Below are 72,089 nucleotides of genomic sequence, written 5' to 3' on the forward strand. Positions count from 1 at the left end.
ACGTCGCGTAGGATTGAATAGAAAGGAAATGAAGGCATAAGCCCCAAAGGAATCAAACCGCATGATGAGGAATCAAGAAGGGGAGTGCTCCTAACAGCTCTTAGCCTCTCAAAGATAAGTACAGACGTCTTCATACTGATCCGCAAGACTCTACTAGACTCGCTCATGACTCGTGAGACCTAAGGGAACCTAGCACTTTGATACCATGTTATCACAACCCAAAATCCACTAAGGGTCGTGAGGGTGTCGGACACCACTGTCAGGCTAGCCAACACCAAATAACTAGTAATTTCTCATTTTAATATTTTTGAAATCATTTCTTTTCAAAATTAAACAATAAATAATAAACTTCACTGAATAAATAATGATGCCTTTACAACATTTTATCTATTGAACAATCCCGTGATCATCCCAGAACCTGGTGTCACAAGTGCATGAGTAATTTCTAGGAAAAACAAGATGTAATACAACAACTGTCCGGAATACGAATTGGACAGAAAGTAAAATACAATACAGTACTCTGAAAGAGACTCTGCTGGTTGCGGGTCGTCTCAAGAGGTGCAGCTCACCTAAGTCTCCGTATCAACTATGATGTTGTGACCAACTAGGCCACTAGACGTACATGATCCCGTGCAACAAAAATGCACAGCAAGCGTAGTATGAGTACTAAAACCACGTGTACCTAGTAAGTATCCCATCTAACCTCGAAGAAGTAGTGACGAGAGGTCGACTTCGACACTTACTAGTGGTCCAATAATAAAATATCAATAATGTGGGAAAATCATGGGTTTTATAAGATGACTGCTAACTCAATAAGCATGAAGCAGGTAAACAATTCTTTGGTTAACAGAAATTTCCAAGTTCATACTACATATTTTATCAATATATCTCAAGCCAGGGAAGGCAAATATCAACATCTATAAATCTCAAGGCAACAATACGATCATGCGCAAATCATGCCGAGGTCGTAAGGCCCGATATAACAAAATAATAAAATGTGCACTGCCAGAGGGTCGAATGGCGCGAACCATAGATGCATCTATTTAATCTACCAAGGCGTCCGGCCCGTTCCACAATAGATAAACACATTCAAACTGTCAATCAAGAATTCATCAAGGAGCAATTATCCCAGAAAGGCAATTTCTCTTTTAAAAGTCAAGAAAATGATGTCTAGCCTTTTAGAAATTTATTTACACGATCGATATGTTTTAAGCATTTTAAATTGACAACAAGATCGCAAATATTACAAGTAAAGCATGCTTTTGGGTCCTAGACTACCCGGACTTAAGCATAATAGTAGCTACGCACGGACTCTCGTCACCTCGTGCGTACGTTGTCCCCCCAAAAAATAGAAGCACATATCCAATTAATTCACCTATGGGGAAGATTCCCTGTTACAAGGTTAGAAAAGAGACTTACCTCGCTCTGAAGTTCCATAAATGGCTTCCAAGCCCTTCCGATGACCCGAATCAATGCACAACTCTCCAAAACTAGCTAATAATCATGAAAACCCATTAATATATGCTCAAACACTCATTATAATCCAATGTATAACAATTTCTAACCCCGATCGAATAGTCGATAAAAATTACCCTCGGTACATGCCCGGATTCTGAAATTTTGCGAAGATAAAGTTTACCCATAACCTTGTGAACTCAAATATATAATTTACTCTTAATTTCATGTCCAAAATCGTGGTCAAAATCCAAGAATAACAAATTCCTAGGTTTTCCTCAAAATCCCCAAATTTCCATACTTTAATCCGTATATAAATCATGTATTTAACTTGTAAAGAGTTGGAACAACTTACCTTGACATTGATGACGAAGAATGAGCTCCAACTCGCTCCAAGACCGGCTCTCATGGAGGAAATGAGGTGAAAATGAGCCAAACCCTCATTTTTTAAAGACCACACTGCCTCCAACCTTTTCGCAGATGTGGTCACTTGACCGCTTCTGCGGTCCCGCAGGTGCGGCCCCACTATCGCTTATGTGGTATTTCACTAGGCCACTCACTCCGCTTCTGTGCTTCTCCTTCCGCAGGTGCGGTCCCGCTTCTGCGGCAAGATGACTGCATCTCTGGTCCCATACTTTTCCCTTCTCAACCGCATCTGCACTCCTTTGGCCGCTTCTGCGCCTCCGCACCTGCGGCGTTACACCAGATGACAGCAGGCTTCAGCTCTATCTCCCAACTCCAATCCGATCCGCTAACCACCCGAAATGCACCTGAGGCCCTCAGAACCCTGTCTAATCACACCAATCAATTCCAAAGCACATTACGAACCTAGTCGAGCCTTCAAATCACATTAAACAACACCAAACCATGAATTGCACTCCAATGCTAGCTGTATGAACTTTTGAACTTTAAACTTCTTCATTCGATGTCAAAACCTATCAAATCATGTCCGATTGACCTCAAATATTGCACACAAGTCACATTTGACATTACGGACCTACTCCAACTTCCGGAATGGGAATCTGGCCCCGATATCAAAAAGTCCACTTCCGATCAAACTTCTTAAAAACCTTCAAATTTCTAACTTTAGCCAAATGACTCAAAAATTACCTACGGACCTCCGGATTTACTTTCGATCAGGCTCCCAATACCAGAATCACCATACGGATCTAATCCCAGACTCAGAATCCTAAACGGACATCGATAGCATTGAAATGCACTTCAACCCAAATTTATGAAATTCTTCCAAACTGTTAACTTCCACAATAGGCGCTGAAACTCTCCTGGGTCATCCAAAACCCGATTCGGGCATACGCCCAAGTCCAAAATCATCATACAAACCTGCTGAAACCTTAAAATCCTGATTCCGGGGTCGTTTACTCAAAATTTCATTCTTAGTCAATTCTTCCAACTTAAACATTTTGAAATGAGAATTTTCCCTCCAAATCAACTCCGAACTTCCCGGGATTCTATTCTGACCACACGTACAAGTCATAATACCTGAAGTGAAGCTACTCATAGCCTCAAACTGTTGAACGACGCACTAGAGCTCAAACGACAGGTCGGGTCGTTACAAGGTTACTACGCTTAGGTTGAAGCCTTCTTTCATATTTGCTCAGCTAGTCTTTTGTTGTAGTACTTAGAGGAGACCCTCTACCTCATATAAAGTTGCGAGCTTATTACATCATATACCCGAAGGAATATTTGATGTTCTTACTCGCCTATAATTATCCTTAGTTACTTACCTCCGCGCCCTTATGCTCGTAGGGTTGCTTTTGAATTGAGATTTTGATTGTCTCCCCAGTGGCACTCTTTTTTACTCTGTAACACTTATACAGTACCTTTAATTATCCCAACTCCTATCTGAATACTTCTCAAGGATTACGATGTCATATCTACGAGAGTGAATTCCCTATGTAGGGGTTCACTACATTTATCTTGCATGATCCGCTGATTTATCTGTATCCTCTTGTCTAGCCATAAATAATCTCTTCCTGAATCAACTACAAACTACTCATTGGTCCATTCTCATATTTATTATTTGCATGACCTCTCTTAGGTTATGTATTTTTCCTTAACTTACCTTTCGCATTGGCTCCTAACGTATCAAGTGCCTATTCACACTTATTTATAAATAACATCCTGGCTAGGAACCCTTACTGCCTCTCCCCGACATCGTGCTTGCATAATGTTATGGAGTCGTAACATATCTGTAGGATCTAAATAAATGCAATCTCATTCCTTTCTCCTTTTTACCTTATTCTTCCTTTACTATTCTATATTTATCCAAACCACTTAACTTCGACTTAGTACCATATCACACAATCTTCCCTCCTTTATGGGAGTACTAACATTTAATGCTATGAAGATTTACCTATAAATATTTTACCTCTCATCTTTGGCGTCTTTTCACGTCTTCACTGGCTCTTTCTCGCCTTGTGGTAACCCCTCTGCACCAAGGATAACTAAATTTCTTACGCACGAGAGTGACACCTAGTGTAACTGGCACACTTAGTCCCTTAAGCTTAACTCTGCTCACAGTGCTTCCTTTTGGGAAGTGTCTTTCTAAATGACCTTTAAAGGTTATTCTTCCGTTGTTCATTCTATTAATGCCGGAACGTGATCTCTAAAACTCTCACGATGCCTACTATTATCAAATCCTTCGGTCCCTAAATCATGTTCGATATTGTTTTCTTGTTTACTAGCCTATGTTGATTTCTGTTACTCCGGGGGGTCTAGCATAGCCTTCTGGTAATTATATTGGACTCACCAACTCATTTCTCGAAATGAGGATAAGACTTTTGGCCTATACTCTTTTATCGTCTCAAGGCATGTCACCACTTGTCTTTTCCTTCACTTGACTATAGACTCTGTCATCCTATCATATTTTGATTTACCGTTATTACCCATTTATCACATCTTACTCATAATACTTTATCTACTCTCTTCTTATTCTCTTGCTAATATTTTCGTCTATTACCTTATTCTAAAAACTTCAACAAAACATTCTTTCGCTTTCAGCTCGCCTTGATCCATCTCAATAGCTCTTCGGGTCGCCCAATATTCTCTCTTTGCTAGGGATGGGAGTCATACTAAAGTAAATATTTATCCCTTCTAGGATGCTAGTGCCTACCTTCTCAAATTTTTCTGAACCTTCTAGTATTCATATCTAACTGTACTATTCTAGAGTGCACCATCTGGGTGTCTCCCAAGGAGAACTATTACCATGTTTGAAATATCCTTCGAAAATGTCATGCAATGCTAGCAATCTATCCACCATTTTGGGTTACTCTAACCCCAGCTGGATCCTGATATCCCATCTTTCTCTTAAACTATATTTGTTAGCTTCCGCAGGGCATAATTGAGATGGGTGTGACCAATTGTACATACCTCTATTACTGTTGAAGGCAACTCAAAATGCTTATATTTCTCTGTCTGAACTGTAAATACTAATAATCTTCACTAATTGGGTACCTCGTACCCTCCTTCACCTTGCTTTTGTTATTTGTTGAAACTTATACTTTTACATTCTGATACTCCCATGGCCTGCTATTCACGGGGTGTGTTGGATATTCGCATCTTAGGGCCTCAAGCTTGAAATTTGCACATCTGGTATGCATTATCTGATAGGGCCTCAAGCTTGAAATTTGCACATCTGGTATGCATTATCTGATAGGGCCTCAATCTGGGCCACGTTGTCAAGAATTCTCTCTCTACTAGTGCCCTTGCCTGCTGTTGTATTAGCCTTATGGCTAACTGTAATTTTTCAAATTGCAAGCATCTCTATATCATTAGCAAACATAAGTCACAGCTTAAACTCTTATAACTCGGCTTTATAGCACGATTTGGATTTGAAAGAAGAGGGTAACAGACTCCTAAATGCCTTGTAGCTTCCTGTTTATATAATGTGGTGCACAATACATCTATAAACAAGGATCTACTAGACATGGCTTGTAGACTCCCTAGGACAGAACTGCTCTGATACCAAGTTTGTCATGCCCCAACCTGAAGAGGCGTGGCCAGCACCCGGTAGCATACTCGGCCCGAGCGTACCATTCTATAACCATGAACTCTGGAGGGGTAACCCTCAATTTAGGCCGATGAGGCCATACTCTGAATCATCTGAAAATAACGTCTCTCTCATATGAGGGGTAAACATACCCAAAAGTTGATATATATATATATATATATATATATGTGTGTGTGTGTGTGTGTGTGTGTGTGTGTGTGTGTGTGTGTGCAGGCTGACAAAGCCGCCATGAAAATCTACTGATATACAAAATATACAAGACTCATCTATAAGCCTCTAGAGATAACTGAACAGTACCATGGTCGGCACAGGGCCTCGACCTACTGATCAAACTTGTATGTGTGTGTGTGTATGTGTGTGTGTGTGTGTGTGTGTGTGTGCAGGCTGACAAAGCTGCCATGAAAATCTACTAATATACAAAATATACAAGACTCGTCTATAAGCCTCTAGAGATAACTGAATAGTACCACGGTCGGGATAGGGCCTCGACCTACTGATCAAACCTGTATGTGTGTGTGTATGTGTGTGTGTGTGTGCAAGCTGACAAAGCCGCCATGAAAATCTAATGATATACAAAATATACAAGACTCATCTATAAGCCTCTAGAGATAACTGAACAGTACCATGGTCGGGACAGGGCCTCGACCTACTGATCAAAACTGTATATATTAAATGAACTCCAAGGTCTAGACTTGGTAACTCTGAGGAAGTGGAGCTTACCAACCAAGCTGATGTTTGACTCTATCTGTTGGTAGGGTCTGTTCAACTGTCAATCAGGACCTGCAGGCATGAAATGCAGCATCCCCGGCAAAAGGGACGTCAGTACGAAATAATGTACCGAGTATGTAAGTCAACAGAATAGCTGAAAGCTGAAACTGAACTAATAATATAATGACTGAAAGTAGTTGGGAGTCAAAGATAATCTGAAGATATTCTTACCTGCTGATACTGACTCAACTCTCTCAATATAGTAAGTAAAATAGTTATTTGGCCTTATAAGGCTCGGTATATGTAATTGCTCTATTCTAGTAGGATCGCTCGTAGGCGCTCGGCCATACTAGGCTCTGTATCTCGGCCATTCTGGGCTCGCTCATAGGCGCTCTGCCACAGTAGGCTCGGTATATAACTTACCATCTGATCAGAGGTTGCCCAATAGGGGCCTGCCCATCGATTATAGCTCGATGGTGGTGAAAATACCATAATATTGTATATATATAGAATGTCTGCTCTCTTGGCTAGAAGCATACAAAACTAAACTGAATATGAAGTCCCGATAAGGGAGAATGCTGTAACTTAGGATACTAGGACAATGTACATAAATTTAGGAATATGAACTTCTCTTTATGTCTCGTTATCAAACACATGTAGTTACTGGATCATGCCAAAATGAAAGAAAGGTTCAACCTTAACATACCTTAACTCCGTTGAGTCCTTAATACCATCCAAGCAATTCTTCAAACAACTCAATTCAATCTACCACAGCATAAGGAGATTCAAAATCAGTGTTGAGCAAAGGCTAAGTCCGCAACTTAAACTAGTAGCTCGTTTACTTAAATTTGGGCAGCATCTCCCCTGTAACAAGGCCCTCCACCAATACCATGTACCAAAAAAATAAGAACACAACAATAACAACATGTATGCATCATTTTCCAACCTTATCTCCATCACAATGTACCACAAAACAGCCCACACACCCTAATCACTTCATACATAAAACGACAACCAAAGTAGTGTCAAACAACCAAAACAATTTAACGACGAACGACCAGCCAACCACCCTGACATTATGTGGTATTTCTCCACACCCTTTCTCCTCCCAAACTCCATAAAAATAGTAGCAAAAGAGGCAACCCAAAAGCAACACGAAACAGCCCACAAAATAGTCCAACAAGTTCAGCAACTCAAAATTGATTTTTCAGTTTACAAAAACACGTTACGACTTGTCTTTTCTTTCAAATTGAGCAACACAACTAAAAATACATAATTAAGACTCTTATACAATAAACCAGCCATGAATTCAACTTGAAAATAAGTTACAACCAGCCAACAGTGATGCAACAACAAACAACATACCACTTTTTTGAAACTCGCTAGGTCTAGTCTTTAGATCGAGTTACAACTCGTAAGCATAGATAATGGAAGAAGAAGCATAAATTTACCTTGGACTGTGTAGAACCCACGAAACCTAGTCCTTCTTCATCAAAAAATAGTCCCCCAATGCAGCTACAAGAAGGAGAAAGAGAAACTAGCAAGCTGTCCGAGGTTTTCGACAGTAGAATCACATCGTAACACCCGAAATAACCTAGGGTTTGTGTGGAATTTTTGGGGAGGAGTTGCAGGTTTTAACTCTGGCTTTCATGGTCTGAAATATGAGTGAAATAACTGAGTTAGTTATCCCCTAAAAGTCCCCTCTTGGCCGACTTAATTGAGGCCTCTCCTTGGGGCAAGTAGGTGATGCACCTACTTGTCACTTACCAGCCTGCGCAGTCTCGCAAAAATGTGAATATCTCTCTACTCCAATGTTGTACCAATAAACAGTTTAATCCGTTGGAAACTAGACTCGTAGATATTCAATTTGGTAGGTAGATAATCCCTTAATACTAAGTATATTGGAGAAATTCTCAGCTATATTTGACCTAATTTTCAACACATTTATGAATGTAACTTGTGATGACCTTTTCCAACTTTTGTTCCACAGCTCGCTTGACTTCAAAACATAACACACGACTATCATACTACTAAAATAACTCATAACATAATCTCTTAATAATGTTAAGCACCCTAGTCTCACCCCAAAAGTACATGTTATAACATTCCAACTTGTTGGCTTTCGATGAAACTTATTTTCTTCAGTTCGTTTAGCTTCTGAGCCTTCAAACCCTCTTGGTACTTGGTATTCATGATCTTAAATATTTGTAACCTCCACGTTAACATAATTAACCAACTTTGTAAACTTTGCAAAGATGATTTCATTCTTGAGCTTACATCAATTGACTTACAACGTACTCTTACGTACGAAAACATGGGGTGTGACATTTAATTACTGTTTTGGGTTGTAAATATTGGGGAAAATTGAAGAAACTTCATACGCTTTAATTTGAGGATTTGAAGGTCGAGTTGTGATCGAAATTGAGTAATTTTGGTATGGTTGGACTCATGGTTGAATGGATGTTCAGATTTTATTAATTTTATCAAATTCCGAGACATGGGCCCCATGTTGACTTTTTGTGTTAACTTTTTTACATTTGTTAAAGAACTTAGCTTTATCATATGGAATTGATTCCAATAGCTCGTGTTTATTGTATCAAGTTGTTTGTGGCTAGATTCGAGTCGTTCAGAGGCCGATTTGCGAGGCAACGGCATGTTGTAGTAGAGATTTGCACGGTCTGAGGTAGTAACACTTATAAACTTGGTTCTAAGGGTATGAATCCCTGAATTATGTGTTATGTGGTTGGTGTTGAGGTGACACACATGCTAGGTGACGGGCGTATGGGCATGCACCGTGGAAATTGTGACTCGATCAATTTTCTGTGGAACTGTGTAGTCATATAAGCTTGTTATTTTCCCACGTATTCTCCATGTGTTAGAGAAATTGAGCCGTGATTCGTGATAGAATCATACTTAGGCTATATGTTGGTATTGTTGGGACCCACACAGGTCATGTTGCTGTTGAATTACTTGCTTAATTTGCAGTATGTACTCAATCACATCTATCATTTGCATATCATATCTCAGTCTCTGTTGCTATTTATTGATACATCATATCATCATTGTTTGGGCTGATTGTCATGATATTTGTGAGCCCAAGAGACTGGAGAGATTGATGAGTGAGTGAGGCTGAGGGCCTAATTATGAGTGATGTTTATGGGATTGGGCTGCACGCCGCAGTAGGCTTTACTGATTAATGCCATGAGTGGCTTATTTTAGCGCTTGGGAAGGATCCACCCCTTCGGAGTCTGACTTACCAGCAGTGAGCGCATGTACCTACTGAGTTTTGAGTGCGAGTGCCAAGTGCGAGTGCCGAGCGATTAAGAAGACTGAGTGACTGTGAGGACAGAGTGACTGGGAGGACTGAGTGACTGGGAGGACTGAGTGACTGGGAGGACTGAGTGAATTTTGATGCTCCGAGAGTATGCATATAATTTTATCATTATGTTGCATTACAATTGGCATGCATAATTTACATGTAGATATAGTGATGTATCATTCCTCATTTCAGTCACACTAGGCATATTTTATCCGTGTTAGACTTAAACTGTTAATCTTGAAAGCATGTTTACATTTTTGTACTGTTAAATTCTGTATTTGGATTGTACCTGTTGAGCTCGTCATTGCTTTCAGCCCAAGGTTAGTCTTGTTACTTATTGACTACATTGGGTCGGTTGTACTCATACTATATTATGCACTTCATGTGCAGATCCAGGTACTTCCGGGTACGGCGGCTGCTAGCTTTGGAGCTTTATCTATTTGGAGACTATCGAGGTAGCGGCCTTGGCGTCCGTAGACCTTAACTCTCCTTCTTCTTTTTCCAGCTATTTGCATTGTTCTACCTTTTTAGAGAATTTTTTATTAGTCAATATATTGTCATGTAGATGCTCATGTACTCAGTGACACCCGTATTTCGGGGGGATTTCTATATTTTATTTATTGACCCTTAGTAAGTGTCGATGTCGATCCCTCGTTACTACTTCTTCAAGGTTAGACAAGATATTTATTGGGTACGTGTTGTTTATTTACTCATGATAAAGTTCTGCACTAATCGTGTAGGATCTGAGGCAGGTGTATCTGGCGGCCATTCAGGCGCGTTCCCCCGCAACCCGGAGACTTAGCGGTGAGCGGCTCCCTATGCTCCGCTCCGCAGCATCCGGAGTCTCTTCTTTGTTGCATTTATTTTTTTGTCTATTTTACTCCAGACAGTAGTATAGGAGGTTTTGTATATTCTACTAGTTTACTCGTGCACTTGTGACACCGGATTTTGGGAGATTCTAGTAGATACTTCATGGTTTTTTTTTAGTATTATTAAATTCACTACTTCACTCTTTCGTTTATTTTATGCTTTACATTATTACGATCACCTATTAATCATTCTCTTATTAAATAAAATCAATGACTTTAAAAATATTAAAATGAACAATTACATGGGTAATTCACCGTTGGCTTTCCTAGTAGCGATGCTGGGCGCCAGCACGACCTATAGTGGAAATAGGGTCGTGACATGCACTATGCATACTGTTCAGTCAAATTATTGTACTGTATAAGTCCTATACCATAAAGCTTAGCCATACTCATGATTGCGCTTCTTGTGTTCTCATGAACGGACCTCGGGACTCGAACCACAAACACATTGTCATATAACTCCCTGGATTGGCCAAATTCTTTAAGGCTGGGAATGGCAACTACATGTAGATCTTGTTGTTGTGCGGGATGGGGATTCACAATGAAATCATCCCTCCCCAGGATATTTTCAGTAAAGATGGAATTTTGAATCTCCTTATAGTCTTCATTCTTTAGGCCGGGTGACAGAACATAGCCAATCTTGGGCAATGGCCTCCCCAATTATGCTTAGTACCCAATCTTTGTTGTTATTTGTAATCTTGAAATACCGATGATCAGCCATTATCAGGTTATGAGAAGAAGAAGAAGAAGAAGAAGAAGAAGAAGAAGAAGAAGAAGAAGAAGAAGAAGGAGGTTGGGAAACAAATCAGTGGAAGAAGAGAAGAGGGAGAGAAAGAGAATAATTCTTGATATTATAGAGAAACTAGTATTCATACCCGTGCGTTGCGCGAAGAGTAATAAATATAATTTTTCATAAAAAAAATATTACTTGAAAACTACGACACAGAGAAGCATGTAAATGAATTTGTTTTATGAACATGTAAATACACTGGATATTCATACATTCAAGTATATCCAAACTCTACTATTTTTCTATGAATTTTAATTGTATTATTTAAGTACTTGAAGAAATTGAAAAAACTCAGGATAACGTTTGTATTTAAAATATTCATCATCTTTTTTATTTTCTTCCTAAAATATTAGATAATATTATTATATAAACCCGTAAACTGATAAATAGTGGTGCAATAATATGAAAACAGATGTGTAATAATATAATTAATAGATTGAAAAGTTGCCTAATTTGATATATATATATATATATATATATATATATATATATATATATATATATATATCCCTTGGAGAACATTTTGGCCGACAAAGAAACCTTGCTATGGTACACAATTTCATTTATATATTGTTAGTAACAGTTATCGCCGTTTGTGAGAATACTAAACTTTGTTGGCATAGTTGGATACAAATAGAAATTTTGAGAATAATAGGTTTTTAATTAAGAAGATGTTCGTGACAAAGTTAAGGGCAATAGCGTTTTTTTTTTTTTTTAAACATGGGTTTTGGTGTTAGGTGTTATCTTGAAATTGTCTAAATTTATCAATAAATTGTTTGAGTTGTATTATTTAAATTATTTTTTCACTTAATTCAAATTATAAATATCCTAACATTATATTTATTTTCTCTTTTCGCTATTTTTTTCTACTGCTATATTTGATTAGTTTTATCATTTAGTATTTTACTTAAAATTTAAATACCCTTAATTTTTATTAAATTATAATTTAAATTTATTAAAATTATAAAGAGAGAAGGCTTTTATTATTTTGTTCCAAAGTCTAAAGAGAGAAGCCTTCTATTATTTACATTCTTCAATTTGTCTAAATTAAATAATACTTCTGTATATTATTTACTGACTTTATAATTATATCTTGGTTATATTTTTTGGTGCATAAAATATTTTTATGAATAATTGTAAAATTTATCAAGTGGCTTTGTAATATCTTGACATTTGGCTTAATCTTATGAATAACAATTTTTAATCCTAAAATTTCCAAGTGGATTTTACAATATATAATACGTAGATACCGCCTTCAATATAACATATATAATATAGATTTCTTACTTCGTCCAAAATATATGTTCTTTTATTATTTTGTATAAAATGTATCAATATTTTTAGAAATATTTTTCTACATTATATGGAATAAGCAATTAGACTTTTCTTCTGTTTTATTTTCAATATATAAGTATTGATTTTAACATTTTTACTTCGCCTAAAATGTATGTTCTTTTATTATTTGTATAAAATATATCAATATTTTTAGAATTTGTTTTCTACATTATATGTAATGAGCAATTAGACTTTTCTATGCTGCCACTTGGCTTAATATGGTGTCTTTGCCACTCCTTTTATTATGTATAGGTAATATAATATATATATATATATATGTATATATATATATATATGTATATGTATATGTATGTGTGTGTGTGTATTAATTGGTTACTTTATTCGTATTAATAAATATAGATATCTTATAATTAAATATAAAAAAACAAAAAAAANAATATATATATATATATATATATATATATATATATATATATATATATATATATATATATATATATATATATAATACATAGATACCTCCTTCAATATAACATACATAATATATATTTCTTACTTCGTCCAAAATATATGTTCTTTTATTATTTTGTATAAAATGTATCAATATTTTGATTATACTTTTCTACATTATATGGAATAAGAAACTAGACTTTTCAAATTGAATGGAATGGCCGAGTCAAACTACCTCATCTAAATTGTAATGTAGGGAGTACGAAATAAAGTTAAAAGCCGGAGAACATCAAATTTTCCAGAAAAGAAAGCGACATTTATTATTAAGAAACATTTATTACAATGGAGAAAAGAATGAGCTTCTCATATTCAAGAAGAAACTATCTTTCAGTAGACTACTCTAGATATCAGTTTTAAAAAGTGAAAGCCCTATACAATCTTTCACTAGACTACTCGAATATCAGAATGAAAGCCCTCTATACTCTTTCCAGTAAAAGTAAAATCTAGTCGCATATCAGTAAAAGGTAAAAGCCTTAGACAAGCTTACTCGGATATCAGTAAAAAAGAAAAGCCATTATAAAAAGAAGAGCTACTAAGATATACTCCTTGGCTAAAGTGCACTATGCGTACCATTCAGTCAAATTGTCGTACTATTGTATGAGTCCTATACGCTAAGCCTAGCTGTACTCATGATTGCGCTTCTTGTATTCTCATGAACGGACATCGGGACTCGAACCACAAACGCATTAATGTCATATAACTCCCTAGCTTGACCAAATTCTTTAAGGCTGGAAATGGTAACAACAGGCAGATCTTGCTGCTGTGCGGGGCGGAGATTCACAATGAATTCACCCCTCCCCTGCTGATATTTTCAGTAATGATGGAATTTTGAATCTCCTTATAGTCTTTATTCTTTAGGCTAGGTGACAAAACATAGCCAATCTTGGGCAATGGCCTCACCGATTGTGCTTAGTACCCCTTTTTTATGTTGATTGTAATCTTAAAATACTGATGATCAGTCGTTATCAGGTTTTTGAGAAGAAGAACAAGAAGAAGAAGGAGGTTGGGAAACAAATCAGTGGAAGATATCTTCCTCTATGAAATTAGATGAAAGTGATATTATATATTACTAGCATTTTCAATGGTACATAGTTTTAGAATGAAGATTCAAGGTCAGAAGCAGTTGTTGCAATCCTACAGCTAATGGATTTTCTTAACAAATCAGATGAAGTGAAAGATTGCGGTGAAGTACAACATCCATGTTCTTGCTAACTTTTTCGACCGAGTTTCAACTGGCGATACCTGCATAAAATAATATTATAAGATTTCAAGGAAAGCAATCATCAAATTAAAGAATATAATACTCTCTGTTTAGGTCAAGTATATGACATGGGACACGTCTGTACCTTCTTAGGATCTTCGAAAGAATTCTCACCCATCACATTGCTAGATGTTAATGTAATTTTTGTTGCCCGAAAGGATTGCAATGAGTTCTCCTCCAATCCACCAATAGAGATTTTAACAGTAACTGTGTTGCTTCAAAATTTAACAACCTGGAAATATTATCTTTGACAAATGTGTCATGTGTAAAAAAATGACAAATGAGTAACAGCTGGAGACTAAGTTGTATAGCTGCAAAATGAACAGCGTTTGATTGTAGCAAGTATGAGCGTAGACTGAACACCATATAAATCTAGTAAAAACTATAAAAGATAATCATCGCTAAGTCAATCTAGGTATGACATTAGGATTCCAAGCACTATAACCTATGAAATAAGAACATTCTTAGTTTGTTTGACACATCTAGTTTGTTCACAGAGTGCTATGTGAAGTTTGAATATAAATAATGTAAGTTTTGAGACGCGCTAATTATAACCAGTCTATATGAAATTATAAACTAGTGTACTTTTAGCAGTTTAAGAGTAGAAATTATCCAAACCCTTAAATATTCATCAATTAGATCAATAAAGTCTCCACCTTTATTCTTTTAAGTACTCGTTGACATCAATCTCATTTCTCAAAAATTACATATTGAGACTTGAAAAATGCAGACGTCTCCTTCCTATCCAAACTAGTCATGCACATTTCCAATGTATAAATTGGATTCAAATTATCTACAGAGCAGTGGCGAAGCCAGAAATATTTTCAAGGGTGTTCAGACTTGAAAGAAGTAAATAAAATTTTCCGACAAAAGGTGTTCAATATATGTTTTATACATCTAAAATTAATATTTTACTTATATACACAGTGTATGTTTTCATAATATTTGGGCAAAGGGTGGTCAGTTTACCACCCTTTGCAAAAGGTTGCCTCGCCCCTGCTGCAGAGACAGCTGAAGATGAATACACATGCAATTCTATTGTTTATCACGATCGCCTATCACATAAGTGTTGCCACCTGAAGCAAGTTTACCAAAATAACTGTCGAGCACAGCTAGTTCTTCGGAAAAATGGCGATGTGGATATGGCTAAGCCCCGGAAAAGATAAAACATCCACGAGTTTGCATTATTTTTTTCGCTCTCAAATTAAGTGCATCAGCTAACTTCAAGATGGGGCAGGATTGAGAAAAGCAGTTTGGTAGTGCCATAAGTTTTGACTATGATCTTGTGTGAGCTTGATGAATTTGAGTTTATCTCTCAGATTCATCCATGCATTATCAATTGAAGCTCTGTTGTGACTGAGATTGAGAAAAGAAGAAAAATGCAGTGAAAGGGAAAATGAAAATCTGTATTTCCACTCAATATAATTACAAATATATACTCTAACTTAACTATAGTTCTAACAACCTAACCATGGTCAGTTGGGACCCACCACTAACTACTTTAACTAAGAAAGACTAGCTTAACTATGTTAACAACCTAGCTTAACTGTTGTAACTATAACTACTTATTCTTCACACTCCCCCTCAAGCAGGAGGGTGCAAGATATTGAGCACTCCAAGCTTGCCTAAAAGAAATGTATGCTGCGAATGGCCAAGCCCTTTGGTTAACAAAGCAGCCTGTTGATCCTTAGTTCCCACAAGGATAGGCATGAGCACACCTTGTTTAATGTTGTCACGCACAAAATGACAATCAATCTCTATGTTTTTAGTATGTTCGTGAAAGATAGGATTGGCTTCTATTTGCAAGGTAGCCTTGCTATCACATTAGAAAATCACAGGTTTCTAGATAGTCACACCAAGCTCAGCAAATAGTCCCAACAACCATACAATTTCTGCTGTTACTGCTGCTAATTAAACCTCAATACTCTGCTTCTGCAGAGCTTCTTGACACTGTATGCTTCTTTTTTTATTTCCAAGAGATGAGTGAATACCAAATTTGATCAAATAGCCAGTAACAAATCTACGTGTGTCTGGACAACTTGCCCAATCAGCATCACAGAAGCAAGTCAAGCTATCTTCATTCGACCTGCTTAGAAATATTCCCATCCATGGCTTTTGTTTAATGTATCTAACAACTCTCACAGCTGCATCCCAATGAGACTTTTTGGGCTCTTCCATGAATCGACTAAGAGTTTGCACTGCAAAAACTATATCTGGCCTGGTAATGGTAAGGTAAATCAGCCTACCAATCAGTCATTGATATTCACCTGCATCCGGCAGCACTTCATCACCTGTAACCCCAGTGTGTATATCAAATTCAGCTGAAGTAAACTTTTGATTGATGTCAATTGGAGCGAATACAGGCTTGGCACCACCTAAGCCTAAATCATAGATCAGCTGAAGGCGGTACATTCTTTAATTCAAAAGAATTCCACTTTTGGACCTTAACACTTCAATTCCCAGGAAGTATTTAAGATCACCAAGATCTTTGACCTTAAACTGTCGATGAAGCACATTCTTAGTCTCATTGATGAATTGTGTATTGTTTCCAGTTATCAGCAAGTCATCTACATAGATCAATACTGCCACAAAGTCTTCTCCCTTTTTCTCAGTGAGCAAGGAGTAATCATGAAGACTTTGAACATAACCTGCAGCTATTAGGGCCTCACTAAGCTTAATGTTCCATTGCGTCGAAGCTTGTTTTAGACCACATAATGATTTCGATAGTTTGCAAACCTTTGTCTCCCCCTATTTCTTGAAACCTTGAGGAAGTTCCATATACACTTCCTCATACAAATCTACTTGTACGAAAGTATTATATACATCCATCTGTGAGATATTCCAACTTCTAGAAGCAGCAAGAGCAATAACATACCTCACAGTTACCATTTTGGCACCTGGTGAGAAGGTTTCATTGTAATCCAAACCTTCTCTTTGGCTATACCCCTTGGCAACTAATCTGGCCTTAAATCTTTCTACTTCTCCATTGGCTTTGTACTTAATCTTGTATACCCATTTCGACCCAATGGCTTTTTTCCACTTGGTAGGTCAACAATACTCCAGGGTTTGTTGTCTTCTAGTGCCTTGATCTCCATTTCCATTGCTTCAATCCATCTTTTTTCCTTTGAAGCCTCGGTGAAGTTCTTGGGCTCGGTCAATGTGGAAATGTTAGTTAGGAAACTTTTGTCTATCAACTTTGCATAAGACAAGTAGTTGGACAATGGATATGAGGATCCCTGTCCCTTCTTGGTGGTCACATAATCTTGTAACCATAAGGGCTCCTTTGAGGTTCTTTTGGACTTCCTTACTTCATTGTTTTCCAGCTTTACAATTGTTGGGAGAATGACATCATTTGGCAGTGTAGATTGTTGTTGTATAGGTGTTAACAGCTCTGCAACATCTGAACTTGATTCAGGAACTCCAGCTTCAGACATGTCTATATTGTTGTCCTCTGCAACTGCTGATAGGTCATGCTCAACATGAGCATTTCCTTCTATATTGTTATCCTCTGCAACTGCTGATAGGTTCTGCTCAATATGAGCATTTCCTTCTACAGCTGCTTCATTTTATCCAGTATCAACCGTTGTATGTGCATCATGACATCTTGGCTCAGCAGACTCCTCTGGGCTATCATTTTCAATCCTCTCTAGCTGCAAGTCTGCATTGTTGGGAGGTTTTGTTACAAACACATTAGCGGTTGTGTGTTCTTCTGCAATGTGAATTTGGGAAGCAGGTTTGGCAAATGGAAACATATGCTCCTTGAATACTACATCTCTGCAAACAAAGAAGCAGTTAGTAGATAAATTCATTAGCCTATATCCTTCTGTGTCTCTGCATATCCCAGAAATATAGCTACCCTTCCTCTTGGTGAGAATTTATCTTCTTTGATCACATTGGTAGCATAGCAAAGACATCCAAACACCTTGATATGAACTAAGGTAGGTGATTTGTTATATAGAGTTTCATATGGAGACCTGCCATTTAACAGAATAGTAGGCAATCTATTTATCACATAGACTGCTGCTTTAACACATTCACCCTAGAATCTCGTAGGGACACTATTTGAAATTTCATTTCTCTTGCTTTGTTTAGGATATGGCTATATTTCCTCTTCACTACTCCATTTTACTGTGGAGTGTATACACAGCTGCTCTGATGAATTATCCCATAAGTATCAAACAATTCTATCGTGTGTTTATTAACAAAAATTATCCCATTGTCTGTCCTGATCACTTTTACTCTAGACTAAAATTGTGTTTGCAACATAGAAAGAAACTTCTTAAGTACTACAACAACATCACTCTTCAATTGAAGCAAGTGTATCCAAGTATATCTTGTATATCATCAACAATAGCCAAAAAGAAGTGTTTCCTATCATGAGTTGGGTACTTGTATGGTCCCCGAACATCCAATTGAAAGAGAGAAAGAGGATTCTCACTTGTAGTTAAACTCCTGGGAAACACTAATCTACTTTGCTTAGCAAGAGGGCATACAGGGCAGTCATTGTTTATTGCTATATTTACAACTTTATTATGAAAGAAATCTATATCCTTCATAGTACTAACTGAAGCATGGCCTAATCTTCTGTGCCAAAGTGCTCCATCTTCCTTATTATTCTTTGTGGTTGTGGATGCAAATTGTTTTATTCCTTTGATGAACTTGTCCAAATCTCCCTTGAATCATTTCATCAATATGTACAAACCACCTTTCTCTCTACCAACCCCCTCACCTTGCCATTGTAAAGGTCTTGGAACAAGCAAAAGTCGGAAAAGAAATTCACTGAGCAGGACAGTTGTCTAGTTAGCTTAGAAACTGACAAAAGATTGAATTTGAACTCAGGTACAAACAACACATCATCTAATTTCACTTTATCAAGAGTGACTGCTTTTCCAATATGTGAAACATTAGCCTTTTCCCTTGTGGGTAAGTGAACCTGTTCATTGCTATATGCATTTACATTGCCTTTGACTTCTAATGCATCTAAATCACCAGCAATATGATGTGTATCTCCAGAGTCAATTATCCATTCTATACAAGAAAAGTTTGTCATTAAAGAGGTAGCAATACCTGCCATGTTGGCTTGACATCCAGGAGTTTCTTTGTTCAACATGCTTAAGATCTGCCTATACTGATCTTCAGTGAAGTATGGCCCTGATTTCAGTCCATCACTGCTGCTTTTCCCTTCATTTTCCTGTGTTGGTTTATCATTTTCAGAACCTCCAATCACTATGTTAGTTGCATATGATCTCTTATTTTTGAAATTATTTGGGTAACCAACAAGTTTGTAACAGTTTTCCTTAGAATGGCCAGGCTTGTTACAGTATTCACACTTCACAAATGGCTTCTTCCCTTTGTATTATCGTCCTCTGTTTGTTTGTATTCCTGCTTGTCCTCTACCTGCTTGCATAGCAATAGGATCTCCTCTATTTCCTACAGTGGAATTGGAATTCTGACTTTCATCTTCAATTATTAGAGCATAAGCTTGATTCAGTGTTGGCTCTGTAGTTTTCATCATGATTTGTCGTCTTGCTTGGTCATATGTCTCATTGAGTCCACTTAGAAATTGCATTAACCTTTGTTGTTGAATGTGCTCAACATATTTCTTCGAGTTAGGAATGGGCACCATTGCATCATATTTAGCCCATAGCTCTTTGAGCTTGGTGAAATATGCAGATACAGAGTTCGTTCTCTGTGAGATGGCGGCTATCTCTCTGTGCAATTGAAAAATTCTCACACGATTCACCTTGTCAAACCTTTCTCTCAGATCCTCTGAAACCAAATGCGCGTTAGATGCATACACAATGCCACTAAGCAAATCTGGAGAGACTATGTTCATGATCCAGGATAGCACAATTGCATTGCATGTTTTCCAGTCTTCATGTAATTCAGACTTGAATGAGTCTTTTTTGCATGTCCCAAGCACAAACCCTAGCTTCCTCTTAGCTTGCAGTGCAATTCACATTGATCGACCCCATAATCCATAATTTTCTGATCCTGTGAGCTTTACAGGAATTAAAATTGAACCAGGAGTATCTGAAGAATGAACGATCAGAGGATGCGTGTGATCGATTTTATCGGCCGCCATTGACGATCGTCAGTCGGAGCTTCGCGAGGAAGACAATGATGTAACTACTGTTAAATTGAACGAAAATTTGCGGGACTGTTAAATGGACCTTAGGCCTAACTCAACCCCAAAAGCTAGCTCAAGAGATGAGGATTGCCCAAGTCCATATAAGGGGACCACCCATCCCCTTAATTGTCGATGTGGGACTTAACGCTCCCTCTCACGCCCAGAACTGGACATCTGGAACGTGGACAATTATGGGGGCCCAACATCGAAAAATCGGGATGAGTCCTACTCCGATACCATGTGGGCTTGATGAATCTGAGTTTATCTCTCAGATTCATCTATGCATTATCAATTGAAGCTCTACTGTGACTGAGATTGAGAGAAGAAGACAAATGCAGTGATAGGTAAAATGAAAATCTGTATTTCCACTCAATGTAATTACAAATATATACTCTAACTTAACTATAGTTCTAACAACCTAACCATGGTCGGCTGGGACCCACCACTAACTACTTTAACTAACTAAGACTAGCTTAACTATGTTAACCACTAAGCTTAACTTTTGTAACTATAACTACTTATTCTTCACATCTTGTAAGGGTACACAAAGAGGCTAGACTCTGAAACGACATAAGAATCCACTACATCATTTGCCAAAGATGACATAATGGAGCATTCAGCTGGTGTTAGAATTTCATCCATCAAAGATTCCTAACTCAAAGAAGGAAATCTCATGTCGCTTTTCATAACCTTCAAATCCAATAGCAGAGACTGGCAAGGTCATCTTGCCTTGGTAGAACAAGTGCTTAGGATGTGGATCAAGAAAAAGCTGAGATGACTAAAAATCTAAACTAGAAGTACAGTAACAGTACTGCACGAGAAATCTCAGGATGGCTCGCGCACGCGCTGCATGTGAGAAAAATGGAACAGAACAAACAGTTAGCATAAATTGGCTGCAGGGGATTCACAAACAACTTTGGAATGCGAAAAGTAAGAGGTAAACTCACGTTGGAGTAAGCAGCAGATCTGAATTTCTTGATTCCACCATGTGGTTGAACGTCCTCAATAGTGTAACCAAGTGGAGCTTCATAGAATAGGGATTTACTACTGCTAGACTTCTTCTTCCCACCCTTAGGCTCCATTAGACCATTCAATCCTACCTGTTTAATCCATAGGGAAAAAAATTAAGACTAGTCACAAGAAAAGTCCAGAACAAGATAAAAAAACGACAGATCTACAATTGCGGACAATCTGAAGACATATATTTCCAAGTGGAAAAACTAGGGGCGGCCAGAGGGGATCCATGATTTAAATCGGGTTCAATTTTAATGTTGGGGTTTTGACACAGCTGCCCACAAAAATAAAATTATTTATCTTTGTCTACCCATTTATTTTTCTACCCATAAACTAATTACATTTCCTACCCATAGTAGTTTTTGTGGGGAATTTTTTCTTTATTCTCCAATTCTTTTTTATTTCTATGCTTCTTTTCTTTTCTTTTTTTCTTTTTTTTTCTTTTCTCCTTTTTTTTCTCCGTTTCTTCTTATATTTTCTTTTTTCCTTTTCTAATTTTATTTAACTTTTTTTTTTATTCTTTTTCTCTTTATAGTCTAATTTCATTTACTGTTTTCACTATTTTTATTAATTTTTTTATACTATTACTAAAGAAAAATCAAATTGTGTGTCAATTAAATGTAGCTAATACAACCAAAAAAATATTAACTAACATATGATACCAGTATAATATATAGCTATTCCAACAGGGTATACAATTGTACACAAAGAGTTAAAAAAAATTCTTGTTTTGAGTTTCAAAATAACCACAAACTCAACAAACCCAATTTATGAGTTTCAAAGCTTCAAGGTCCTCCAATGGTATATTAATATTTTGCAGAAGTCAGAAGTCTTGGAATTCAAGTCATAGAATAAATCAAAGCGAAAAAAAGTTTTGAATTTTCACTTTGCCTCGCACGCTGGGTAAAAGCTTAAAGCAAATTAAAAGGGAAAAGGCAAGTGAATTTACGGGTAATAAGTATACTATTATGGTATATTGTATACTATTACAGCATACTGTTATGGTATACTGCATATTATTACAGTATACTATAACAATATATTGTATACTATAATAGTATACTGTTGCAGTATAACTATATACTCCTATAGTATATTGTATACTATAGCGGTATACTGTTAGGTAACTGTGTTCTTCTTCGATTATTACAATATACCGTTGCAGTATATTGTAAACTATAACAGCATACTGTTGCAGTATAGTTATATACTCCTACAGCATATTGTATACCGTAACAGTATACTATTGGGTAATTGTGTTCTTCTTCGATTTTCAGCTGAAAATTTCGATCTCAATCACCTCAAATCAACTCCAAATGCTATCAAATTTCAGTATGAACTTCCAGAAGGTATTATAAGCAATATTTAACAGCACCCACTTTGAATCAAACAAGAATCTTCAAAATAAAAATTTTAAATTCAAGAGCTTCAAAACAAATCTCAATACATGTTCTCCTTCCATTTAGTATAAGATTTTTTTTTTAAATTAAACTGATTTTGCATTAGCAGACATGTAGGTCATTGAGGAGAAGAGGTTGTCTGGAGGTTGTGTTTGCCTCTGCTGTACTTGTAGAAGATTTCAACATACAAGGAAAGATAATTTTGACATAAGCAGTTAAATTGTTGGACATAGGCAACGTCAATGGGAACAAATGTTGGATGATTACATAGTTTTCCATGTTAGTAGGGTTCCTCTTTCACTATAGGAAGCTACTGGATTTATACCCTTTCTTGACGAGAAATTCAGTAGTTAATATGTAGTTAACCAAATATACCCGGCCTTTCCAAAAGAAAATTCCCGCGATCTTTACTAGTATTCAATTTCGGATCTGACAAATATGGTCTAATTCACTCATTTGCAACAGTTTTCCTTCAAAAGATTTTTTTCTCTTCAACATACAGACAAAATCTACAAATCACTACCATGGCTTCCGAGAAAGAAACCCTAGAAAAGAAGAAACAAGAAAAAGAAACAAACGAGCAAGAAGAAAAGGTTAAACAGAAAAGTGAAGAAATAAAAACTGATGATGATAAGGATGAAATAGGAGAAGACAGAGAGGGTGGGGAAATGGAAGTAGACAAACAAGAGGAAGAGGAAGAATCTGGGGAGGAAGAGGAAAAGGAAAAAGTTGTGAAGAAGGGAAAAGATAGAGGTGCAGTGAAAGAGGAGGAATGGAAAAGGAATAATACGGATTTGGCCACAACACCAGGTTCAAGGCCATCGGTGGAGACATACACAAAACAGTTACAGTGAAAATAACCGGGTAAATAGTTTGGGCCCCATGGTAGGAGTAGTAAATAGTTTGGACCTGGGCGTTAAAGGGTAAATAGTTTTGAATTAATGGGTATAAAGTGAGATTTTTTAACATTGAACCCATTATATTTTTAAAGTTATGGGTTCATATTTATTATTTTTGCAATTTTAATGAATTTTTACTCCGCGTCGAAAGTTATAAGTTCAGTTGAACCCGTAGTTAATACACTGCATCCGCCTCTGGGGGCGGCTCAACATTGTTGGTGCCATATATGTTTAATTTAAGTCTATTTTTCTTACTTTTTGAGACACAAAGTTATTACTAGTATTTTTTTTTTGAATCAAGTTATTCTAATAATTCTTTTTCGCTTAATAATATAGCTAATCCATTTTAATGTCTCTTAGATATTATTGATCCTAGGTAAGGTTGTATTACATTAAAATTTAATAAACTTCTTCCCGCAAATGCAACTGTTAAAGGAACATTATTCGGTAAGGAATATAGGTGTTTGAAAAAGAATCAAGTCTTACCTTTTCAAGTCTTCTTAGTTGATTGAGTATATCGATTAGGGCATTATTGTTACTTATAGTATTTCCTTTAATGCTTTTAATTTGAAAAATAAGTCTAAACTATCCATCAAAGTAACTTTTCTCAGATTCTTATCACCTAGCGATCTCAAAATTTCCCACTAAATAAAATTATACATACTTTTCACGCTTTAGATTATTCAAATATGTATGGTCGACATCAGTGACAAATCAAAGTTTTCTTTCTTTTTCTATTAAAAAAATTATAATTCTTTACTTTAAAATATTCAATTTTTAAAAAAAATATTAATTCTTAAAATTACTAGTTGTAAAAAGTAGGGCTCCCTAAACTTTGGGGGCCTAAAACAATTGCTTGGATGCCTTACCCTTGAGCCAGCATTGGGAAAAACAAGGGGGGGGGGGGGGGAGTTGCATCTATACCCGTTTTTGGGTCACGTTTCAACCTGTGCCCGCTTTGCAAAAAAAAATGCAAGCTACCCATTTTTCGGTGAACTTCAGCATACAAGGCTGAAATAGCAAAGGCAATCACGCAAAACTTCAGCATTCTAGTAGACATGCCTGAAGTAGCAAAATTACTGATCCAAGTGTTGAAGTTTTTTGTTTGTAATGCTGAACTTAAGCATTCTAGTGCTGAAGTTTTATTTGTAATTGTTGAACTTAAGCATTCTAGTAGCTGAGTTTTGTGATACTGAAGTTATTTAGTTCATTTGTTTAAAAACTTCAGCACTAAATACGCTGAAGTTTTTTTTCCTGGATAAGCCTTTTTCAAAAACTTCAGCAGAGATGCTGAAATTATTTAGTTCATTTGTAAAAACTTCAGCACTAAACACGCTGAAGTTTTTTTGTCCTGGATAAGCTTTTTCAAAAACTTCAGCAGAAGATGCTGAAGTTATTTAGTTCATTTGTAAAAACTTCAGCACTAATTAAGCTGAAGTTTTTTTTGTCCTGGATAAGCTTTTTCAAAAACTTCACCAGAAGATGCTGAAGTTATTTAGTTCATTTGTAAAAACTTCAGCAATATATAAGCTAAAGTTTTTTAAAAAGCTTATATAGTTTTTTGACCCATACAATCACTATATTGGATCTTTGTTTTTTTCTTCTTTCTGAATGTTTTTATGGAGCAGATCAGTAATTACATTAGAAAAAGGTGCCTTCAATGGAAATAAATCAAATAATCATAAAGCTTAAGTGATATAAAGTGAAACTATTACTTTAACACAGATCAATTCATTTGATTCAAAGAAAAAAAGATTACATCAAAAATGCAAAAAAAAAAAAAAAAAAAAAAAAAAAGTAGAAATCGTGCAGCTTATGTTAGTTGATTCATTGTTATTGATAAGTCGTAATCAATTTATTGGGACTTAAATTTAGTTGTCCCAACTCCCAATGAAGACAAGATGCTAATCTGTGTTATGGTACAGAAAATATATTAAGAAAACGAAGGAGGAGAAGGAGGAGGAGAAAGGGGGCTGAAATTGTTTAAAAAGTGGGTACAAGTTAAAACTTTAAAAAAAAATGGGTATAGGTTAAATGGGGGCGACCAAATAGGGCGCCCTATGCAACTTTTACAAAAACAAGCAACTGATTTAGCATGCGAATAAACAAGATTTCCCGAAAACAAAGTACTTTGTGGCTAGCTTTACAATTCAGATACTCTAATTATGAAACAAAGCAGCAAATGGAAATGAGATGAATGTAAAAATTAGGCAGCAACGTTCTTAGAATCTAGGATTGAACTCGAAGGTGAGAATGCTAGATTGCATATCGGGTTGAGTAGAGTAAGATCTTGAACCTAAGTATTGGGAGCGGATCCGCGGTTATGATAGACTTATACCCAATCGCCTTGTTTGGTTACCATACAGGAATTATTAATGTGTTCTTGTTAATTCTAATTTCATAGAAATATAGGCGTTAGGTTAGCTTGAATAGGCGAGTAGTACTTCGGTCGAATGCTACGAGTAATATTATCCCTGTGAATCAATAAACCGGTTAAATTAATTAGATAATTTAAGTGGAAGACCCAACAGGATTGTTAGCTGACTCATAGCTCTAGAATATTTTCTCTCATTGAATTCTTATCTAAGTTTGCCGAGTTGTTTTCTTTCAATGTCTTAGTTTACTACTCTAGATTAGTTTTAATTAAACAATAGCACTTTGAAAATCACTTGAATAGATTAATTATTTTGCTTAATTTAGTTGATAGTTAATCACAAGTCCTCGTGGAAACGATACTCTACTCACTTGTTATTACTTGTCGACCACGCATACTTGCGTGTGCATTTTGGAGCAACATCTTAATTCCTCATTTGCTTATTTATACTCTTCACTTTTGTAAATCTTTTCCCTAAATCTGGAAAAATTCTTCAATATGAAATTTCATCGTCACTTTATGGATAGCAAACGCAAGTACAAGGAGTACCATGGACAATATCTCAAGATAGATGGTAGTAGAACGAACAAGTTTTTGCTCAAAGATGGAGTTCACACTCCAAAAGGACTTGCTATAGGGGGTCAGGGCTATGAATTTCCGTCCATTGGGACTCATGAAGTTATTTTCCAATTAATAAGTGTGATTATTGCTTGTTTATTATACATACATTTCTTTGGTTTTGTCATTTAATAGACTATCAAAGAAGTGTAGATTAGTTCCCATACTTCTCCATATATATACATCCTAAACTTATCTATACCATCTGTGCTTAGTCATGTTCTGAGTTTCCGTTTCTTAATGTATAATTTATTGCATAGGAGTATTATCTAATTTTCCAGAACCCAAGCACTGAGTTGTGTTTCAATAACAATCATCATTTGGTTTCTATTAAATGTGCCTCGCTTCTATCGTTAATTTAAACATGACAATGATAAGTAGCAGCTATTAAACAAGAACCAGACATTATAATGAAGATCATACTGCAGAGACTTTGCTGGTAATTAAGAAGCTAGCAATAGGCCTCTGCTTCTGGAAATCAATCTCTTTCTTGAGGAGAACTTGGAAGAACCTGCATTCTGCTTCAATTCTTTATTTATAATAATAGCCTGATTCTTTTGTGCTCATGATTGACGATTAAAAAGAAAAAACAACATTTCTCCTGGTCCTAAAAAATATATATTTGAAGTACATTATCCAGACACTTATCGAACATGTGTATTTGTTCTTATTTTGAAGACCTCAAATAACTTCAAAGCCATGTTAAATTTCCTATTATTATTCGTTTTGTTCTCTTTATAAGAAGTCCCATGGGTACAGATCATACTGTAACTGCGGTAAATCAAGCTGGGAAATTAAGGAGAATCAAACATTATTATTAGATAAAACCAAAGAAGGTAGCAAGTCATGACATTATCGCACTGACACAGCTTCCCCCTCTTCTTCAAATCGGAAACATAAAACACCTTAATAATACTCAAAGCTAAGTAACTGATTCTTCCCCCGTTTCTGAATTAAAAAAAAAATTCAAAAAAAAAGGTAGCTGGCAGCCTATAGGTTAAACAAAGATGTCCGCGATGTGAGATGCGTGGTTTTAATTGTTCATGCCAGTAGCATTTTTAACTGCATCTGCTGCCCCTTGTGCTGTGGCCTTCATTTGTTGTCCCGCCTATAAGTAACATCAAAGCACACAGATTACACGATGTCTATGTATATAAGTTAAACTCTGAATGAGTCAATCACCACATTAGAGAGACGTGAGAGTTCAACTTGATTTAATGTGTAAAACAACAGATTAATTAACCTCTTGCATTGTTTCCTTGGCAGACTGTGCAGCGTTGCCAGCTTTTTCCATCATCTGATTACCCTTTTCCTGATACATGCATATGTAACAATTTTACACCTACATTAGAAGTTGCAACGGAAAAGCAAAGAGTGAAATTTATATATACCAACAGTGTTAAATTCTGACCTGAGCTTGGCCCTTAGCCTGGCCAGCTTGGTAACCCATGCTCTGAGAATTATCCATCTATGATTTGCTTTTGAAATAGAGAACAAATTAAACGGAAACTTTTAAGTAGTTTGTAATTTATTGGAGCTGAGTGGATATTTTGTTGCTTTAGACATTGTATGTATTTATAGCTCGCGAAACCCATCAGGTGCTTGACACCTGTAAATCTGTATTATAGGTTGAAATTAAGCTGGGCCAAATTTGATTCTGATGCAGCGGCCCTCAAGACTAGGAGGAAGTTGGAAAACATTGGTTGTTTCTTTGTCTATGTGAGAGAGTGAGAGACCGGAGTAGTTATTCCTTCAGATTCGGCTTGAATTTTTGACTTGTTTTGTAACTTATCATTTTTAGCAATCCTAAGATTAGGGTCAAGGTTGGTTAGGATCAACTGATCAACTTATCATTTGGGGTCGTTTGGTTGTGTATCGGAGCAATTGGATGGGTCGAAATCTGACCACCAGATGGTTATCATTAAAGGAGACGGTAAGAGGTCGACCCCGCCATGGTCGCGCCCACAAGGAAAAATGGCGACGGGTACCACGGTCCTGCCGGGGTCAAGCCGTTAGAAAGCTTATATCGCAGAACAAGTGTAATGTCTTGGGCAAGTAATGAAGGACTCAGTTATGAGAAAGTACGCCGATCAAAGACCGTTGGATAAAAGAAAAAATTGTTAGTATATATAGGGAGGCAGGAGACCATTATAAGGGGACAAGATCTGGCTATTACATGGAGGGGCAAGATTACGGAACCAACAAAGGGGAGATCTCTTAGCGATTAACAGTTTTCTCTATTCTCCTTCTATGCTTTTTCGATTAAGGCGTAAACCCGCCATAGATGTAAGCTTGTCATTTTTACATGATATATGATAATCAACTTAAGAAATATTAAATCAGTTTGTTCTTTCTCCAATTTTTGTACTCAATATGTTCAGATCTAGAGTTAATTATGTTTGGCTAAGATTTACTTTCTATATCTCTGTTAATTAGTTTAACAAAAAGGGTTTAGCACTTTTTTTGCTCAAACAATTTGGCGCCCTCTGTGCGGATTTCTTAGCCAAATTTTTTAGTTTCCTCCAGATCTAGAACCAACGAAATATCACTACCAGGCTGCCGTGGCCTCACCTTCTCGGCACTACCACCAACTCGAAAGAGCGGTAGGTAAGCCTTTGAGACGACCGCACCAATCCAGGTCAGGTTGGTACATAAAATAGAAGTTATAGCCAATGTCTATGCAAAACCCACGTCTCACATGTAACGATGGGTTTGGCACGACATATGCACGTCTAAAATAGGATCACGGTTGCATGGCTTGACAACAGCCCCATTTGACGTATCTACCTTATATATCGACCAGCATTTCCACCCCTTGGGAAGGGACGACAGCCTGCTGTGTGGTCTTTTGGAAGAGCGGTCACATCCTACCCTATTTTCACATTCCCCCACACACTGTAGGGTTTACGAACGAAGTGTGACATGTTTCCCTTGTTGTTTGTGCAAATCGGACGAGATCGGACCGGGACTCGATTTCAGCACTTCAGCGAGTGAGGTGGGCCCAAACCGTGAGAAGCCTAGGCGTTGTTAACGCGAAGCCAAACACGGCCCCCAAATCTGAAACCACCATTCGAGCACCAGGCGGAGTGAGTAACCCTACAACGTCACTCCTTCTTTCACTGGCTTGTTGGGTCGAGGTAACAGAAAATTTCATTTTGGTTTATCTTCACTCTTTTCTTGGTTCAAACAGGAATGGGAGCACTCACACGGGTAAGCGAGCAAGGGACCACCGCCTCCAAAACACCCCCGAGATGGTTCCGTAGCATACCGCCCCGCAAGTAACGACCGAGCAAAACCCCCCAAACCGCAGCATATCACGAATAATAGAAATGGCTCGGTACAGAACAACTAAAAAAACACAAATAACTCTCCAATGGAAGTGAAGTTAAGCAAACTGGGACTCACCCAGAGAGTGCACAATAACTCTCCGATGGAAGCGAAGTTAAGCAAACCGGGACTCACCCAGAAAGTGCACAATAACTCTCCAATGGAAGCGAAGTCAAGCAAACTAGGACTCACTTAGAAAGCACACAGTATCCTCCAATGAAAGCAAAATTAAGCAAATCGGGACTCACCCAGGGAACGCCCGGTATTCTCCAGTAAAAACAAAGCCGAGCACACAGGGGCTTACCCCGCCGCACGCACAAATAGTACGACGACGCGTAAAGTTCAAAAAAATATACATAACAATGACACAACGGGTTAACATTTTGACATTTGCTCGAAATAACACCCTACGGCCAATGGCCATCGCCAAAGGAAGAATTCGACTTCGCTCGAATTATAACGGGTTAACATTTTGACATTTGATCGAAATAACACACCTATGGCCAACGACCATTGCCAAAAGAAGAATTCAACTTTGCTCGAATTATAACGGGTTAACATTTCGACATTTGCTCGAAATAACACCCCTACGGCCAACAGTCATCGCCAAAAGAAGAATTCTACTTCGCTCGAATTATAACGGGTTAACGTTTCGACATTTGCTCGAAATAACACCCCTACGGACAACGGCCATTGCCAAAAGAAGAATTCGACTTCGCTCGAATTATAACGGGTTAACATTTTGACATTTGCCAGAAATAACACCCCTACGGCCAATGGCCATCGCCAAAAGAAGAATTCAACTTCGCTCGAACTATAACGGTTTAACATTTCGACATTTGCTCAATAACACCCCTACGGCCAACGGCCAACACCAAAAGAAAAATTCAACCTCACTCGAATTGCAGCGGGTTACTATTTCGGTCTTGCTCGGAATAACACCCTTACGGCCACTGGCCGTCGCCGAATCAAATAGTTTACAATTCGATCTTGCTCGAATCAACACCTTTACAGCCATTGGCCATCGTCAAAACAAGTAGGTTACAATTCGACCTCGCTCGAAACAACCCATTCACGGTTGCCGGCCACAGTCAAATAAAAGGAAAAGTTTGAAATCCTTCAAATATAAGCCAGAGGTCGACTTCGCCCAAAACGGAGACTCCAAATTCGAACCTGTTCAAATAAAGTCAGAAATGGACCACACTTCAGACGACGATTCCAAGTTCGACCACGCTCGAGTACACATGAAAAAGTTGACTTCGCCTAAGTCGACAAGTCTGAACTTAATCCCACTCGAATGTTCAAGTCGAAACTGACTTCGTCCAAAAAGGCGGACTCGAATTCAACCTCGTTTGAATCAAGGATGATACTGCTAAAAGCGACAAATCGAAAGCCAACCTCGCCCCAATATGCAGATCCGAAGCGACTTCATTCGGACTCACGCGATGAGACCCTACTCGATCCGGTCAAGGTCGAACTCCCAGATAAAAAAATCAAGGACTCATAAAACAAAATCCGAAGGTCTATGCCAAAACAAAAAGATATACAAAGGCGAAGCAACTATTTTATTTACATATACGCGCAACAGCCGCACCTTACAAAAGGCCGAAACAGGCCCTAAAAAAAAGAGGACGAAAAATGAACAAAAAAAATTTATTATAAAAGCCGCAGCAACTTTTCACTCGGCGTCATCACCGCCTTCCTCCTCATCGTCGTCTTCAGGAAACCCGTGCTCAGCATCAGCATGTTCGCCAGCCTCCGGTGTCGCAGGGTCATAGCCGCAATTGACACGAGCCTCGTGCGCCTTAGCCCGAGCTTCTTCAAAGGCGGCCTCAAAAACATTTCCCGCCTCCCACAAACCCTTGTGTATGTCTCGTTAGGCCTCGACATGGACCCAAAGCTCATGCAAGTGACGAGGAACGGTGGCAGAGGCGGATTCAACTTGAGCCAACAACTACGCCCTCTCAGCCTCGAGCTCCACGACCCGGTCCCCTAGGCTCGAAGCCTCCTGATCGATCTCGCCAATGCGCTCCTCGAGCCGCGCCTTCCTCAGCGTGGCCGTTGCCCTCTCGGATTCCTGCTTAGATTGGAGGACGCGGATAGTGTCCTCTAACGCCGCCGCTCTTGCAAAAGCCGACGCCTGAGCGTTCTCGATATTCTCTAACTCAGCCATTTTTCTCTCCAGCTCGGCTAACTTCCCCGTCCACTCTGCACTGAAAGCTTCGACTCTGGCAGCATTCTGATCAAGTTTGACTTGCAATGACAGCACCTTCGCCTGAAGATGCTCACACTCTGCAGCGACCCCTTTTCCCAACTCAAGTTCTTCGTCCTTGGCACGAAGCAGCTCCTCGAGCTCACTACACCTGCGAATGGACTACATCAGCTCCTGATCCCTTTTCTCCAACTTCTCTCCGAGGGATTGGGTGCCAGTACCCGCCCTGAGCCGCTCATGCATCTCGCGGCATCTATTGTGATACCGCAGATACTTTTCAAGCATCGTCATAAAAATCTTAGACTGAGTCTCGGCCCTTCGAGCACTCTCGATCTCCAGCATGTAAGACTGAAAACAAAGAAAAGAAAATTGTCGATAAGGGCCAAGATAAAAAAAACAAACAAAGAGAAACATACAAAGAGGAACTTACCCTTAGGCCCATCGCGGCCACTCCACGTAACAGTTCGGCATTGCTGACGTCCTGAAGAGCCCCGCTTTCTGCGGCCGAGCATAGAAGATTAAACTGCGGCACAAAATCCACCATGTCTTGCAAAAGGTTGAGGCCCGACGGAATCTCGAGTATCCGAGAAGGACCTCCTGCTCTTACCACAGTTCGGGTAAAGCCCTCCTTGAACATTCTAACATCATCAGGATCGAGGTCGGATTCAGACTCGTAATCATCGACCATGACGCCTTTTCCCCTCTCTTCGATCGATGAAGAAGTACGGTTTGACCGGGATGTCGAAGGGTCGCCCGAGACAGTAATGGCAGCCTCGGGACCCAGTCTCTCTACCACATCGGCCTGTTGATCTCTCATTACTGGCGTAGTCTCTTCGATCGGGTAGATATCACCGCCAACTTCGGGCGTCATCAAGGAAAGGCCGCCCTCCAACGATGTTTCGGTTTGAGGTGCCACTTCCAGGGACACCCTTCGTCTCTTCGATAGGGCCTCTCCACTACTAGTATGGGAAGACTCGCCCGTTGAGCGGACGGTAGGAACCAGAGTCTCGGGTTGAGGAATGGCCCCCGTGCACGCAGCTCTGGCCGCAGGTGCATATTGGGTATTGGCTCTCGAGGAAGGGGACGCCGGTTGACGAAATATGAGTGGAGGAGCCCTCGTCCTCCCCATTTTCCCTGCCAACAAAGAAAAAGGGTCATATAACGACAAGGTCAAACTATAAGGCAAAGAAAGCAGGCCGACTCACCAGTGAGAGGCTTACGCCCATATTTTTTGTGGAAGGACATCCACTCATGAATGCCCCTTGTATGGGGAAGAATTATGTTCACCCACTAACGGATATGTTGAACTGGCGGGGGAGCTAATCTCTCGGCTGCAAAAACAAAAACAAGTCAGCAATATCACCCAGAGAATAACGATCGGCGACCGCCTGCCGCGCCCCCTTTTTCCTCGCAGAGTCCGGGTTTTGACATTCTGGGACAACTCCTTTTCCTTTTGGGTATTTGAATTTGAAGAGTCTCCACCTAATGGATTTAAGGTGCGTTAGGGCACCTAAAGCAAATAACTCATGAAACCGGTTTGCATTACCAGAGACTTGGGTAAGGGCTCGAAATAACCTTGAGGGAAAGGTGTTAGGCACCCCTCGCGGTCCATAATGGTGGGTCCCGGCCGAACTTAATTATGTGAATTAGTCATTTAACAGATGGGCAGTCTAAGCACACATGTAGGATAAAGGAAATTTGACAGATGAGCAGTCTAAGCATACATATAAGATAAAGGAAATTTGAGAGATGAGCAGTCTAAGCACACATATATAAATAAGATGAGGGAAGTCCTAGGTTTGTTAGCCTATAGGATCACATCTTTACAATACCCGGTAAACCTTCCTCAAATAGAGGGGTTATGCGTGGCATTAGCGCACATGCCATCATATCCTTTACTACCCGATTACCCTCCCCTTGGTCATAGCCTAAAGCGTTCTAGCAACCTTAAGATGTATCCTATGTGTGCACTACCCGTCCCTTTACTTATATGGTCCGGAGGTATTTAGGACTTCTAGTTAAGGTGGATCTAGACTCTCCTATAGTAATTAAAAGGAGAAAACTCTAGGCGACAAACAAAACACGTAGGACTAGACCAAGGATAGAATAGTTAAAAGGCTCACATTTTACCTCCACAAATAGAGCAAGTAAGTGCACGTCTCAAACAATAGATTTTAGATATTTCAGAAAGGTCCTAGAACAGGATATCTAGGTAAGCATGACAAACAGAGAATATGCAGCATTGTGTTAAGGCGAAGTGATAGAGGCCTATTCAGTTTGCCTAATGAATTTTAGAACCTGTTGAATCTGGGCAGTCATAAACAAGCAAAGCATAGTTTCACAGTTTTTATTAGACCTTGATTACCTATAGGCTTGCCTAGGCGTGGATCTGTAATACTCTATAAACATGTTGTCTAAATGCAATCAGAATTCTGGGAATCAGTTTAAAGCAAATTGAATTTATTAAGTCCTATAGGCATGCTGGTCTAAGTGCTGAGTATTACATTACCGAACTCATTTATACACACTTATCTCTATGACATCTAAGTGTTGGGATTGTTTTCTAAACACTTTTTTTTTATAAACGAGATAGTTATTGATTTAGGCGATGTAGACAGGGTTTGAAGCGCACACAAACACAATCTTAAGGCAGGATCTCTAATGCACAAAGAATGGACATTTTTATTAGGCAAAATTATAGCATTAACTTAATAACAGGATTCCTAGATGATCATGATTATGCAGAAAATAGAATTTGTAACAAATGAGGTAGTGAGCTTATAACATGTTGTCTAGTATTCCAAGTGATCCTAAGAGCATGGTTTCTGATGCAGGTAAACATAGTGTAAACCTAAAGCATGATTTCTAATGCAGTCAAGCATAGTATAGACCTAAAGCATGATTTCTAATGCAAGTAAGCATATGTAGACCTAGAGGCATGATTCCTACCCGGTTTCCCCACAAAAAAACATATAAGAATCCCTCCCTTTTACTAATTTTCCCAATATCTGTTTACAAATATTATTATTACAGACCAACATTAATAAAGAATTACAGAAGTGAAATTGCTACAACTATAGGGAGCCTGAATATAGGATTAAAGGATAAACCTAGCGAACCAGGCCTTCAATCAGTCCAAAAAAGTGCCATAACCTCATAGTGCATCCAATAGTATCCTGGTGTGTCAAAGTTCCCAAGGGTCTCAAGGACCCCGGGCAATGCTCGCACCAGAAAAACTTTCAAAGTAACCTTTGTGAGCAAGTTTGGAAAGCCAACTCCAGTGTATCAAAGTTCAGAGGAGCCTTATGGACCCCTAAGCAATGCTTACACTAGAAGGGCAAGACCTTAGGTGTTCTAAGAATAGGGGTTTAAAACAGGAGGTAGTTTTTAAGAAAATAGTTTTGGATTCTCAAGAAGTAAGGAGAAAACAAGGTCATTCAATCACTATAACTCAAACAAAGGTCCCAGCATTCAAATAATATACAGAAACAGGGTAACTTAGAGTTTCAAATTAACTTACTAATTATCACTAGGTGAATATTCAGTCACATACAGAGGGATAGTAAGGCTGGGGAGTCATATTGGTCAAAGGTGAACATCAGATGCTAGTGAAGAAGAAATAAGTATGAGTCTGGTTCATATGGAAACACAGAAGTCTAGCTAAAGCAAGAATAAACAGATTGAGAGTAGGACACACATTGGTTCAATCAGACAGAAGTAGATATGTTATCACAGTCAACATAGAAGTAAACATGTTATTGCAGTAGACACATAGGTTCGATTAAGATAGAGGTAGGAATGTTATTATAAGGAATCATATAGATTAAGTTGAATAACAGGAAGCATGTAGTCTAATTGAATGGCAGTACACATACCGACTAGGAATAATGAGCATGAATCACATAGGTCTAGTTAAACATAAACAGGCTGATATAAAGATCCTACTGATTTAGTAATATAAAATAGGAAGCACACACATCAAATCATATAGAGGTTTGCATGATAGTAAAGTGAGAGCATACCAGTTAAAGAAGCAGAAGCAGAAAGTAAAGTAGACAGGATTCAACAGTCTAGTCCTGGCTTTCAGCCGACTAGATAAACAATGAACACAAGTAATAGAGAGATGAGAGAAAAGTTTGTATGTGAGTGTGTTTTTTTGTAAACTGTTGTCTGTGTTTGGAGAATCGGCTGTCAGAGATTGTGGAGTGCGATGGTTCAGGATTGAATGTGTATTTCTAATGCTGACGGCTCGAGAAAGATGATCTTCGGAAAGGTTTAATAGTTAGTAGCGGTTTGTTGGTTCAAGTGCTACTGAGACAGATTTTGATCTAAGGCATCAGCTGAGCAGCAAAGGAAGAGGAAGAACATGTGGGAAGTGTCATGTGGTGGTTAAACTTCTAGAAGGCCAAGTGTAAAAAGCGGAAGTCGAATAGTTGCTTAAAGAAGAGGGCTTGGCCAAAGTGGGAGAGTGGCAGAGCAGCACGTGGATTCAGTAGCAGGATAACTACACCCTTGAGGAAAGTTTGGAGTGGTGTGGAATTTTTTTGGTGGACGGTGATTGGGTCTACGAGTTTAATTTGAAGTATTGGCTAGCATAACGGCGAGAGATTTGATATGACGGGAAGGAGCTGCTTGATATGAAGAAGGGTACAATATAACTTGAAATTGGAAGATGTTATCGCGCGTTTAGTTAATGTCCACGAGGAGTGAATGGACTTGAGCAATTGGTAAATGGGCACGGGCTCTTGATGGGTTATGAATGACGTAGTGATAGTGCCTCGTGTGATGGCGGTGAAAGATGTCGACGTGTAATCTCCACAGGTGGGTTATCTCCTGTGAGCAGATCAGCGGTCGCGTGGTTGGCAAAGCTTCTGCGAAGAACCCTACTGGCTATCCGGTAAGAGGTCTAATATGTGTATGTTGCTAGAGATTTAGAGTGTTCATGAAATGTTAAAGGAAAGATTTCGAGGAATCCGGCGGTTCAATTGTGCAAGGTCATGTCAATAAGGGGTAAGGAATCTTGGTGGGTTCCAAAGTTGTGTAATAGTGGCTTCAAGCTAAGTGGGAGAGTCCCACCGCCTACGATTGGGTTGTATGATTATCTTCTTGTGAAGTTCGGGTTATCGACGTATTGGTAAGTTGTTTCGGCTAAGGGAAGGGAACATCAGTAGTAATTCGAGCAAAGGAATTGAAGAATGTGTTCTATAATTGGCATCATCTATTCATGTTTGAGCTTTGGGAAGGCTCAGGAATTATGCTTCGTGTAGAAGTGAGTTGCAAGGAAAGTGATTCGGCCGGGTGCTTCTTTGAGAGGGTGGTCATGGGCTAGCTGAGCCTTGCAGTTGATTATATTTGGGACCATGTCAGAATGGGTGACTCTCAATAACGGTCCTAGTGAATTCAAAGGTTAAAAACGTGGTGCCTAAGGATTCGAGCCCGCAATGTGTTTAGCAATCGGGCCTGTGAAGCAGCTTATGACAAGAGGCTCAATTTGTTCTATGATGTTTTGAATTGCAGTGTAGCATTGGGAGGAAGGGGAGAAAAAGACTTCGGATTCGTAGAGGAATTATCAGAATGGATGTACCAGTCGAGATGCGAGTATGCGCACAAGGAAGGTATGAGATGGTTTGTGGGGTTTGAGACAGCATGGTCTCGTGTTACAAATCCACTTGGGTTGAGTGCGTTACGTGTTGAATGAAGTTATTATTATTCTAAGGCAATTAAGGACAAATTGGAAGAGCTTGGATTGGTTAGCCATGATTGAATTGGCATATTGGTGGCTTAGGCCACTACTTGAAGAATTGCATCTTCTACGATTGTGAGAACTCACTCGTGTGTTGCTATGGTTCTCTTGGAATGAGTTAAGTGGAAAGCTTCCATGTGAGGGAGTGTTTACCATGTTAGTGGTTCAGGAGTTGTGATGAAATTTTTGTACTATCGCATGCTGGCTTGTTAGGTGCAGTGGGCGGTATGGAATTTGAAAGTGAGGATCAGGGATGCGGTTCGGTGTTGGCGAGGATTTCACGATCTCGGAGGAGCAAGAAGGGGATTTGGATATTTGGAGTAAGTTGGTATTGTCTGCAGCGTCGCCTGAGATTGGTGATTGTGAAAAGGGCTTCGCATCCTGGTTAAGGATTCTTGATCATTTTTAGCGTTTTTGCGGCCGGTGGTATGGATGTACAGACCTGTTATCTGTTACGGAAGGTCGTGGGAGCGTGCCCCGCGAGAAGATTGTATAAGTGTGGCATGTAGTCACATGATTTATTGGAGAATGAAACCAAGTATGAAGATTGTGGTGATATTGTTAATTCGAGGATTTATGCCTGGAGGGCACTCGGTTTGTTGGGTTGTGGACCATGGAGGATTACCGCGGTTATGATGGTTGTTCTTGTGTGTTATGGGAAAAAGGGGTTATTATGGACCCAGAAAAGATTATTGGCCTAGTTCGGTACGATCAGAATCGGCTTGAGGTCTGTGGATGGATTTAAATATAAATACAGGCTCTATATCGGGCCGAATGTGTTCGTTTCAGCATAGCTCTCCTTATGGAAGAGTATTCGGACGTTGGATGTTAATTCGTTGTCGGCTATCTCATGCAATGCTATATTGTGCCGTGTGAGTTGCGAAACAGCTTGGTAATTTCTTATGTGTTGAGGTTCCGCTTAGTGATGGTGTTATGTGAGCAGTATGGCTCTTTAGTTTCAGAATATATATCGCACCTCAGTTGTGCTTAAGTTTGTTAGCTTATGGCGCTATATGTCCCCTCAAGGTTGGTGTTATGCACTTAGCGTGCCTGTGACCGATATTCGGTATTTTGTTGTAATGAGAAATTTAGCTCGGTGTGAATCTCCTTATGTGAATTTTATGTGTGGATCGGGTGGCACGCCGCCATGGGTATGTTGTTTGGATCGGGTTGCACGCCGCAACAGTATGATGTTGAGTACAGTTTTCCGGATTCTAATTTCTTTTGTGTGTTTTGTTTCCCATTTTCTGAGGGAAGTCCATATTAGCAGCGTGAGTTGAGTAGTCCCTTCCAGAGTTCGGTTTCCTTATATATCATGCTCAAATTGGTAGCATATTGGCACATTGTGGCATTATAGGAGACTTTATGTCACGTCTGGGGTGGCTTGTTGCCTGAGCAGTTTGTACTGGGTGAGACAAGGTTATTGGATCTAAGATTAGTGCAATCGGATTGTATGAAGTATATTAAAGAGCCAAGATCATTTTTTGGTTCAGAATGAGGTAATGTTCCTGTCAGGAGTGTAGCCTCGATGATTTGTTGACTTGGCAGTTGGTTATGAATTTCTACACGTCTCTTCTGTCGTGGCGGTGTTGCAAGAGTTAGGACAAGACTTGTATATATCATGAGGTGCGTTGTGAGCATCAGATTAGGGGAATGTCGGTTATTATGATCAGAGAATGTTATTATGGTCCTGTGAATGATGTGGTGCATGGTGAAAATTCGGCAAAGGTATGCAGTCATGTTCTGGTACCTCGTGTAGTGATTGCTATGCTGTTCATATGTTGGAAGTAGGCCTGACGGAGAATTTCGGATGTTGGAATTGGGTTCTAAGCTTAATTGTTTGAATAAAAGAGAATATCTTCAGATTTGATCGAGTTAATGTGCTAAACTGAGTTGTGGTAGCACGGGTAGGTACACAAGGTGTTTAACTGTGATTTCAGACAACTCCAGCGCAGTTCTTAGCACGTTCGAGGATGAACGTATGTTTAAGTGGGAGAGAATGTAATGGCCCAACCGGTTGTTTTGAGCCCCAGCGCGTCGATCAGCAGGTTAAGGCCATGAGTAACTTCATTTCAGGTATTAAGACTTGTATGCATAGTCGGAATTGAATTCCGGGAGGTTCGGAGTTGATTTGGATAGAGAATTCTCATTTCGGAAGCTTTAAGTTGAAAGAATTGACTAAGATTGGAATTTTGAGTAAACGACCTCAGAATCGGGATTTGAAGGTTCCAACAGGTTTGTATGATGATTTCGGACTTGGGCGTATGTCTGGATCGGGTTTCGGAAGACCCGGGAACGTTTTGGCACCTATTGTGGAAGTTAGCATTTTTGGAAGAATTTCATAAGATTGGGTTGAGGTGCATTTCGGTGTTATCAATGTCCGTTTGGTATTCCGAGTCAGGGAATAGCTCCGAATGGTGATCTGGTGTTGGGAGCGCGATCGAAAGTGAATTCGGAGGTCCGTGGGTCATTTTGGAGTCATTTGGCTAAAGATAGAAGTTTGAAGGTTTTTTTAGATGTTTGACCGAAAGTGGACTTTTTGATATCGGGGTCAGATTTCGATTCTGGAAGTTGGAGTAGGTCCGTAATGTCGAATATGACTTGTTTGCAAAATTTGAGGTCAATCGGAAGTGATTTGCTAGGTTTCGGCATCGAATATTGAACTCTGAATTACTCAAGTTCATCAAGTTTGATTTAGGGTGTGAATTGTAATTTTAGCGTTGTTTGATATGATTTGAGGCCTCGAGCGAGTCCGTAATGTGTTTTGGGACTGGTTGGCATGATTGGTTGGGTGCCCGGGTGCCTCAGGTGGATTTCAATGGTTAACGGATCAATTTTAGAATTTGTAGGAGAAGTGATCAGCTGCCTTCTGGTGTAACCGAACCTGCGAGGCTTGGGTCGCAGGTGCGGCGCAGCAGAAGCGGCCCTTGGGTCGCAGAAGCAGAAATAGGCCGGCTAGGTTGGGACCACAGATGCAGTTGTATTGTCGCAGATGCGTGACCGCACTTGCGGAAGGTGAAGCGCAGATGCGCAAGCTGAGGCTAGGATGAGGATCGCAGAAGCGGATGGAAGCTTGCACCTGCGGAACCACAGAAGCGGTCAAGTGACCGCAGGTGCGGATATGCTGGAACTAGTAAGGTTTTTTAAATCGGGGGTTGAGTTCATTTCAACCCCATTTCTTCCTTTGGAGCCGATTTTGAAGTAACTTTAAGGTGCCATTTTCACCACCAAGCATGAGGTAAGTGGTTTATGTTAGTTTTGAGTTAAATACATTATTGTATATGGATTTGAGCATGGAAATTAGTGGAAAACTTGGGGTTTGAGGGAAAACCTAGAAAATTCGTATTCTTGGATTTTGACCACGATTTTGGGCATGAAATTGAGAGTAAATTATATATTTGAGTTCGTGAGGTCATGGGTAAACTTTTTCTTCGAAAAATTTTGGAATCCGGGCACGTGGGCCCGAGTGCGATTTTGTCAACTTTTCGATCGGGGTTAAGAATTATTATAAATTGGATTAATATGAGTAGTTGATCGTATATTAATGGATTTGCCTAACTATTGGCTTGTTTTGGAGCATTGTGCATCGAATTGAGTCTTCGGAAGGGCGTGGAATGCCGGTTATGGAACTTCGAAGCGAGGTGAGTCTCCTTTCTAACCTTGTAAGAGGGAATTGTCCCCATAGGTGAGTTAATTGGATATGTGCTCCTATTTGTGGGGGCTACGTACGCACGAGTCCGTGCGTAGCTACTATTATGCTTAAGTCCGGGTAGTGTAGGACCCAAAAGCATGTCTTACTTGTAATATATGAAATCTTGTTGTCAAATTGAAATGCCTAAACATTTTGAAAGGTATAAAAGAGTTTATAAAAACTAGACATTCGTTTCTTGACTTTTAAAAAGGAGAGTTTTCCTTTATCGGATGATTGATTCCCTGATGGTTTCTTGATTGACTGTTTGGAGTGTTTATTTAAATTTGACCGCGTCGCATGTATGATTCGCGAGCGGGGTAATAGATGCATCTATGATTCGTGCCATTCGACCCTCTGGCAGTGCACAATTTAAATATTGTTGGATCGGGCCGTACGTCCTCGGCATGATTTGCGCATGCTTGCATTGCTTGCCTTGTAATTTACTGAAGTTGACATTGCTTCTTCCCGTCTTGAGAATATGTGTATAAATGATGAAAAAGGAAATTGGAAATTTTCATATAAAAGAAAGAATCGTTTACTTGCTTCCCTTTATTGAATTACAATCATGCTTATATAAATCCTCAATTTGTTACATTATCGATTTATCATTATTGGACCACTAGTAAGTGTCGAAGTCGACATCTTGTCTCTACTTCTTCGAGATTAGGCGGGATACTTACTGAGTACACATTGTTTTCGTACTCATGCTACACTTGTTGTGCCTTTTATTGCACAGGTACAGGTATTCCTAGCGGCCTACTGGGTGTAGCAGCATGGATGATACGGAGACTAGGTGAACTGCACTTCTCGAGGCGACCCGCAACCAGTATAGTCTCCTTCAGAGTATTATGTTGTATTTTCATTCCTGTCCACTTTGTATTCCGGACAGTTACTGTATTTTATTTCATTCACTAGTAAACGCTCATGCACTTGTGACACCGGGTTCTGGGATGACTATGGGGTATCTTGTATTAACTTCTTAACAATTATATTTAATCTGAGATGATTACCTTTTAATAGTAAAATCGAAGGAAAATCATAGTTTTCGAAATTTTTAAAACAAGAATTTAATTAAGTATTTTGGTTGGCTTGCCTGACAGTGGTGTCCGACGCCATCACAGCCCTTAGTGGATTTTGGTCGTGACAGTATATGTAGGAGTCAAATAGTGTAAGTAAATAAGGCAAGGCAGGTAAATATTGTAAATAAGGTAAGGGAAGCAAACAAATAATCAATCAAACTTGATAGGGACAGAAAATTAGGGGATTAGACCCATAAATAACTCTGATTGAATTTTTAATAAGGCAATAAGTGGGTTTATCAGTCAGTTGGGGTTAGAACCCGTAAATCAAGTAATCACTCACACGAATAAGGCAATCATAGGTAATTAGAGACCAGTCAAGGGTCAATCAACCCATAAATAGGCAAGAGATGCTAATTAGGAACCTCTGGATTAAGGAAGGTGATCAGAAGTCAGTAAATTATTTCAGCAAACAATGAAACCCTAGATAATTTAGCTAATGAGTCATTTATTCAAACAATAACGGACAAAAATGTTGAAGTCAAACAATGAACATTCAAACAATTGAACCAGGATCATAGTCATGAGAAAGATTAAACAAAACATAAGAATTTCATAAAATCTTTTGCGAAGCAGAAACCCTAATTTAATAAATACCTAAAGTTGATTAACAGTAGGAAAATCAGAGGACCCTTAAAGAAAACAGCCATGGAAACTTGAAACACTTCAAATATGCAGAGATTCGGACAACAAATAACAAAGAAACCAAAAATCCTATGTAACACAGTGCTAAAAATCGGTTAACAGTAGAGAAATAAGAGAACCTTAAAGAAAAATCAGTGATGAACTCAGAATCGCTCCAGATCTACAAAGAACTGGACAAATTCAAGTCCAAACATTAGGGTTTTGAAGAAAATGGAAAGGGTAAAGAGAATCTGGTCTTGAACGAGAGATTTGAACCGTAAAACATCGATAAAAAGCACTCACAGACCGTAGACGGACTCTCAGAGAGTCTTGAACAAGATCTGGACTAGATCTCATCGAGATCTTTCCATGAAATCACAAAAGCGAGCAACCAGTAGAAGTAGGAGGCCAGTAGAAGTCTCAAACGGCTATGAAAATCCATGGATCGAGTAGGAATCGAAGGGATTAGGGTTGGTTTTGGGTGGTGGCGGCTAAGGTTAGGGTTGGGGTCTCAAAGAGATGGAGAGGGGAGGAGTTTTAGGGCGGCTGAGTGTATTAAATGAATTAGGTTAGGGGGGTCGTTTGGGTTAAAAATGGTAAGGGGTGATGGTGGCCATTGATCTTTGTGATCAACGGCCAGGATTAAAAGGTTTGGGGGCCGGGTAGGATTTAATTGGGCTAGGTCTGATTGGTTTGGGCCAGTTTTAATTGAATTGGGACTGAATTCGGGCTGTTTAATTAGGCTAGGTCCGAAAAATAAAAGGGGCCATTTGTTAAATATCCATTTAATTGATACAACAATTTTAAAAAATAATTAACATATTATAAAAAATGATTTTCATGCCTAGAAATATTTTAAAATAATTACTTAATATTTAAAAAAATATAAAAAGCTATTTTCTAGTATATAACGCAATAATGCATGCATGGGCTATAATTGCAAAGTAATTGAAATTGTAACCCAAAATATGCAAATGTGGTATTTGTGCAATGATTAAAACTTAGTGCAAAGGTAAATGATAAAAATTGACCCACAAAAATCATTGTAAAACTATTTGTGATGCGATCAATGATTATTTACATACATAAAATGCTTGGGTAAATTAATTAAAATATTTAAAAATGCAAAAATTATGAAAAAAATATTAATTAATGCTAATGCATAGTTTTGGAGGTATATATGCAAGTTGTTACTCAACATGGTTGATTTTGACATTATCTTGGGCATGGACTGGTTGTCGCCCCATTTTGCTATTCTTGATTGTCACGCCAAGACCGTGATGCTGGCTATGCCAGGTATTCCGCGCATTTAGTGGAGTGGTACTTTAGATCACACTCCCAGTAGAGTTATCTCTTTTCTAAAAGCCCAGCATATGGTTGAGAAGGGGTGTGCCGCGTATTTAGCTTATGTGAGAGATGTCAGTGCTGACGCCCCTTCTGTTGATTCAGTCCCAATGGTACGGGATTATCCCGATTTGTTTCCAGCTAATCTTCTGGGCATGCCGACCGATAGAGACATTGATTTTGGCATCGATTTGTTGCCGTCACTCAGCCCATTTCTATTCCTCCATATCGTATGGCTCCTCTTGAGTTGAAGGAGTTGAATGATCAGTTGCAGGAATTACTTGATAAGGGTGTCATTCGCCCCAGTGTTTCACCGTGGGGTGCTCCCATCTTATTTGTGAAGAAAAAGGATGGTTCCATGCGTATGTGTATTGATTATCGCCATTTGAACAAGGTTACAATGAAGAACCGTTATCCTTTGCCTCGCATTGATGATCTTTTTGACAAGCTTCAGGGCGCACAAGATTTTCTAAGATTGACTTGCGCTCAGGTTACCATCAGTTGAAGATTCGGGAGCCAGATATCTCTAAGACTGCCTTCAAGACTCGGTATGGTCATTACAAGTTCCTTGTTATGTCATTTGGGCTGACCAATGCCCCAGCAGCTTTCATGCATTTGATGCACAGTGTGTTCAGGCCATATCTCAACTCGTTTGTTATTATTTTTATTGATGATATTCTGGTGTATTCTCGGAGTCGGGAAGATCACGAGCAGCACCTGAGGACCGTGCTTCAGACCCTGAGAGAGAAGAAGTTATATGCAAAGTTCTCAAAATGTGAGTTTTGGTTGAGTTCGGTGGCATTCTTAGGCCATGTAATTTCGAGTGAGGGCATTCGGGTGGATCCGAGGAAGATAGAGGCCGTGCATAGTTGGCCCAGGCCGTCCTCAGCTACAGAGATTCGCAGTTTTCTTGGTTTGGCGGGCTACTACAGTCGTTTCGTGGAGGGATTTTCATCGATTGCGGCCCCTATGGCTAGATTGACCCAGAAGGGTGCCCTATTTCATTGGACAGAGGAGTGTGAGGCGAGCTTTCAGAAGCTCAAGACAGCTTTGACTACTACCCCTATTTTGATATTACCTACTGGTTCGGGGTCCTATACAGTTTATTGTGATGCCTCACGGGTTGGCCTTGGAGCAGTGTTGATGCAGGACGGTAGAGTGATTGCCTACGCGTCCAGACAGTTGAAGATACATGAGAAGAACTACCCTATCCACGACCTTGAGTTAGCTGCTATTGTTCATGCCATGAAGATCTGGCGTCATTATTTGTACGGTGTGCCTTGTGAGATCTATACCGACCACCGAAGTTTGCAGCACTTGTTCAAGCAAAAGGATCTAAATTTGCGCTAGAGGAGGTGGTTAAAGTTGTTGAAGGACTATGATATTACTATTTTGTATCACCCGGGCAAGGCCAATGTGGTGGCGGATGCCTTGAGTCGCCGGGTGGGGAGTTTGGCATATTTACCAGCTTCAGAGAGGCCCATGGCGATGGATGTTCAGGCCTTAGCCAGCCAGCTTGTGAGATTGGACCTTTCGGAGCCCAGTCGGGTGATAGCTTGTGTAGTTTCCCGGTCTTCCCTATTTGATCGTATCAGGGAGCGGCAGTATGATGACCCTCATTTGCTTGTCCTTAAGGACAAGGTCCAGCGTGGTGATGCTAGAGATGTGACCATCGGAGATGACGGGGTATTGAGGATGCAGGGCTGGATTTGTGTGCCCAATGTTGACGAACTCCGAGAGTTGATTTTAGAAGAGGCCCATAGTTCGCGGTATTCCATCCATCCGGGTGCCGCGAAGATGTACCAGGACTTGAGGCAGCACTATTGGTGGAGGCGGATGAAGAAGGATATAGTTGGCTATGTGTCTAGATGCCTCAACTGCCAGTAGGTGAAGTATGAGCACCAGTGACCGGGTGGGTTGCTTCAGCAGATAGAGATTCCGGAGTGGAAATGGGAGCGCATCACCATGGACTTTGTATCTGGACTCCCACGGACCCTGAAGAAGTTTGATACCATTTGGGTTATTGTGGATCGGCTGACCAAGTCCGCTCATTTTATTCCTGTGTGTACCACTTATTCATCGGAGCGGTTGGCGGAGATTTATATCCGGGAGATCGTCCGTCTGCATGGTATTCCAGTCTCTATTATTTCAGACAGAGGTACTCAGTTTACATCGCGGTTCTGGAGAGCCGTGCAGCAGGAGCTAGCTACTCGGGTGGAGTTGAGCACGGCATTTCACCCCCAGACGGACGGATAGTCCGAGCGCACTATTCAGATTCTTGAGGATATGCTCCGTGCGTGTGTGATTGAGTTTGGAGGGTCTTGGGATCAGTTCTTTCCATTGGCGGAGTTTGCTTACAACAACATTTATCAGTCCAACATCCAGATGGCGCCGTATGAGGCTTTATATGGTAGGAGGTGTAGATCTCCAGTTGGATGGTTTGAGCCAGGGGAGGCTCGGTTGTTAGGTACGGATTTGGTTCAGGAGGCCTTGGACAAGGTCAAGATCATCCAGGATAGGCTTCGTTCAGCTCAATCTAGGCAGAAGAGTTATGCAGATCGCAAGGTTCGAGATGTGGCATTTATGGTTGGTGAGCGGGTATTGCTCCGAGTATCGCCTATGAAGGGCGTGATGAGATTTGGGAAGAAGGGCAAGCTTAGCCCTAGGTTCATTGGTCCGTTTGAGATTCTTGATCGAGTGGGACAGGTGGCTTATAGACTTGCATTGTCGTCTAGCTTATCAGCCGTGCATCCAGTTTTTCCTGAAGCCCACGTGTTAGATTTCAGCACTGTCCAATTGGACAAGGACTTATCTTATGAGGAGGAGCCGGTAGCTATTTATGTCGTTTAGTTGAGTAGTGAAGTAGATTTCATTTTGTGAGATGAGTTCAGACTCAGGATGTTTAAGTGATTGCGTGATGTTTATGACTGTGGAAGGGTATAGAGAGAGGTCAACTTGAAGTAAAGCAGGTGGGTTATCTCTTGCGGGGTGTCCTGAGGTTTGTGTGATCCCTATGTTGGTGTTGGGAGTTCTCTTTTACCAGTGAAATATATGTGTTGCAATTTGAGCTTTGGTCGCATATGAGAGTGGGCTTGACTGTTACGAGATTTGCAAATGATCTGAGGTATTATATGGTTTGGGTTGCATGAACTTATGGAGGAATTAGTTGAATCTCACTGCGATGTTATGGCTGTAATAAAGTATGGACATTGGGAGTTATGGCGTGTTTTGACCTATGGCTTTGAGCAAAGTAGGGGAGTCCGCTATTGATAAGTTGATTTCACTGTTATGTGTTGTATTGGTTTCAGTTTGAGGAATACTTGTGGATGAGTTATGTTCTGTAGAGGGTGAGATCGAGGATGACTTGAGTAAAGGAAATTTCTGGGTACGAGTTGTATTTGGCTTTATGAGTATATGAGGATCGCAGAACGATTTGAGTTGTTATTGGTGAAGGACATAATGTGCATAGAGCAGGAATTTATTTGGTTGTATTAAGGTGGAGTTACTTCCTTGGGTTTTGGAGTGCTAATGGGGAATAGGTCGTTCAATTCGTTTGGTCAGTCTAATTGAGATTTGAGTAGAGTGGATGACTCTCAAGAATAGTTCCAATGAATTCAAGATTTATATGTGGCAATTGGGAATCTTCAGGATGTGTATTTGGCTAGAAACTGAGATTTATATTGGAGGATGTCAGGACTTGTAGCATTTCTATGTCATTCTGGATTTTGCATATCAGTATCAGGAAGGTGAAGGTAATGGCTTTAGATTCGCAGAAGGTCTCTTCAGATCGGGTGTCTCGTTTGCGGTACTTTTGGGGGTGCTTAAGAAGGAATACAAAGATTTATGAGCCTTAAGGCGGAGTGGTCTTATGCTAGGGTGTCGTGTGGTGAGTCTTGGTTGAGGATTGTGGTATTATGGCGAGGAGAAGTATCAATTTGAAGGTAATTCATAAGGGTCTCAAAGAAATTGGACAGTTTAGTAGTAGGTTGGATCAACATAGTAATGGATATGATCAGTTCTTTGGGTGCTTATGATGTGGTGGGTTTCTACAGGTGTTTCATGGCAATGCTCTTGGGTTTTCGGTGACCTGCGTGGCTTGGTTGAGTTAGAGAGATTTAGTTCTGATGGTTTAATTTTGTGCAAATGCGTTTCGAAGAGATCTCCATAGTTTCTACCACGGTTCGAGGAGTATATTTTCTACTGTCGTGAGGAGAAAGTGATGTATAGTAATTTTCTCCAAACGAAATCAAATGGAATGTTCTTGGCTAATTGAGTGAGTAGTTGCTTGTGACTCGGAGTGGATTACGAAGTTCTCGTATTTTTTGTATGATGGCATAGTATGTGCGGTGTGTTGTGTAGGATTGAGATTTGCATGTGTAAGATCACGGTTCAGTTTTGAAGGGAAGTTCATGAGTCCTTAGGCAGCATGGACGATTTCAGATGACTAGGTAAATGACATTACTATCTGGTATGGCTTGATGAGAGTATACATTTCATAAGGGGCAATGTGTTTGATTTATGGATACTTCATTGGTATTGCGGCACTCTCCTAGTTAATCGACTGCTCGTGTTCAAATTTTGCTTTGTGGCACAGAAGAATTATAGAAGTATTCCTCGCGGGATGATCGTGTATAAGAGATGTGTTAGACATTTAGGCGGTGGAGTTGAGATCCGATATGATGATTCATGTGTTCTACGAATTTGGAGACTGGGAGTTCTCAAGAGCAGTTGTTTCGTGGTTGGGGACTGTGAAAATGTGGCCAAAGCTAGTCATAGGATAGTATGTGTGTGATTCAGTCATTGTGGACTTTCGGAGGGTTATTTATCTATTGTGGGTGACGAGAGTTGATTTGGGGTTCATTGGTAGGCCTAATATGGATGTGTGTTCTGCACCGAGTCAGATTGGTTGTCTCCAAATTATTATTTTTGAGGGATGTGCCATTCGGTTGTTGTTAAGCTTATTCGTGTTTTGAGATGATCTGTGAGTTACTCTTCTATGCTACGGAGGGTTGTGATTCGTTCGTTATATGCACACATGGTACGGTTCTACTGGGGCTTTATATCGGGATTTGAGCGGGATGAGTATTTGGGTATTGCATGATTGGTTGCGCGTTGGCTATGTCCTTTCTGGGTCGTGGTATTGTGTTATTTGCTCTCCGTGGTTATGGTAATGCACTTTGGGTACTTGATGTCAAATTTCGTGTGGTTATTGATTTTGAGCAAGGCGACTCGAGGAATATAAATTGGACCAGCGTTTGGATGGGGTTACGCATTGCAGCAAAATTATGTTGAGATATGATCCTTGTGTGAGATTCGTGTGTTTTGGTTTTACGGTGTGTGCTAGGCTCTTAGCAAAGTGTTGTGATGGTACTTGTTAAGCTGGCGGGACAGCCCTCTCATTTGAGGCATTTCCATGATTGAGTACATTTAGAATGTTTCTATTTGGTGCACGGGTTGTGGCTTTAAGCTATATTAATGTGTCATGTCACTAGAGTGATTATGTTAGATGGGATGAGGTCATCGTACCTAGAATGGGTGCTATCGGATTAGATTGCGGTATATTTTAAAGGATATTGATGCTGATCGGCTTAGAAATTTGCTATAGTTCCAATCAAAGGTGAGGGAGTTTCACAACATGTTGGTCTGACGAATAATTATGAGTTTATGCGTGTTTCTTTCATCGTTGGCAGTATATAAAGGTGTTAGAACGAGGCTCTGTTTGATAAGAGGTTTATTACCGGTATTGGGTTGTTTTGAGCAACTACTAGGATTAGAAGTTATCGTATGAGTGTTTGAGTTATATGGGTATCATGTGATTTCATCTTGAGTTATGGCTATGGCTTGATGCAGCTTGTTAATACTGATACAGTGTGTAGATGCGAGATTCTGATCTTATAGAAAATTTCGTATGTGAAAATTGGATTCTAAGGCTTATGGGCTAGGTTGGATTATGAAATTTCAGTCATGTTGTGTTATCAGATCTATATGGGATAGGGTGATGTGGGATCACCCCCGGGTATGTGCATAGTGAGGTTACACGGCGATTTGATGGCTTTTGGAACAACTCTGGGCACGTTCGAGGACGAACATATGTTTAAGTGGGGGAGAATGTAACGACCCGACCGGTCGTTTTGAGTATTTGCACTTCGCTCGGTAGTTTGGGTGCGCAAGTAGCTTCGTATGATGTATTAGGACTTGTGTGCAAAACTTGAGTTCATTCCGAGTTGATTTGATATGTTTCGGCGTGGGTTTTTGGAAGTAGAAAGTTCGAAAGTTCATTAAGTTTGATTTGAGGCGCGTTTCGTTGTTTCGATATTGTTATTTGTATTTTGAGGCCTCAAGTAGGTCCGTATTATGATATGGAACTTGTTGGTATGTTTCGACGGGGTCCCGAGGAGCTCGGGTGAGTTTCCGATAGGTTTGGGTTGTGTTGCGCTCGTTTTTCTTATGTTTCGACGTCGTTTCTTCAAGAATAAATGGTACCACATTGAACAAATGAGCTCCGTTTTCTGTTTTGATTGAACCATTATATCCGTATCGTAATTACGGAGCTATAGCAAAAAGAATCGTCAAATTTGGACATCGTATGAGGATTTTATGCTCATTTTACTAAGAATTGGGTTGCCATATTTTTCAGATTAATTATGAAATTGCCACTGATTGCGTATTTAAAAATCTGCACTATTTTCAAATATTGAAACCAACATATCTCCTTCAATATAAGGTCAAATGGAGCGATTCAGGAGCCTAACTTGACTAGAATTTCACAAGGAATCCATTGGAGATATAAAAAATGAGTTTTTAGATTTTTTGGCACACGAAACGAAGCAGAACAGTGTTAAAACGTGTGTTTTATGCATTTAACATATTTTGAGTTGGGGAGCTCGGAATTGGGAAATTTTCAAGGCAATTTTCAGCATATGAATTGCAGTATGTGTTCTCTGCTTGGTTTTAGTTATATTTCGTGAATCTATCTTCGATTTTAGCTTTTGGTTGATGAATTTTAAAGAAGAAATTGGGGGTTTCGGCCCAAAGTTTTGTAATATGAAGTTTTGAGTTTTGAACATCGATTCGGAGTCGGATTTGAGTGAAACTAGTATGGTTGAACTCATAATTGAATGGATTGACGGATTTTGTGAATTTTGTCGGGTTTCGAGGTGCAGGTCCGGGTTGGGCTTTTTGGCCGATCTTGGGCTTTTGATTAAGGATTCAACCTTTTTCGATTGGGATTGGTTCCTTTAGCATTTTTTGATGTATTTGAGTTGTTTTTGATTAGTTTCGAGCCGTTCGGAGGTCGGAACGCGTGTGATGGCATTCTTGGAGCATCGCTTGGCTTGCTCGGTGTCGGAATTAGCTTGTTTAAGATAAGTAACTCTTCTAAACTTAGTGCTGAGGGTATAAAACCGCGAATTATGTGTTATGTTATTGGTGTTGAGGTGACGCACATGCTAGGTGACAGGCGTATGGGCGTGCACCCTGTGAGTTGTGACTCTGTTATTTCCAGGGCACTGTTTAGTGGCCCACTTTGTTGATATTTGTGTTTTCCACCATGTGATAAAATAATTAAGATGTACATCATGCTAACTATCATACATAGGCTTTATGCAGATAGTGTTGGGACCCATGGTGGTCGTTTCTTGCTGTCATCTCATTAATTTTATTGATATATCGTACTCAGTGGCATTCATGCATTCATATCATATCTCAGTCTCAGTTGTTGCTTATTGATACATCATATCATTGTTCCGGGTCAGTTTTTATGACATTGTGAGCCCGTGGGTGAGACTGGAGAGTGATGACTGAGTGAGGCCGAGGGCCTGATTTTGAGATGTTGAGACTATTGCACGTGAGTTGTCTGTGCGAATTCCGATATTGATGTTATAGCTCATGAGTTGTCCGTGCGGATTCTGTTATTGATGTTATAGCACGTGAGTTGTCCATGCGAATTATAGCGCTTGGGCTGTAGGAGCCCCTCCGGAGTCTGCACACCCCAGTAAGCACGGTTGATTATGTTCAGGGATGGATCTTCCCTTGGTATGGAGATGGATCTTCTCCATGAGGTTGGATTGGCCCGTTCCTCGGTACCGTGTGACTTATAGTCTGTGATGTATATGTTCCGGGATGGATCTTCCTTGGGCTGTATGGGCCATATACAGTACCGAGTGGTTGATTATGATGAGTGGAAGGTGTGATACAGTGAAGTTGAGTACTCTGAGAGTGTGAGTACATGATTCATCTCTGAGGTACATGGCATTGGCATGCATATATGGAATACATGCATAGAGACACATTTTTCTTCATGCTATACGGTATCACGTCATTCATGACTTTTTACATCCATTGATATGTGGTAATAGAGAGGTATTTCACACTTGTTATTTGAAAAAGGAAACGAAACATGTTTACCTATCGTGGGAAGGATTTTCAGGAAAAAGTTACAGTTTCCAAAACTTACTTATATTTTAAACAATTTCGGTAGAGGATTTGGGCTTTCATTGGTATACTTGAAAAGTGGAACTGTTTTCAGAAAACTATGAAAAGTCCGAGAACTTTATTTCTGAGCTATTTATTTATTTATTTATTTATTTATTTATTTATTTATTTGATGTACACTATATGAACTACTGTTGGTTATTTGTGTTGGACCCGACCTATGTTCTAGCTCGTCAATGCTTTCAACCTAAGGTTAGGTTTGTTACTTTTTGAGTACATGGGGTCGGTTGTAATCATACTGCATTTCCTGTACATTGCGTGCAGATCCCGGATGCTGATGTTGCTGCGGTCGATGGTGATGGATTTGAAGGCGCACCTGCGTTCCTGCTGTGTGCTGCCTCTTGTTCATGGTACCCTAGATTATGAAAATTTTATTTATGTACTTTTCAAATAGAACATGTATTTTCTTCATAACAACTTTTTAGTCTCTATTCTTAGAAGCTCATGATTTATAGTACCAGTCCTTGGGAAATGTATAAGATTTAGATAATTGTGTTGTTTAATTGTTTTATTAAGTTAAATGGAATTGGAAAATTGTTAGTTGGCTTACCTAGCGGGTTGAGCTAGGTGCGATCACGACTGGTGGATTTTGGGTCGTGACAGCTATTGTTTTTATGGAGTTTGGGAGGAGAAATGGTGTGGATAAACACCACATAATGTCAGGGTGGTTGGCTGATCGTTGGTCGTTAAATTGTTTTGGTTGTTTGACACTACTTTGGTTGTCACTTTATATATGAAGTGATTAGGGTGTGTGGGCTGTTTTGTGGTATATTGTGATAGAGATAAGGTTGGAACACGATGAATACATGTTTTTATTATTGTGTTCTTGTTGTTGTTGGTACATGATATTGGAGGAGGGCCTTGTTATAGGGGAGATGCTGCCCAAATTTACTTAAACAAGCTACTAGTTTAAGTTGCGGACTTAGCCTTTACTCAGAACTAATTTTGAATCTCCTTATGCTGTGGTAGATTGAGTTTAGTTGTTTGAAGAATTTCTTGGAAGGTATTAATAACTCAACGGAGTTAAGGTATGTTAAGGGTAAACCTTTCTTTCATTTTGGCATGATCGAGTAACTACATGTGTTTGATAACGAGACATAAAGAGAAGTTCATATTCCTGAATTTATGTACATTGTCCTAGTCTCCTAAGTTACAGCATTCTCCCTTATCGGGACTTCATATTCAGTTTAGTTTTGTATTCTTCCAACCAAGAGAGCAGAGAGTCTATATATATACAGTATTATAGTATTTTACCATCGAGCTACAATCGATGAGCAGGCCCCTATTGGGAAACCTCTGATCAGATGGTAAGTTATATACCGAGCCTACTGTGGCCGAGCGCCTATGAGCAAGCCCAGAATGGCCGATATACAGAGCCTAGTATGGCCGAGCACCTACGGCCGAGCCTACTACAACAGAGCAGTTACATATACCGAGCCTTATAAGGTCGGACAACTATTTTACTTATTATATTGAGAGAGTTGAGTCAGTATCAGCAGGTAAGAATATCTTCAGATTATCTTTGACTCCCAACTACTTTCAGTTATTATATTATCAGTTCAGTTTCAGCTTTCAATTATTATGTTGCCTTACATACTCGGTACATTATTTCGTATAACGTCCCTTTTGCCGGGGACGCTGCATATCATGCCTGCAGGTCCTGATTGACAGTTGAACAGACCCTCCCAACAGACAAGTTCAAACATTAGCTTGGTTGGTAAGCTCCACTTCCTCGGAGTTACCATTTCTAGACCTTGGAGTCCATTTTATAAATACACGTTTGATGAGTAGGTCAATGCCCTGTCCCGACCATGGTACAGTTCAGTTATCTATAGAGACTTGTAGATGAGTCCTGTATATTTTGTATATCAGTAGATTTTCGTGGCAGCTTTTCAGATGATTCACAGTATGGCCTTATCCGCCTAAGTTGAGGGTTACCCCTCCAAAGTTCACTTGTCACGACCCAAATCTACCATGTCGTGATGGCGCCTAACGTGAAACTAGGCAATCCGACTCTCTTATCAAAACAACCCGATATTTAAAAATAAAGATTTCTGCAAGCTATTTAATTAATAAAACTTCATAAGATAAATCTGAATAACGAAGTGCGGAAAGAAAAGCCCAACATCGGGGTGTCACTAGTCATGAGCATCTACTAAACACTGTCCGAAAATGCTAAGACTAATATAGTCTGGAAAAAAACTAATAATATCTAGAAGAAGATAGGAAAGAGAAGAGCAAGGCTGCGATCGCCATGCTGCTACCTTGCTAACTCCACAGATCCGCGACGGATGAAAATCAACGGTCGTTAGCACATCCAGCAACCTCTGGATCTGCACACAAGGTGCATGGAGTAATGTGAGTACGCCAACTCAGTAAGTGATATAGGTAAATAAAGATTGAGCAGTAGGAAACACATAAAAGCCACATCATGAAATCTCAGTAAGTATAACATGCTTTCAAATCAGTATGTGAGTCAAATCAACTCATTCAAAATCTAGTTTTTGGTAAAAATATCATTTGAAGATATTTTTCAACAATTTCAACAGAGGCTCAATGCAAATGAGATTAAAAGTGATGAAAATCATAAACAGCCCCTCGGGCAAACATCGCTCGTATACAGCCCCTCAAGTAACATAAATCATAAACCACCCCTCGGGCATAACATCACTCAGAATCAGCCCCTCGGGCAAACCTCACAGTCACTCGTATACGGCTCCTCGGGCATATCTCATATCACTCACTCAGGGTACCCGTGCTTACTGGGGGTGTGAGACTCCGGAGGGGCTCCTATAACCCAAGCGCTATAACAAGCCACCTCGTGGCATAAATCAATCAGGCCCTCGGCCTCTCATAATCATAAATCAGTAACAACATGCTGCGTCGCGCAACCCGATCCCATAATATCCTCACAAAAATAGGCCCTCGGCCTCACTAAGTCATAAACCTCTCAAGCCACTCGGGCTATTAGTAAAAATAGGGTGCTCAGCCCAAAATATTATTTTATGCATCAAAACAGTGTAATAAAGACTAAGTTAAAATCAGTAAACACAGCATGACTGAGTATAGATCTAAAATCAAAACAGTGAGAGAATAATAAGAAAAAGACCCCTAAGGTCCAAACAGCTTTAGCACGAGGCCCAAATATGGCATTCAGCCCAATTTATAGAAATTCTTTTTAACAAATCATAAGTATCGTATAGTCTCAGTTAAATACGCAACTTAATAGTTGCTACGGGACGGACCAAGTCAAAATTCCGAATGGTGCATGCCCACACGCTCGTCACCTAGCATGTGCGTCACCTCAAAAAAGTAAAACGATGTGAAATCCGTGGTTTCATACTGTCAGGACTAGATTTACAATCATTACTTACCTCAAACCGGTCAAATCCCTACTCCGCGACGCCCGTGCCTCTGGAATCGGCGTCCAATCAACCTGAATCTAACTAAAAGCAATACAATGCAATCAATACAGGCCAATGAACCAATTCCATACGAAAAACTATCAATTTAGACAAAAATCCCGAAATTCACCCAAACTCGGCCCTCGGGCCCACGCCTCGGAATCCGACAAAAATCGCAAAACTAGTCACCCCTTTCACTCATGAGTTATCCATACCAAATTCATACAAATCCGACATCAAATGGTCCCACAAATTCCCAAATAAAACTCTCCAATTATCAAGCCCTAACCCCCTCGATTTCATCCCTAATTTCATGCTTAAAAAACTGAAAATTACTATAATCACGAGTGTTAAGCTCAAGTAACTTACCTCAATGTAAACCCCCTTGATTCCCTCTTCAAAACCCTCCAAAAGCTCAAAGTTCGAATGAAATGGTGGAAAATAACCCAAATTTCGCGAAGGGCTCAATTTATACCTTCCGCCCAGGCATTTCCGCACCTGCGCAACCGCATCTGCGGTCCAAACAACTGTAACTGCAGAAACCACTTAAAGTCCAAAGACCGCATTTGCGCTCCTGGAACCGCACCTGCGGGCCTGCAGATGCGTCAAACTCACCGCATCTGCGGCTCTTCTCTTAGCCTTCCATCTCTGCATCGCGGCTTCCCCACCGCATCTGCGACCTCGCACCTGTGGTCCCCAATCCGCAGGTGCGGGAACATCAGAAGCAATAACTTCAACTGCACAATTCCATTTCCAAATCCTCCGTTAACCATCTGAATTCATACCGAGGCCATCGAGACCTCGACCAAAAATACCAACAAGTCATATATCAACATACAAAGTTAGTCGAACCATCGGGACACTCAAGAAAACATCAAAACACCAAAGCACCCTCGGATTCAAGCCTAAAAACTTCTAAACTTCCGAATTCTTCAAACGATGCCGAAACCAATCAAACCTTGTCCGAATGACCTGAAATTTTGCACACGTCACAAATGACACTACGGACCTACTCCAACTTCTGGTATTCCATTTCGACCCCGATATCAAAATTTCCACTGCCAATCGAAAATTGCCAAACTTTCATTTTCTCCAATTCAAGCCTAACTCTACCACGGACCTTCAAAACACATTCCGGACGCGCTCCCAAGTGCAAGTCCACCTAAAGGAGCTAACTAAACCATCAGAATTCACATCCGAGATCATTTACACATAAGTCAACATCTGGTTGACTTTTCCAACTAAAGCTTCTAAATAGGAGACTAAGTTTCTCATTTTGCACAGAAACCACTCCGAACCCAAACCAACCAACACGATACGATGAAATACGGCTGAGGAACACATAAAGAAGCACAAATGGGGGAAGCGGGTGTATAACCCATGCAACGACCAGCCGGGTCATTACATCCTCCCCCTCTTAAACAAATATTTGTCCTCGAACGAGTCTAGAAACATACTTGAAGCCTCAAATAGATTTGGATATCTGCTTTACATTTTCGGCTCGGTCTCCCAAGTAGCCTCCTCAACGGGCCGACCTCTCCACTACACTTTCACTGAAGCTATATCCTTTTATCTCAACTTTCAGACTTGCCGCTCCAAAATAGCCACTGGCTCCACATCATAAGTTAAATCACCATCTAACTAACCGTGCTAAAATCCAAAATATGTGACGAATCACCGACATACTTCCGGAGCATAGAAACATGAAATATCGGATGCACACCCGACAAGATAGGTGACAAAGAAAGCTCATAAGCCACCTCCTCAATCTTCCGAAGCACCTCAAAAGGCCCAATGAATCGAGGGCTCAACTTGCCCTTCTTCCCAAATCACATAACACCCTTCATGGGTGCAACCTTAAGTAGAACCTTCTCGCCAACCATATAAGACACATCACAAACCATTCTGTCAGCAAAACTCTTTTGTCTTGACTGGGCTGTACGAAGTCGCTCCCGAATCACTTTCACATTGTCCAAAGCGTCTTGTACCAAGCTGTACCCAAAACCCTAGCCTCGCCCGACTCTAACCAACCTTCTAGAGATCTACACCGTCTCCCATATAAAGCCTCACATTGAGCCATCTGAATGCTCGACTGATAACTGTTGTTATATGCAAACTCCGCGAGCGGTAGAAATTGGATCCATGAACCCCCAAAATCAATGACACAAGCGCGCAACATGTCCTCCAATATTTGAATAGTGCGCTCGGACTGCCCGTCCGTCTGAGGGTGAAAAGTTCTGCTCAACTCAACCTGAGTACCCAACTCTCGCTGCACGGCCCTCCAAAACTGCGATGTAAACTGAGTACTACCTCTATCTGAAATGATGGAAACCGGGACACCGTGCATGCGAACAATCTCTCGGATATAAATCTCAGCTAACCGCTCTGAAGAATAGGTAGTACATACAGGAATGAAGTGCGCGGACTTGGTCAGCCGATCCACAATCACCCAAATAGCATCGAACTTCCTCAAAGTCTATGGGAGTCCAACTACAAAATCCATGGTGATCTGCTCCCACTTCCACTCTGGAATATCTATTTGCTGAAGCAAGCCACGCGACCTCTGATTCTCATATTTCACCTGCTAATAATTAAGGCACCGAGCTACAAGCCCCACTATATCCTTCTTCATTCTCCTCCACCAATAGTGCCGTCTCAAATCCTGATACATCTTTGCGGCACCCAGATGGATGGAATACCGCGAGCTGTGGGCCTCCTCCAGAATCAACTCTCGAAGTTCATCTATATTGGGCACACATATCCGACCCTGCATCCTCAATACCCCGTCATAACCAATAATCACATCTCTGGAATCGCCTTGCTGAACTTTGTCCTTGAGGACAAGAAAATTGGGATCATCATACTGGCGCTCTCTGATACGATCAAACAAGGAAGACTGAGAAACCACACAAGCTAGTATTCGACTGGGCTCCAAAATATCGAACCTCACAATTCGATTGGTTAAGGCCTGAATATCAACTGGAAGAGGTCTCTACCCAACAGGAATAAATGCAAGACTGCATAACTCACCGCCTTCCTACTCAAGGAATCGGCCACCATATTGGCCTTTCTCGGATGGTACAAAATAGTAATATCATAGTCCTTTAGCAGCTCCAACCATCTCCGCTGCCTCTAATTGAGATCCTTCTGTTTGAACAAGTGCTGGAGGCTACAACGATCAGTAAACACCTCACAAGACACACCATAAAGATAATGCCTCCAAATCTTCAATGCATAAACAATGGCAGCCAATTCCAAATCATGAATAGGGTAGTTCTTCTTATGGGGCTTCAACTGATGAGAAGCATAAGCAATCACCCCACCTTCCTGCATCGACACACACCAAATCCCAACTCGAGAAGCATCACAATATACCGTATAAGAATCTGAAGCTGATGGCAAAACTAACACTGGAGCTGTAGTCAAGTAAGTCTTGAGCTTCTGAAAGCTCGCCTCACACTCATCCGACCACCTAAAAGGAGCACCCTTCTGAGTCAATTTGGTCAAGGGTGATGCAATAGATGAAAATCCTGAACGAACCGACGATAATAACCCCCCAAACCAAGAAAGCTACGAATATCTGTGGCTGAGGACGGTCTGGGCCAACAATGGACCGCCTCTATCTTCTTCGGATCAACCTGAATACCGTCACTGGACACCACGTTCCCCAAGAATGCAATTGAACCGAGCCAAAACTCACACTTGGAGAACTTTGCATAAAGCTTCTTCTCCCTCAACCGCTACGATACAACTCTAAAATGCTCAGCGTGCTCCTCCTGACTACGCGAGTACACCAGAATATCATCAATGAATACAATAACAAACGAGTGGAGATAAAGCCAAAACACATTGTTCATCAAATGCATGAATGCTTCTGGGGCATTGGTTAGCCTAAAAGACATCAAAAGGAATTCATAATGACCATATCGGGTCCTGAAGGCTGTCTTAAGAATGTCCGAGTCCCTGATCTTCAACTGGTGATACCCTAACCTGAGATCAATCTTGGAGAACACCCTCGCTCCCTAAAGCTAGTAAAAAATATCATCAATACGAGGCAAATGATACTTGTTCTTAATTGTGACTTTGTTGAACTGCCTGTAGTCAATTCACATTTTCATAGTGCCATCCTTCTTCTTCACAAATAGAACAGGCGCACCCTAAGGTGACACACTAGGCCGAATAAACCCCTTATCAAGGAGTTTCTGAAGCTGATCCTTCAATTCCTTTAACTCCGCCAGTGCCATATGATACGGTGGAATAGAAATGGGCTGGGTGCCCTGCACTAAATCAATATTGAAGTCAATATCCCTATCCGGTGGCATGCCCGACAGGTCTGCAGGAAACACATTCGAAAAGTCCCTCACCACGGAAACATAATCAATGGAAGGATTCTCTGCACTGACATCCCTAACAAAAGCCAAATAAGAAAGACAACCCTTCCCATCCATCCGCTGGGCCTTCAAGAATGAAATCACCCTAGTGGGAACATAATCCAACGAACCTCGTCACTCAATCCGGGGCACCCCCGGCATAGCTAATGTCATTGTTTTAGCGTGACAGTCCAGGATCGCATGATACGGTGACGACTAATCCATACCCAATATCACATCAAAATCAACCATACTAAGCAACAAAAGGTCCACTCGGGTCTCCAAACCCCCAATAGTCCGCACACAAGATCGATATACGCGGTCTACAAAAACAGTATCATCCAGCGGAGTATATACACGAATAGATGAAACAAGAGACTCGCGGGGCGTATCCAAATAATGAGCAAAATATGATGACACATATGAAAAAGTGGAACCAGGGTCAAATAATACAGAAGCATCTTTGTGCCAGACTGAGACAATACCTGTGACCATAGCATTGGAAGCAATAACATGTGGTCTCGCTGGGAGTGCATAAAAATGGGCCTGACTAAAACCTGATCGACCTCCCTCTCTAGGGCGACCCCTAGCTGACTGTCCTCCACCCCTAGCTGACTGGGTGGGTGGTGAAGTAACTGGTGCTGAAGTCGATGGCTGACTCCTCTGCTGAGGCGGATCCACATAAAAATGAGGACACTGCCTCCACATATGCCCCAACTCCCCACACTCATAACAACTCCCTAATGTTGGTGACGGGGACTGAAGGGAACCCCTAGCACGGGATGACTAGTAGAAGAACCTGGCATGGAGGAGCCCTGAACTGATGGAGCACGAGATGAACTCTGGGCTGGGAGGGCACTAAGTGATGAATGGCCCTGATGAGAACTGAGTTAACCATGGCCCGATGATGCCCCACGGTGAACTAGGCGAGCTGGCTGAGTTGGTCTGAATGGAAGGCCTCTACCATGCTGTAACTGACCCCCGTGAGGAGTACCCCCAAAACTACCAGATCCATGAGGCCTCTTGACCTCCATCTCCACTCGCTCCCGACGTCGAATTGACTCTATGTCCCGAGCAATGTAAACAAGCTCCTCAAAAGAAGCACCAGATACACTCTCTCTCGTCTTAAGAATCTGTAGCTGATACGAAAGGCCATCCACGAACCTCTTGATCCTCTCCCTATCTGTGGGAACCAACCAGATAGCATGATGGGCCAACTCAGAGAACCTCATCTCATATTGTGTCACATTCATATCATCCTGGCGCAACTGCATGAACTGCCTGTGCAGCTCCTCTCCGCGGGACTGTGGCACATACTTCTCCAGAAAGAGAATAGAGAACTGCTGCTAGGTGAGGGGCACTACACCAACATGCCTACGCCTCTCATAAGCCTCCCACCAAGTAAAGGCAGCTCTAGAGAACTGAAATGTAGTGAACGAGACCCCACTGGTCTCTAGAATACCCGCTGTACGAAGAATCCTCTGAGAGTTATCCAAGAAACCCTGGGCATCCTCGCCCTCTGCACCACTGAAAGTTGGAGGTTGAAGTCTACCAAACCTCTCCAACCTACGCTACTCGTCATCAGACATGACTAGTACCACATAATCATGAGCAGGTGCAACCGGCTGGGCTGGTGGTGCCTACGGTGTCTGTAATCCCTGAACAACCTGCTCGTGTATACGGGCGACGGGAGTTTGAGTGCCTCCCCGGGCCTGGGACGTAGCTGATGTAGTAGAAACAACAACCGCCTGAGCAATACTGGTGCACACGGTCAAGATCTGATCTAAGGTCTCCTGAAGTCCTGGGATAACAATAGGCAAAACCGGTGCCTGAGGTGGTCTTGCTGGAGCATCCACAACTGGGACCTGATCATGAACTGGGGCGACTGGTGGATCTGTAGGTTCTGCCCTAGCTGCTGTGCGGGCTGCACTCCTTCCCCTACCACGGGCTCGACCGCGACCTCGGCCTCTCGCGACCCCAACTAGTGGTACTGGTGGCCATCCATCCTGACCGGTAGCAAGTGTCCTCATCATCTATGAGAGAATAGAATAACAGAAGTTTAGTTACCAGAATCAACAGATTCGCATGATAATACTCTACTAAACCCGCTCATGACCCACGAGACCTATGTAACCTAGGCTCTGATACCAACTTGTCACGACCCAAATCTACCATGTCGTGATGGCGCCTAACATGGAACTAGACAAGCTGACTCTCTTATCAAAATAACTCGATATTTAAAAATAAAGATTTCAGCAAGCTATTTAATTAATAAAATATCATTCGAAGATATTTTTCAACAATTTCAACAGAGGCTCAATGCAAATGAGAGTAAAAGTGATGAAAATCGTAAACAATCCCTTGGAATCGGCCTCCAATCGTCCCAAATCTAACCAAAACCAATACAATGCAATCAATATAGGCCAATGAACCAATTCCATACGAAAAACTATCAATTTAGACAAAAATCTCGAAATTCACCCAAACGCGGCCCCCAGGCCCACGTCTCGAAATCCGACAAAAATAACAAAACTAGAAACCCCTTTTACTCACGAGTCAATCCATACCAAATTCGTCAAAATCCGACATCAAATGGTCCCTTAAATTCCCAAATCAAACTCTCCAATTATCAAGCCCTACCCCCCTCGATTCATCCCTAATTTCTACTAATTTCATGCTTAAACAATTGAAAATTATCATAATCACGAGTACTAAGCTCAAGTAACTTACCTCAATGTAAACCCCCTTGATTCCCTCTCCAAAACCCTCCAAAAAGCTCCAAGTCCGAATGAAAATGGTGGAAAATAACCCATATTTTGCAAAGGGCTCAATGTATACCTTCTGCCCAGTCATTTCCGCACCTGCGGCCCTTATCTCGCACCTGCGCAACCGCTTTTGCGGTCCAAACAACCACACCTACGGAAATCACTTGAAGTCCAAAGACCGCATCTGCGCCACAGGAACCTCACCTGCGGGCCCGCAGATGTGTCAAACTCACCGCATCTGCGGCTCTTCTCTTAGCCTTCCATCTCCGCATCTGCGGCTTCCCCACCGCATCTGCGGCCTCGCACCTGCGGTCCCCAATCTGCAGGTGCGGGAACATCAGAAGCAGCAACTTCAACTGCACAATTCCATTTCAAAATCCTCCGTTGACCATCCGAATTCATCCTGAGGCCCTCGAGACCTTAACCAAAAATACCAACAATTCATATATCAACATACAAACTTAGTCCAACCTTCGGAACACTCAAAACAACATCAAAACACCAAATCACCCTCGGATTCAAGCCTAAGAACTTCTAAACTTCTGAATTCTGCAAATGATGCCGAAACCTATCAAACCTCGTCCGAATGACCTAAAATTTTGCACACACGTCACAAATAACATTACAGACCTACTCCAGCTTCCGGAATTCCATTCCGAACCCGATATCAAAATTTCCACTGCCGACCGAAAATCGCCAAATTTCTATTTTCGCCAATTCAAGCCTAATTCTACCACAGACCTCCAAAACATATTCCGGACGCGCTCGCAAGTCCAAAATCACCTAACAGAGCTAACCGAACCATCAGAATTCACATTCGAGATCATTTACACATAAGTCAATATCCGGTTGACTTTTCCAACTTAAGCTTCTAAATAGGAGACTAAGTGTCTCATTTCACACGAAACCACTCCGTACCCAAACCAACCAACACGATACAATGAAATACGGCTGAGGAACACATAAAGAAGCAGAAATGGGGGAAACGGAGCTATAACTCATGAAACGACCGGCCGTATCGTTACATCACTGTTACAGAGTGGTACGCTCGGGCTGAATTTGGCACCGGGTGCCGGCCACACCTCTTAAAGTTTGGGGCATGACATTAATTAATAAAAAAATTGATAGATTCGTGTATATCAACCAAATCCGAGTTAGAATCACTTACCCCAATCAATTCCTCGAAATCCCTCCAAGAATGGCCTCAATCCGAGCTCCCAAAGTCCAAATATGAAATAATACTCAAACCTTCGTTTTTGAAATCTTATATTGTGCCTAGATGTTCCTCGTCGTGATCACGAAGAACAAAAATTAGCTGCCATCAAATTACTCTTCGTGAACGCGAATAACCCACGCGGATGCGGCTCACAGACTGATAAAGTTATGCAATCGCGAACCTCTTCACGCGATCGCGAAGAAAAAATTGTGTGAACTCCAACCTCCTTCTTTCTTCTTCGGGAACGCGACCTAACACACGCGTTCACGTAAGCACTGCCTTCCCAAGCTTCACAATCGCAAACGCCTTCTCGCGAACACATAGCACAAATTCCCCAGCTTCCTACACCACTCTTCGCGATCATGATCCACCACTCGCGCTCGCGTGTAAGGAAACCAACAAATGAGAAATCAGCAGTTCCTCTAAGTTCAAAATGCACCGAACATGATCTGAATCACACCCGAGGCCCCCAAACCTCAACCAAACATACCAACAATTCCTAAAATATCATACGAACTCTCTCGAAATGTGAAATCACATCAAATAACAATAAACCACGAATCGCGCATGGATTCAAGCCTAATGAACTTATGAACTTCAAAACTAATGCCGAAACAAACAAAACCAACTCCGGTTAACTTCAAATTTTGCACACAATTCATAAATGACATAATGGACCTATTCTAACTTCTGGAACCACAAAGTCAACTCTCGGTAAAACTTCTTAACTCTCAAAACATCTATTTTTCTAGCTTTTGTCAATTCAAGCCAAAATCATCTACGGACCTCCAAGTCAATATCCACACATACTCCTAAGTTCAAAATCATCATACGAAGCTATCGGAACCATCTAAGCTCCCTTTCGGAGCCATTTACACATAAGTCAACATCCGGACATTTATTTCAACTTAGGCTTCCGATCTTGGGACTAAGTGTCCCAATTTATCCTGAAACCAAACCAACTACTCCGACAAGTCACATAACAACCAATGAGCATGGAATAAGCAATAAATGGGAGAACGGGGTTATAGTACTCAAAAATACCGACCGGCAATTTTCGCTTCTGCGGACAACACATCACAAATGTGGTCCTCACTTAGGTCCCGCCCTACCGACTCTGCAGTCCGAAACCCACTTCTGCAGGTCCGGACCTACGGAATATTTCCACATCTGTGGTTTTAGCCAGATGGTCCTATTGCGCTTCTACGATGCCTTCTTCGCATCTGCGGGCTCGCAGATGCGATCGGACCCTCGCACCTGCATCCCTGCTGCATCAACTATTGTCCACTTCTTCAGATTTCTACCGTTTCTGCAGTTGTGCACCTACACACCCTCGTTCACACTTGCAGACTCAGCCCACTTTGCCGAAACTCGTACCTGGGGTTAGTCAGCCGCTTCTGCGACCCAAACTTCGCAGGTGCAAAAACACCAGTTCCCCACAGCCTTCAGCAAATCTCCCAAGTTAAAAAATTCTCTGCACATCCTCCGAATAGCACCCAAGGCCCCCCGGGACCTCGTCCAAAAATACCAACGAGTTCTTCAACACAATACTAACTCACTCGAAGCCTCAAATCACATCAAACAACGTCAAAATCAGGAATCACACCTCAAAACCTCAACAATCAACTTTTAAGCTTTAAACTTGTTTTAACTAACTTCGAACGCATCGAAGCGTACCTAGACAACTCGGAATAACGCTAAATTTTGCGTATAAGTCCTAATTTACCATACGACCCTATTCCTAGGCTCAAAATCCCAAATGGGCCTCGATAACAACAAAATCTACTTCAAACCAAATTTAAAGAACTTCAAAATCTTTAATGTGCCAACTTCCAACATTAAGCGTTGAAATGCTCCCGGATTACCGGAAACTCGATCTGAATACACACCCAAGTCCAAAATCATCATACGAACCAATTGGAACCATCAAATCCTGGTTCTGATGTCGTTTACTCAGAATGTGGACTGAAGTCAAACTTGGCAATCTTAGGCTAGTATTAAGGAACTAAGTGTTCTGAATTCAACCCGGGCCCCTCCAAATCCAAACCAACCATTCCCGCAAGTCATAAAAAAGTAAAAGCACATACGAGGAGTCTTAATTAGGGGAACGGGGAGTCTATAATCAATACGATCGGTCTAGTCATTACAGTGCGCTTTAGCCAAGGAGTACAACTTAATTAGTAGCTCTTCTTTTCATAATGGCTTTTCGTTTTTACTAATATCGGAGTAACATTGTCTAAGGCTTTTACTTTTTACTAATATGCGACTGGACTTTACTTTTTTCTAGGAAGATTGTATAGGGCTTTCATTCTGATATTCAAGTAGTCTAGTGAAAGATTGTATAGGGCTTTCATTTTTTTAACTTATATCCAGTGTAGTCTACTAAAAGAATGTTTCTTCTTGAATATGAGAAGCTCATTCTTTTTCTCCATAGTAATAAATGTTGCTAAGTAATAAATGTCGCTTTCTTTTCTTGAAATGTGAAGTTTTCCCACTTTCATCTTTATTTAGTGTACTTTTTTCGCAGTATACAAACTTCTCCATTCTTTAATGTCCCCTAATTTGATATTCTTTCTATATTTTTTATTCTTCCTGAAAACTTGTATAACAAATGATCTTAGAAAACGAAATACAAGAATATGCACACAAAAAGTGCAGATAAGGAAATTGCAGAGTTTATTTGTACTTGACAAGTAATGGGAACATTAATTGTTTAACAAAAATAGAATTCTCAGTCAAAGTCAATATCTAGAAGAAATCGGGTTACTAATAACAAAAATTTACTTCACTTTCCCTAATGATTTTAGAAGAAATGGATCAAAGAATGAAAATAATTGATTGAGAATATAAGATATGAACTAATAATCACTCCCAAATATTAAGGCTTAAAGCTCGGTGAATAAAGTAGAGAATAACAATATGAATTTCAGTAATAATCATGTGTCCTTTAAAAATGAAATGTCATCCCTTATATTGGAGCGTACAATTGTAAAAGGTCCCTAACATAATTTGGGCTCATTAATGGGATTTATTATATTGATTGCCTGTTATAGCATGCAAACGTAACAGAAACATTTATGACTAAGGATTCCTTGTAACTGCGTCGATTTCCCCTCCTTATTCACTTCTGGTTCGTGTATCTTTCAATCTTTGCAGCCATTATTCATTCCGCTCTTGTTTCCCTTCTTACAACTGTCAGGTCCGATTTTCTCTTCAATATAACCCCGTGGGTGTTTCTCCCGTACCTTTCCTGCACTCGTTAATTCCTTATGTCAATGTTCCACGTATCATGCCTCGTCACCTTGCTAACAATCTATGTGTCACATCTTTTTTTCGACCAATACAGATAATCCGCCCACTTTCTGAATATTCTCAACTTAATATTCAGGAAGTGGTAAGTTTTTACGGCGGAATTCTTTGCTGTCGTTTCTCGAGTATCATTATGCCTTCCTCAGAATCGATAGGACATATGTCACATTCATTTAATGCTCATGCCACATGGCTTCGTATGATTGGATCTGCAATTTCTCAGTGCTGTTTAGGGTTTTTTGCGGCTGGTCAGTCATGCAGTGACGGTTCCATTATGACGCTTCATAATGACCAATTTTTAATGTCGATTGTATCTCCTCAAAAATACTTTGCACTTTTTGATTTCTTGGAACCTTCTTCCTTTTGTATTCATTATCTTAGCCCTTCTTGGTATATTTTCTCTGTATTTCCTTTGCTAATCATGTATTCATCAACACCAGACCCTCGCAAAGTTGTGATCATTGACGAACATGCTCCCTCTACTGCCCCACTAGATGTAGGAGAGGTGGTAGACTTCGTAGCCTTGGTTCATTATCCACTCGTGGTTCCTCTTCTCAAAGTGCTTCTATAAGACCATAGTCTTCTAAACCTAGGGCTCCTTTTACCCCTAGATCTTCTTCTAAAAATAGAGACCAGAATGAACCTATACGTGAGCATACGATTGTTGAGATTGTTCCTTAAGAACTTTATTTTCTATCTGTTTTTCTATGGCTTCTCTTAACCTCGCTGATCTTAATCCAAGTTTAATCACTCCTGGCCTTCTTTCTTTAGTTCGATGAGAATGCAATTGAAAACCAGATTTTTCAGTTTTAATCACTGGTGCTAACGAAAGAATCTCTTCTTACCATGCCGGTTTTTCTGTTGTTTATGCCTACCCTTTCACTTTAGGGTTTAAGCCTCCTATTAATCCAGTGATTATTTAATTTTGTCATTACTTTAATGTGTGTCTTGGCCAGATTGGTCCGATAGTGTGGATGGTTGTAGTGTGACTTAGTTATTTGTTCGATTTGGTCTCCTTTACTCCACACTATTTGCAGTATGGATGGCTATAGCATCCCTTTTACCTTTCCTCACTTACTTTACCTTTACTCCCCCAAGTTATTTAGTGAAGGAGTCTTTTTCCTCGTGGGTAAAGTAAAAGAGTATTAATTATCCCCGAGGATGACAAGGATTGTGGGCTATACGCCCGTTTTGTTGCTGCTCTAGTGGGTTAGCGGGTGAAGAGAACATGCCTTTTCCACAAAAAATGGAAATTTGCACGTAAGTTTTCTTATTTTCTTTTGTTTTGCTTAAATTCCTTCACGTAATCGTATACCCATCTGTTCAGCAACTATGGAAGTCTTTGAAGAGATTCCCGACTTCCGTACTTGGGTAGAAAAGATGTTGATTGCTGCTCCTATGGACAAGAGATCATGGAAATTTCTTTCTCAAAAATTTGGTTGGAAAGTGAAGACGTATGGTACCCTTCACTTTTATAGTTCTTCTTCTTCTTTTACTTGTTCACATGTAAATTTTCATCGTTTTTTTTACTAGGGTTTGCTTTTCGTGGCATTAGTCCCCACATCTGTTCCATCAACAAGCCTTTCTGTAAGCCCTGCTCAGGAGAGAATGTTAAGCGCTTCTTCCTCCAAGAGAAAAATTGTTGAAGCTTGTAGGTCTGATAATGAAGAGGAAGTTGAAGAAGGTTCTTTGGTGAGAAGGCCGTGTGTTAGGAGACGTGTGATTTTTGACGATGAAACCCCCAATTCTCATGATCCTCCTTCGAGTAAAATTCCTTTCAGACTTGTTGATGAGCCAGAAAATATTCCTATGGAGATTCCTGATGAAGATTCAATTAACCCCTCATCAAGTTCTGTTTAAAGGTTGTTTGTCCATGGCTTTGAGGGTGAAGAAGGCTTCGGGACTATTTTCGAAGAATGGCCTCTAGCTTCCCTTCTAGTGTCATCTACTGTTAACCCCCCATGTCTTTACCTATTGTTACTCTAGTTGTTGCCCCCTTTGCTGCTTCTCACGCAAAAGCTGAGCCTTCTAGCAGTAGGAGGGGAATGAGAAAAGTTGTAGTTGAAGTTCTTGAAGGTGGAAATTTGTTGAGGAAGTCTGGTCAAGCCGATGCTAAAACCATTTCTAAGGCCCGTGGAGAAGCAGAAATTAGAAGGCCATAGTTCATTGACTTTAATGAATGATATTGTTCATTCTTCTCTGAACGTATAAGTTTATTTATATTTTCCTGATCTTCCTTTTCACATCCGTAACTCTTCTTCTCTTGCCTCTTTTTTGCAGATTAATCTGATTGGTATGGAGCTTATGAAAAGAGTCTCTTAGGCTGACCAACAAATAATTGAATTGCGTACCGAGGCTGACAATTGGAAAGAACAATTCGAAGGTCTTCAATTGGAGGATGACGTTCTCGCAGAAGAGAAAAGTGCTTTGGAACGACAAATGAGAATGACTTCCGCTGAGTTAGTAGTTGAAAAATCTTCTTCCAGTCAGGTCAACAAGGATAAAGATAACTTGAATCCTCTTTTCCTGAGCAACTTTCCAAGGCTACCGAAAAGATAAGGAGTTTGAAAGAACTCCTTAACCAAAAAGAGGTTTACGCGGGAGAATTGTTTTAAACACATACCCAAGTTCAAGAAGATCTTTGTACCTCTACTGATAAAATTCAGATCTAGGAAATTTCTCTTGCTCCTTTGAAGACTGCTTAAGAAGCCTTAGAAGCAGAAAAAGAAGAGTTAAGAGCCGAAATTGATCAGTGGGAGAGAGACTATGAGGCCATCGAGGATAAGTTATCACTGGATGTAAGTTGGGCTTTTTTGAAGACTCGCCTTGAGACTTTAACTGAAGCCAGTCGGGAAGGTTTTGGCCTTGATGATGAGATTGTTAGGGCTAAAAAAGCATTTGATCAAACTTAGCAACGTCAAATCTTTTCCACGCCTGAAGATGAAGTTTCTAAGAGTGATGGAAATGGACTTGTTCCTGACGGAGCTGATGTTCAGGCCTCTTCTCCCCAAGTTAATCCCTCTTCTACCAGTGACGATGCTCCTTAGCTTTTCTCTTTTACTTGGAACTTCCCTATGTTGCCCTTTTTTGTTGTTTTAACAACTTTTTTTAAGGTTTTTTGGAAGGCTTGTTTTTGCCTGCCCTTGTGTTTTTGGGGTTAGATGACAAAAAGTATTAACTTTGTTCTTTAGGGTTAACATATATAAATACTTTTTATTGCTTTTTCCGTATTTTATGATTTTATAAAAGAGAGCCCTTTTATATTATCGACACTGATGAAGATGGCATCTCATCTTCATATTGGTGCAAATATATGAAACATGATGTAGACATGAAAAGAGAAATACTTTGAAGAAGTTTTATTCTTTGAACGTTCAAATAAATTTCGTACATCATTCATAATTGTTCATACAACATATTCATAACTGCTTTCATCATAGTAGGTTTAAAAATTCGTGTTTATTTTCCCGCGACTAAATTTATGGCCTTAACCTTGAAACTAATGGGAATATCTTGCATCCTTTTTGCGAGTTTGAACTCTTTTGAAAACTTTTCAAGGGTTTCTTCAAGGTTTTGATCTAGACTGAACTATGCCCTTGGTATACATTTTTCTTCCTTGTGTAACCTTCTATATGCATAGTCCCCCCAATGTTTCAGCATTGAAGTATGAAATCTCGAACACTGAATCAACTCCTTTTTTTGGTCTTTTCCCTGTAATAGGAAAATACAAACGGGACTCGGAGATAATCTTTCGGATGATGACTGCATGCCCCTTTTTCCATCAAAAAAGTTGTAACCTAGACCGGAAATAATTTAGTTTTCCGCATGTCTTTTGGGTT

At 40.2% G+C, this 72,089-nt stretch overlaps 1 protein-coding gene and 1 pseudogene across 1 annotated transcript; both read right to left on the reverse strand.

Annotated features, from left to right (window-relative positions):
* Positions 1 to 14,138: 14,138 nt before the first annotated feature.
* On the reverse strand, positions 14,139 to 21,587 carry LOC109217026 (annotated as a pseudogene).
* A 5,880-nt stretch (positions 21,588 to 27,467) lies between these two features.
* On the reverse strand, positions 27,468 to 28,209 carry LOC109217028 (stress-induced protein KIN2-like). The gene is made up of 3 exons (XM_019381253.1): positions 28,085 to 28,209; positions 27,917 to 27,985; positions 27,468 to 27,781 (listed from the first exon to the last, which is right to left on the reverse strand). The coding sequence occupies exons 1-3, from the start codon at positions 28,139 to 28,141 to the stop codon at positions 27,707 to 27,709; spliced, it is 201 nt and encodes a 66-aa protein (XP_019236798.1). The 5' UTR covers positions 28,142 to 28,209; the 3' UTR covers positions 27,468 to 27,706.
* Between the last annotated feature and the right edge of the window lie 43,880 nt (positions 28,210 to 72,089).

Source organism: Nicotiana attenuata, unplaced genomic scaffold (assembly GCF_001879085.1).
Source record: "Nicotiana attenuata strain UT unplaced genomic scaffold, NIATTr2, whole genome shotgun sequence".
NCBI lineage: Eukaryota > Viridiplantae > Streptophyta > Magnoliopsida > Solanales > Solanaceae > Nicotiana > Nicotiana attenuata.

What these genes read in the sequence shown, in the direction of transcription:
- LOC109217028 (XM_019381253.1), bottom strand. Translation starts at nt 28,141, where the DNA reads ATGGATAATTCTCAGAGCATGGGTTACCAAGCTGGCCAGGCTAAGGGC. An exon ending in AGGCTAAGGGCCAAGCTCAG is followed by an intron (nt 27,986 to 28,084) that starts GTCAGAATTTAA and finishes TGCATGTATCAG; the next exon opens with GAAAAGGGTAATCAGATGAT. An exon ending in CCAAGGAAACAATGCAAGAG is followed by an intron (nt 27,782 to 27,916) that starts GTTAATTAATCT and finishes TGTTACTTATAG; the next exon opens with GCGGGACAACAAATGAAGGC.